The following is a 72,089-nucleotide window of genomic DNA, read 5'->3' as shown; positions in this document are numbered from 1 at the left end:
AACCTTATTATCCTAAATGTGCATAGTTTGTTAATTACCCGCTCAGTCCACACTTTAACTACAATTTATATACCATTCGATTATTAGGCATTAAAAGGGCAGAATATTCCCTAAAAACGCGCTAAAATTAAGGAGAGAATCTTGGTGTTAATTGATTCTACATTAAATTCAATTTTTAAAAAGGGAAAGGAGATTTCTCATCTGCGTATTTTTCTCCAGAACTACAATTCAAATTCTCGAAAAAAAAAGAACGAACAATTCAAATTTTCGAGTTTCAACAACTCAAAGTTGAAAAAATCTGTTCTTCCATATATTTTCCACCATTGATAGCCATTAAAAAGCTTGAAAGCTTTGAATTCAAATTTGGGTTTTCAAAAATCATTATTTGTTTGGATTGGGTGTTGTTGTAAATAATTCGGAATATGTTTAGGAGTTTATATCTCAATTTTGAGGGGTTTTGGTGAAGATTAGACTTGGTTTTGACTGAATTTCAGATTGAAACTCGAAGAAGAAGACATATTTCCAGAAATTGTAGATAAATTATAGATAAATTGTAGAATTGTAGATAAATTGTAGATTGGGAAGACTAAAACTTCTACAAATCTTCTACAATTATGTCGAAAATGCCAATTATGCTACAATTGAAATGGGAATTGGGATATTAAAATTCAATGTATCTAGTTTGTAGATATCTACAAATTTTCTACAAAAAATCTACAAAGAAACTACAAATCAGTTTACGTATGTATAAAGCAGTATTGTTTTGAAGGGTATCTATAAAATTACTACATTTATAGTACAATTACACTACAATCTATGTTGAAAAAAATGTTGACTACAAAATTTTCTCTTTATCTACAAAATTTCTACAAATAAACTACAAATCAATTTTTCCAGGATTGATGAAGAACAAAACAACAGAAGATGCTGAAGATGGGCCACCGGAGTTGCTCTTTATTCACCATACAAGTAAAATTTCTGACTTCTCATGGAACCCATGTGAAGACTGGGTCGTCTCTAGTGTTGCTGAAGACAATATACTACAAATCTGGCAGATGGCGGAAAACATCTACCACGATGAAGATGATATACTCAATGGGTCTCATCTCTGTATTTTTTGAGAAGAAGAAGGAATGGAGAAGAGAAAGAAATGGGAGGGGGAAAACGAATATGGTCAGATCTTAGGAATTAAGGGGAGAGAGAAACGTGGGATATATGGATACCTTTAATTAAGGAGTAAAAACTGCCCATTAATTAGACCCTTAATTAAGTATGGTATAGGATTGGTAATTTGGTATACGGGTTTGTAATTAAATCAAACATTAAACATTAAGGGTAATAAGGTTTCATATATGGTATAGATAGGTAAAAATCCCTTATTTAAATTAGTCCAATGTCAGTAAATGGGCCCAACAAATACACTTGTCACATATAGAGGGTGGCCTCATACAACTATTGTTGGGTGAGTCTCACCCAAAATAAAATTTCTAGATAGTAAGCAATAAATACAAACCATTCATGGAAATAATTAGAGAAATTTTCATAAAGCACTATCTTTTAGTAGTAATTAGCCATATATGGATTCCACTTGCTATATTACGGAATATAGATATCTTTTCTGTGGTTATAAGATGTATTTGATGTATTTAAGCTATTGTATTCATGAATACAGTAGCAAAAATAGGCGTGAATCAGGGAAGTCCAGCTAATCAGTTGTTGTATTCGACTGTATTCATGGAGTGAAACATGGGATTACAACTGGACAGATTATTATATTCGACTGTATTCGACTGTATTCACGACGTGAAATAGGGGATTACACTATTTTAAAACGGAAAGTGAATCAATTAACATAATAGACTCCTAATATAACTCAACAAACTCAATTATAATACATAAATTTTGTATTTTTCAGTTATAAAAAAGATTCTCAACCGCAAAATACAATGAAATAAATAGAATACAGAGGGATACATTGAAATACAATGAAAAAAAAGAAACTGAATACAATGAAATACATGGAATACAACGAGATACATTAAATTACAATGAAAAAAAAGATAGTGAATACAATGAAATACATAGAAATACAGCGAGATACATTGAAATGCACTTAAAAAAAGGTAAAAAAATCTTCAAATTGCTCAACCCCAAACTTCAGACGACCTATTTTAGTCGACAATTTCCCGACGACCCATCGGATTCCGACCATGATTTCATAAGCAATTTGAATGTATCTCGCTGTATTTGAAGATTCTGTACACTCTGTTTGACTTTGATAAGGACATCGCTGTATTTGCTGAAACTACCACCACAGACGAAGGTCCTAGAAGAATCAAAAACATAGAAAAAGTCGAAACCTATTATTCTTGTCTTGATTCAAGAATCCAACCAAAACCAAAGATGTAACCCACCAAAATTCTCAAAGGCCAATCATACCACAGGTTTCAAATTTCTAAAACCACCAAATTGCAATAAAATCTTAGGGAACTTGCGGTGAATAGCAGGATAATCCCCATATGCTGTAACTATCAAAATCAAAGCTTAAAGAAGAGAGATTTTAGGATCAGAAACTTTAGACAAATAGGTTTCTGAACTGGGTTTCTCTCAACCGGATGCGGGGAGCCGGAGCAATTTTGAAGTGGGCTTTGCACAAATCCGGTGGAAGAAGGAGGAGATCGGAAATTTTAATGGGATGGGGGAAGTGTCACGACCCGAATTTCCCACCTCTCAGGAGTCGTGATGGCGCCTACTAATGAGAGCTAGGCAAGCCAATCCTTAACTACTTACTTCATTATCAAATTACTTCTTTTTAACAAATATAAGTCGATAACATGAAAACAACGGAACTTTAAATAATTAAGCAGAAGATAACAATTAAATGTCTGAAATCTGCATATATTATAAATACATAAGTCTTAGCTACCCAAAACCTGGTATCACAGTATCACAGACAGTCTAAGATTTACTACATACAAAGTCTGAAGAAATAATAATACATTGTTTCTGAATGTAAGGAAAATGAAGCAGAAAAGTAGGGATAGAGGGAGACGCCAGGGTCGGCGGACGCCTGCAGGTCTACCTTGGATCCCCGCATGGACTGAAGGTAGCCTCCACACTATAGTCCAAAAACTGATCCGGAATCTGCACATAGTGCAGAGTGTAGTATCAGCACAACCGACCCCATGTGCTGGTAAGTGTCTAGCCTAACCTCGGCGAAGTAGTGACAAGGCTAGGACCAGACTACCAAATAAACCTGTGCAGTTCAAATGTATACAGTGGAAAAGAAATACAGAAATAACTAGTCAATATAGGAAGGGGATCATGTTGTGGGGGAGATAACAATTCCGAATAGAAAGATATCAAGTAATGAATGAACAACATAACTCGGATATCAACAAAGAATTAGAAATCCATAAATGCACGACATCACCCTTCGTGCTTTTACTCTCGTCCTCACCAAAGCAATTATATAATAAAAGGGTGCACGACATCACCCTTCGTGCTTTTACTCTCTTTCCGCACCATATAATCAATAAAATCGGCACGGAATGGTACATCGTGCGGCATGGCATCGCCCTTAGTGCTTTACTCTCTTTCCTTACAATCGTACACGACATCACCCTTCGTGCTTTATACTCTTCCTCACAGAACAAACAATACACGGCATCACCCTTCGTGCTTTAACATTTTTCCTCACCCAAATAACAATCACAAACAATGGGGCAAGGGAATAAACATGATTATAATAGGAATTCCGGCAAGGGAACAACAATCTAACAATTATGTCCCGGCAAGGGAGCAACATCAATAATATCAACGTTCCGGCAAGGGAGATAACCAATAAAGCAGCAATATCCCGGCAAGGGAACAATTAATGACTTCTTTCTCTTATTCACTTTTACTTCATAACTCACTTTACCACTTAAGCCAATGCTCCAAAGGGTTCAATCAACTCATATAATTTTGTAATTCGTAATATAACTTGAGCCAATCCTCCTCGATGTTCAAAGGTCACATTTCCTTCCACAAACTTCTCACAACAAATAGAAATCAACTCTAAAGCATGGATAATACAACGAAGTTATGAAAATCACAATATAAGACTCACGGACATGCTTGACACCAACGTATAGATACTCGTCACCATGCCTATACGTCGTACTCAACAATTATCACATAGCAAATAGTACTCGACTCCTAATCCCTCAAGCTAAGGTTAGACCAAATACTTATCTCGAACTTCCACGACCAACTCAAGCCTCAAACACCGCCTTTACTTTCGAATTCGGCTCCAAATCAATTGTATCTATACATAATCGACTTCATAACATCAATATATGCTAAACAATCCAATTCCAATGCTTAATTATAGCTTTCTAATCATTCTTCCCAAAAAGTCAAAGAGTTTGGCTCCTGGGAAATTTGCCTTACGCGTTCGCGAGTGGACCCACGCGAACGTGAAGAACAAAATCCATGGGCACTGAACAGCAAAAACCTACAACTTTTCATAAGTCCAAAACCTTCCGAAACACATCCGAAACACACCCGAGTCCTCGGGGCTCCTAACCAAACATACGTACTAACTCAACAACATCATACGAACTTATCCATGCAATCAAATCGCCAAAATAACCTCAAAACCAAAGAACTTCCTCAAACTTCTTAAACATATTTTTTTTTTTGCAATTTAGATCCGAATCACGTCAAATGACATATGTTTTTCACCAAATTCCACAGAATCATCTTAAATCATATATAACACTTGTACCGCGCGCCGAAACCAAAATACGATCCCGATACCATCATGTTTTAATCAAATTTTATTTCAAATTCCTTTAAAAATTTCAGAAAATATTTTTCTTTAAAAATTCATTTCTCAGGCTTAGGACCTCAGAATTCGATTCTGGGCATACGCCCAAGTCCCATATTTTTCTACGGACCCTCCGGGACCGTCAAATTATGGGTCCGGGTCCGTTTATATAAAATATTGACCGAAGTCAAATTAACTCATTTTACAGTCAAAATTTATCATTTTCACAGATTTTCACATATAAGCTTTCCGGCTACGCGCCCGGACTGCGCACACAAATCGAGGTGATGCTATATGAGGTTTTCAAGGCCTCGGAAACACAGATTTCAATTTAAAAGCAAGTGATGACCCAAAGATCATCACATCCTCCACCTCTAAAACAACTGTTCGTACTCGCACGGATAGAAGAAGGAAGTACCTGAGTTGTGGAAAAGATAGGGATAACGGCTCTGCATATCGGACTCGGACTCCCAGGTCGCTGCCTCAGGAGGCTGACCTCTCCACTGAACACAAACAGAAGGAAAACTCTTCGACCTCAACTGACAAACCTGCCGGTATAGAATAGCCACCGGCTCCTCCTCATAAGATAAGTCCTTGTCCAACTGGACAGTGCTGAAATCTAACACGTGGGATGGATCATCGTGATATTTTCGAAGCATGGACATATGAACACTGGATGCACGGATGATAAGCTCGGCGGCAATGCAAGTCTATAAGCTACCTCTCCCACTCGATCAAGAATCTCAAACAGACCAATGAACCTAGGGCTAAGCCTGACCTTCTTCTCAAATCTTATCACGCCCTTCATAGGCGACACTTAGAGCAATACCCGTTCACCGACCATGAAAGCCAAATCTCAAACCTTGCGGTCGCCATAACTCTTTTTCCTGGACTGGGCTGTATGAAGCCTATCCTGAATAATCCTAACCTTATCCAAGGCCTCCTGAACTAGATCCGTACCAACAGTAGCCTCTCCCGGCTCAAACTATCCAACCAGAGACCGACACCGCCTACCATATAAAGCCATGTAGGAAGCCATCTGGATACTCCACTGATAGCTGTTGTTGTAGGCAAACTCTGCTAAAGGCAAAAACTGATTCCACGAGCCTCCAAAGTCAATGACACAAGCTCGGAGCATATCCTCCAAAATCTGAATAGCCCACTCGGACTGCCCGTCTGTCTGAGGATGAAATGTTGTGCTCAACTCAACCTGCGTGCCCAACTCTCACTGAACTGCTCTCTCCAGAAATGTGAGGTAAACTGCGTACCTCGGTCTGAAATGATAGACACAGGCACACCATGAAGACGAACAATCTCCCGGATATAGATCTCAACTAACCTCTCGGATGAATAGGACACTGCCACAGGAATGAAATGCGCAGACTTGGTCAGCCTATCAACAATGACCCACACTGCATCGAACAACCTCTGAGTCCGTAGGAGTCCAACAACGAAGTCCATAGTGATCCGCTCCCACTTCCACTCGAGAAGCTCAATCCTCTGAAATGAACTACCGGGCCTCTAATGCTCATACTTAACCTGCTGACAATTCAAACATCGAGCCACATATGCAACGATATCTTTCTTCATTCTCTGCTACAAATAATGTTGCCGCAAATCCCGATATATCTTTGCTGTGCCCGGATGAATAGAGTACCGGGAGCTGTGGGCCTCCTCTAAAATCAACTCCCGAAGCCCATCCACATTTGGCACACAAACTCGACCCTGCAATCTCAAAACTCCATCATTATCTAAGGTAACCTGCTTGGCACCTCCGCACTGCACTTTGTCCCTGAGGACACACAAATGAGGATCATCATGCTGCCGATCTCGGATACGCTCCAATAATGAAGAACGAGCGACTATACAAGCTAACACACGGGTGGGCTCAGAAACATCCAACCTCACGAACTGATTGGCCAAAGCTTGAACATCCAAAGCAAGCGGTCTCTCATCGACCGGAATATAAGCAAGACTGCCCATACTGGCTGACCTACTACTCAAAGCATCGACAACCACATTGTCCTTTCCTAGATGATATAAGATAGTGATATCATAATCTTTCAACAACTCCAACCACCTCCTCTGTCTCAAATTCAACTCCTTTTGCTTGAACAAATACTGAAGATTTTTGTGATCCGTAAACACCTCACATGCCACGCCATACAGATAATGCCTCCAAATTTTCAACGCGTGAACAATGGCTGCCAACTCTAAACATGAACCGGATAGTGCTTTTCATGAATCTTCAGCTGCCGCAAAGCATAGGCAATGGCCTTGCCATCCTGCATCAACACTGCACCGAGTCCAATACGAGATGCATCACAATAAACTGTATAAGGCCCTAAACCCGTGGGCAAAACCAACACCGATGCCGTAGTCAGAGCTGTCTTGAGCTTCTGAAAGCTCGCCTCACACTCGTCCGACCATCTGAACTAGGCACCCTTCTGGGTTAACCTGGTCATCAGGGCTATGATAGATGAAAACCCCTCCACGAACCGACGATAGTAGCCTGCCAATTCCAAGAACTCCGAATCTCTGTAGCTGATGCTGGTCTAGGCCAGTTCTTGACTGCCTTAATCTTCTTCGGATAAACCTGAATACCTCTACTGATACAACATGACCCTGAAATGCAACTGAACTCAACCAGAACTCACACTTCGAGAACTTAACATATAACTGACTATCCCTCAGAGTTTGAAGAACTACCTTGAGATGCTGCTCGTTCTCCTCCTGTTTGCGGGAATATATCAAGATGTCATCAATGAAGACTATCACGAATGAGTCCAAATAAAGCCTGAACAATCTTCATCAAGTCCGTAAAAGTTGCTGGGGCATTTGTCAATCCGAATGACATAACCAAGAACTCATAATGCCCGTACCGAGTGCGGAAAGCTGTCTTAGGGACGTCAGATGCCCTAATACTCAACTGATGGTAGCCAGATCTCAAGTCAATCTTCGAAAATAACTTGGCACCCTGAAGCTGATCAAATAAATCATCAATCTTCAGCAACGGATACTTATTCTTGATTGTAACCTTGTTCAACTGCCAGTAATCAATACACATTCTCATTGACCCATCCTTCTTCTTAACAAACAACACCGACGCACCCCAAGGTGAAACACTGGGTTTAATGAAACCCTTCTCAAGCAAGTCTTGCAACTGCTCCTTCAACTCTTTCAACTCTGGCGGGGCCATACGATACGGTGGGATAGAAATGGGCTGAGTGCCCGGAGCCAGATCAATGCAAAAGTCAATATCCCTATCGGGTGGTGTCACACCTCCTTTTTCCTACACCCGAAGGTATATGGGAAGTTTTTCCAATTAAAGTGACATTATTCGAAATGAGATTATTTAATTATTTTAGAGTCGTCACTTAGGATAATTTATGGTGTCCCAAGTCACCGATTCGAATCCCAAATCGAGGAAAAGATTGACTCTGTATTGTAGCCTGTGAACCAGAAATTCGGGTAAGGAATTCTTTTAACCCGGGAAAAGGTGTTAGGCACTCCCGAATTCCGTGGTTCTAGCACGGTCTCTTAACCATTTATACTTGGCTTAAATTATTTAATTATGTGTTTAGAAACTACATGCATTTTTACCTTTACTGCTTTTAATTACGTGATTTACTCGTACTTAAAGAATTATCGAGTTACACATACGTATACTCGTGTGGTTTGGCGTGTCAAGAGTCATATCATGCGTACATGTACACAATTCACAACACTTAATTTATTTAAGAAAAAAAAAACTTAGTCAAAGTCGCGCGGACGCGGACCTTAATTTATTTTTGAAAATTCGTAATTATGTCACGCGAACATGTCCACAATCACGATAATATTTTAAACGGCCCTAAAGGTTTCTCTAGGAATATTTATTATTTTACCTCTACATTATGAAATTAACACAAGAGTCATTTGTTACTAAGTGTCTAACTATGGTTTACCTCAAATTTCCATTTTTTATGACCCTAATTATTTAAAACTAAAGTACTTGAGAAGTCCCTTCCAAACAAAAAGGATTTATTAAACCATTTTATTAGCGGAAGGGCCTGAATATTTTGGCAATGCCGGCTGCAAGCAAGGACTTCAGGATCGAATCCCTGAAGCCATACCTACTAGTGATCTCTCATAATCTTTTTAACCGTTGAGGAGGGGAGAAAAACGAGTCGGGGTATGAATAAGAACTTTATATATATCAATCAACAATAATCCCCTTTTAAACTAAGGCATAAACTATATAGAAACATCAATTAGTTACAGTTAAGACCAGACAATCTATACATACATAGCCAAAATTTCAGCAGAAGCTATTGTTGTATACAATCTATACCTTGAGCACAGTTGGACAACTTAACACATGAATCATAACAAGAAAACAAAAGTATAAACAACAGAAGCTAATAGAATTTAAAATTCAAATAAGACTCTTATTCAAATTCCAATTTGAACATCCAAATCTGTATACAAATTCGATCTGGTTCCAACTTGTGGCACTTCATTTGTTAGCAAAGGGTATGAAGGAATACCTGGAAATGAAAGTCGAAAGGGGGTGAGATCAGAAGTAAAAACAACAGCAATCACCAGCAGCAACAAAACAGTCCCAGTTTTAATCCAGCTATTAACCCCATATAGTTCAATGAAACAGTATATGGAAGATGGTTTCAGCCAATTCGAAATTGAAAACCAAAAATAGAAATCAATGAAATAGTAAATTCCAGTTTTTTTCCAGTATTTTCAGAATGTTTTCTTGTCTCCCTCTCTCAGAATCTCTTCCAAGTTTTCTTAGCTCTCTGCCCCTGTATATCCAGTGTATCCAGAGTGTATATCGAATGTATACCGTGCTCTCTGCCCCCTTTTTGTTTCTTCTCCTCTCCGAATTTCCTAGCCTTCTACCCTCTTTTAATGTTCTCCCTCTCTTAGAATCTCTTCCAAGTTTTCTTGGCTCTTTGCCCCTGTATATCCAGTGTATCCAGAGTGTATATCGAGTATATACCGCTCTCTCCGCCCCCCTCTTTTCTTTTTCTCTCCGAATTTCCTAGCCTTCTACCCTCTTTGAATGTTCTCACTCTCTCAGAATCTCTTCCAAGTTTTCTTAGCTCTCTACCTATATCCAGTGTATCCAGAGTATATATCGAGTGTATACTGCTCTCTCCGCCCCTCTTTTTTTCTCTCTCCGAATTTCCTAACATTCTACCCTCTTTGAATGTTCTCCCTCTCTGAGAATCTCTTTCAAGTTTTCTTAGCTCTCTGCCCCTGTATATCCAGTGTATCCAGAGTGTATATCGAGTGTATACCGCTCTCTTCGCCCCCTCTTTTTTGTTTCCTCTAATATGATTTTCAGCTCCCTTAAATGAGCATTCAATTAGTGCATTTTTCACTACCAATTCAACTTTTTATTTCTTTAATTATCCACTTAATTTTCCACTCAATTAGTGCTTTTAGTTAATTTGATAATGCAACTACTACCCTACCACTATTAGGAGCTTCTCAATTAGTAAATTGGCTCAACCAGATTTTCCTCTTCTTATTCTCAATGGGTTTGGTTGAGTTTTGGTTTTGGGCCTGGCTAAATTGGCCCAACCAGATTTTCCTCTTCTTATTCTCAATGGGTTTGGCTGAGTTTTGGTTTTGGGCCTGGTTAAATTGGCCCAACCAGATTTTCCTCTTCTTATTCTCTTTTCCTTTTCAATTTTCTTTTCCTTTTTTTTTCCAACAATTAAAACTAAAATCCTAATTAATTATAAAACACCAAATTAACTTAAAAATACTAATTAATTCTAACTAATAATTATCACAAATAATTAAATGTTAAATTAAAAGAAAATCACACAATTTGACTAAAATTACAAAAATATGTTATTATTATTTTTTTTTCATTTTCATTTTTGTAAAACACCTAATTATTAATTAATTCCAAAAAATATAAAATCAAATCTTAAATGCCAATGCTATATTTTTGTATTTTTAATGCATTAATAAAATTAAACATGCCCACAAATATATGCAAACAATCAGAAAAATCACGCAATAATTCCTAAAAATAACAAATAATTAAAGAAAAGACCTAATTTTGGGAATTCGTTTGGAGTAATTTGTGTGAGGCAAAAATCACGTGCTCACAGCTGCTCCTCTTTGTCCGGAAACACGAAGAGTTTTCGTGCAAAGATAAAGTGAGCGGACACGAGCGATTTTTGCCTGTTTGAACACTCCGTGGGAAGCATTTTTCTGAAATATTTGACTGAACCTCTGCTTCAAAGGCTTCCTACATATCTTTGGCTATAAAGGAATCAAGTCAATGTAATTCGGGAAGTTTTGGTAGCTGGGACTACCATGAAGCTGCGGTTTTGCTGTTACTGCTGCTGATACTGCCTACTGACCTCCTTATTACACCATGAAAAAAATGAAGAAGCTAGACTAAGCTATAATCTATGCTTTACAAAGATTTATTTCCAAACTTGTTATTGTGACTGATGTTGCCTTGTCGATTTGTGCTTCCTCCGTTGTTTCTTTACTTCTGGCTCGACTTGTGGTCTTCCTTCTGATTTTTGCTGGGGATTTTTGTTGTAACCCTCTGCTTTACTGACTTCAAACTTCAATGTATTCCTCTGTTATATGGGCGGGCTCCCAACTTCAAAACTTGAAACGTAAAGACTGAAATGTATTCCTATGTTATATGGGCGGGCTCCCAACTTCAAAACTTGAAATATAAAGACTGAAATGTATTCCTCTGTTATATGGGCGGGCTTCCAACTTCAAAACATGAAATGTAAAGACTGAAATGTATTCCTCTGTTATATGGGCGGGCTCCCAACTTCAAAACTTGAAACGTAAAGACTGAAATGTATTCCTCTGTTATATGGGCGGGCTCCCAACTTCAAAACTTGAAACGTAAAGACTAAAATGTATTCCTCTGTTATATGAGCGGGCTCCCAACTTCAAAAATTGAAATTTAAAGACTGAAATGTATTCCTCTGTTATATGGGTGGGCTCCCAACTTCAAAACTTGAAATGTAAAGACTGAAATATATTCCTCTGTTATATGGGCGGGCTCCCAACTTCAAGACTGGAAAATAAAACGCCATTTCTCTCTTCAGGCTGGCTCCTGACTTTAACAACAACTTAAAAAATAAAACGCCATTCCTCTCTTCAGGTGGGCTCCTGATTTCAACAACAACTTAGAAAATAAAACGCCATTCCTCTCTTTAGGCGGGCTCCTGACTTCAACCAACAACTTAGAAAATAAAACGCCATTACTCTCTTCAGGCAGGCTCCTGACTTCAACAAAAACTTAAAAATATAACGCCATTCCGATCTCCAGGCGGGCTCCTGACTTCAACAACAACTTAGAACTGCATTCGTATTGCCATTGTTCCCCCTTGCCTTCTGAACCATTTTCCTTCTAACTTGAATTATCCTTCTTCAGAACTGTTTCCCTCAAAACTTGTATTGTCTTCCTTCTTCAAAACTACTTCCCTCAAAACTGGTGTTTCATTCTTTCACAAACTGCTGGCGATAACACTTTTTTTTCTTCAAAATATATTATCTTCCTCCTTCAAAGACTATTTCCCTTAGGACTGGTGTTTCATTCCTCTGCAAACTGTTTCCCTCTTTTTCCTTTTTCTTTTTTTTTGTTTTTTTTTAATCTTCTTCCTTCAAAGACTACCTCCCTTAAACCTTGTGTTATCTTCCTTTTTCCTCAAGTGGGTACCTGACTTCAGGAAAATTTTCAAAAATGAACAAAAAAATTTTCTGCCCCAATTTGATAACTTTCCTTATATCATACCCTTTCCGTCATCAATAGCATTTCCTGTCCCTATTTCAAATCAAAGAAAGAATTTGGTCAGTTTAAAACGTGGTGGTTGGTTGTGATACTCCTGCTGGGTATGGTTTCCCTTTTTTTTTCCATGCCATGCGTTGTCTAACCATCTTGAAACTTGGCTGATACCTTCCGACTTTCTTGTTGATTCCTTATTCACAAACCTTTCAACAATTTTCCCAGTCTTCTTATCTGACCCCATGTATTTTTCATGACAGCTGGTTTCACTTGAAGATCTTGCATGTTTATTGATTAACCACTTTCTCCATCGTCTGTGTTACTGAAATACCTTTTTTCCATGCAGACCCAATATCTTCTTTTGTGGTACTGTTCGTGAACTGGAATTTCCCCAACCTTTGAGTCTCCTATGAATTTGCAAATTATGTCCATCACTCTCCGCGTTGTTCTTTCTTGATTTTTCCGCTGGCCTTAGCCTTATAACCTTCGATTTCTGCTGGGGATATCCTTCTTGACACTGGTCCACCCTTTTGTCAATCTCATCATTGAATATACCCTTGGTTCAATCACCCTGGCCCTCCTTTTGTTGCACTGTCCCTGAATTGATATGGACTAATCTTGGGTATTTTGCGCGAACCTCAAAGCATGTTGACTATTACCAACTCATTGGGCTTGTTCTTTCCTGACTTATACCACTTTGATGTACTAGTCAGATCTCGTCTTGCATAATTGGAAAGCTGATGGCAAATTTTGAAGTTATTTCTCACTTGTTCTGACCAAAGAGACTCAAGAAGAGGAAATGACAAAGGTAAAAGGAACAGAGTAAAAGACAAAAGAAAGAGATGACTCTTAACAAGAAAAACTACAAAGTAAAACCTATCAGATGTGGATACCAACTCTATTGGCCATGACATGCACATGTGGCCTATCCTCCGTCGTTAATCGCCTTTCACAATCTTCGTCTGGTGCTTTCCTATCTGATTCTCAATCTTTATTCGACTTGTAGTGCCCGAAGGGTTTTCACTATCAAGCCTCTCTCATTTTGGTTTTTCTCTCAACTTATAGCCGCCTCAAGGTGCCCGTGAAGGTTTTTACCGATAAGACTCTCATTTTATTACTTTTCTGCCGGGGATCAGAGTGTTATTCTCGACTTCCATTTGCATGACTTGGCATCTTTCGAAGACTGGTCAAAAGGTTTTTTTTTGGACCGTAACATGGGATTTTGGATAGGGCTAGAAAGAAAGGGTATTAGCGGCTCAAAACGAATCAATTTGGGTTAAAAATTAACAACCTTCAGAACCAGATTTCTTTACATCAAACACAACTTCTACCCCAGTTTCTTGCTTGGGGATTTTTGATTTTTTGTTACACTATGACCGAGTCGTGAAGCGCCTACGTATCCTCTTTGAGGAATCAGGTTAAACGTAGTTCCCAATTCTTTTTTTTGTTTTCCTTTTCACTTATTTATTATTTTCTTTTCTTTTTCTTTTTCTTTTCTCATTTCTCCTTTCTCTTTTGTTGTTTTGTTGTCTGTTGTTTTTTTTTTTTATCTTCCATACTTGTGTTTTCTAATCTTTGCTACTGATTCCGAACGAGGAGTATGAAAGAAAACCAATAAGGCTCAAAGGGTTAACGAAGGATAAAATATTTAGATAGAAGAATAAAATGCCTTCGTCATTCCAATCTTCAAAACATGCCAAGCACAAACAATACAATTAAACATTCGCCACATCTTCTGATTGTGCCAGACTTGATAACCATATCCACATATTCGCCTTTTCATTTGTCATTTTTAATGCACCGTTGGGCAATACTCTCACTTTCGTTACCACAAACGGCCCTCTTGTCAATATGGCTAACTTGCTTTTATGGTTTTCTTTATATTTTACTTGCCCCAGTTTTATGTGGCTCGGGCTTCAAATGATCTCAAGTTGTTCCTATTTCCCTTAAGTGTCCCGATCAATGGCTTTATAATTAACTTTTAAGATTAGGCCTAAACTGTGCGCGCATGTCATGTCACTAGAATCGACGTTTGAACAAAAGAAAACTCAAAAGGATAAAAAAGAACTAAACAAAAAAGATGACTGGAGGTAACAAAAGACTAGAATTTGCATTAGACAATCGGTGAAATGGTTCGCAAAACAAGACAAGTAAAGCAACTAGAGTATAATCTTGGAACAAACCTGAAACAAACCTGGACAAAACTAAGCAAACCGCTATGACAAAAATGGAAGGATAAGAGGGTTTGACACAAGGCAATATCCGTATCACAACCCTAGAATAATCCGGATAACATAAATGACAACAAAATAAACCACCAAAAGCTCTACTCCGGCTGACCAAGGAATGAAGCGTCTTCCCAATTACAAAGCACAGCATCTTAGCCACTGAGCTTCGTATCAATATTGCTAAGACCACTATCCGCTTCAACATCTTCAGCTTTAGTCAATATCCCAAGAGGGTTCACATGCTCTTTATTACTGTCGTCAATCGTAATCACTCCTTCGTGAATCATTCTTTCTATTTCCCTTTTCAACGAACGACAACTCTCAATGCTATGCCCTGGGACATTGGAGTGGTATGCGCGTCGTGCAGTAGGATCAAAGCTTATTGCACGTGGATCTGGAGTATATCCGGGGAGCAGCTCAATCAGGCCATCATGCTTTAGCCTTTCAAACAGACTTGCATAAGATTCTCCGATAGGGGTGAGAGCCTTTTCTAAATGCCTGATTTGGCCTCAACCTCTCGTTCTTAAATGCCTGATTTGGCCTAAAACCTGATCCATGGGGTTTCTAGTGTGCTCGTGGGGGTGGATAGGCATTTTGTGGAGGTGGGTACTTGGAAAGTGAAGCATGTCTTTGGGAGTCTCGTGGAGAGAAATAGCGTTGGGGAGGGGAGTAGCGTTGGGAAAATATAGTTGGACGACGAGTGATGGAGCTACTTGGGTGGCTGGGAAAGCTATCATAAGTGGGTAAATATAGAGAGTATGGAGGATCATCCGTTATTGTGTTAGGTGTTTGGGTAAGGACAGAGTTCAGGAAGCTAGGCGGTGGCGGGGGTGGTGCTTTCCCAGTCATTCATGCCCGATACATGTCTGTCACATGCTGTCTCAACATTTTTACCTCTTCTACCAACCCGTAGTCCTGTTCAACCAGCTATTTTCGGGCATTGGTACCAACCCACTCAGTTCTGTTGTTCTCTGCCATTGTCTTTTGCCTTTGTGTTGCATGGACGCGTTACTTTAGTACCACAACCAACCACCTTTCTGGAGATTGAAAGAGAACAAAATAGGAGCAACCCGGTAGCGTTAGGGTTTTCAACAGATAGGAAAACACACATTGAGGATGCAATGCAACTAGACAGTTAACCCTTTCTATCATGCATTTGCTTCAATTACGTGCGTCATTCCGACTTCTTATAATTGTGCTCCTTTTGAACGCCTCCCAATCCTTCCTTTATTTTCTTTGTTTTCTCATATTTTCTCTTTTCTACACACATATATATATATATATATATATATTTCTTTTTTATGGTGGTTGAATCTTATGTGGATTGCCTACGTATCATGTCCCCGCATGAATCAGACCGTGCGTAGTTCTGATAGATAAGTGCCAAAATGACTAATAAAATTTTTGATTTTCTTTTTTTTTCTTCAAATTTTCCATTAAAGAAAAATGTGTTTATTGAAACGACCCATTACAATATTAACGGACTCTAAAAGACATTGTCATCAAAATGGCAATACAGCTTAAAAATATACTAACAGACTCTGACTGACAAGTACTCCCTTTTTTTCTTTTCTTTTTTTTTTTTAAAAAAAAAATTCATAAAATATCCGGTCTTGTCAATACGGCTTTTCAGCACTTCGAAGAAGATTTAAAGGCTGTGTTTGCTAACCAGTCAAAACCTTAAAAATGACCAAAGGTGGTGTTTATGCAAAGTCAGCCTTTCGGTGTCCCTTTTTGGGAACATTCAGCTATTTTTGACAAGAACAACATCACCCGACTTATTTATGAGGAAAATTAAAATTTTGACATTTTTGGCTATTTTTGCAAAAAGGGAGGTTGGACCCGATGAGGGTTGCCTACGTATCTCACACCCTGTGAGAATCAAACCGGTGTAGTTCGGGCAGATTGGATACGGGCGAGAAATAAAAATAACAATTAATTCAGAGAAAAACATTTTTTATCTTTTGTTTTGAAAAATGATGAAACATGTAAACTCTTTTTGGATTTTCTTCTTTTTTCTTTTTTTGATTTTTTGATTTTCGAAAAATGATGAAAAAGTACAAAATCTTTTTTTTTTTTTGAAATTTCAAGCTCTTTTTCTTTTCTTAACAACAATGTGACAGAAAACATAATTGGGTCCTCCTCGCTTTATCCTCACACTTCACCTCTCTTTTTCTTTTTTTCATTTTCATTTACCCTCAACTATCATTGGTCCGCGAAATGACCCTTTTACCCTTGAGAAATGCAACATCTAGCACATAGGATGCATCAAGATGGTCTGTTATTTTGGGTACACCTGTCCTAGACGGACCCAACCCCTGTGTTGAGTCCCCAAAGTCAAATGCACGTGATGCAACAAACGTTCCTACTAGGGATCCGGCATGAGGCTATGTTATTCTAAGTTTAAAAACCTGGGTTTGTTTGTTCTAGACTTGGCTTACCCGAGCGGACAACTCGAGCCGAGAGGGGGCAGCGTACCGGGAATACAGAAGCTTCACCGGCTTTGCAATTTGTCCGAACCTCGTTCCAAAATTGGGATATGACTCTAACAGAAAAGAAGTCACATGAAGTGCACACTTCCCAGATGATTTAGAAGACTCAGAGAGAGGAGGGTTTCGTAACAATTTATATACAGTCCAACCAAATATCAAAGCGGTAAAAGCAACATTTAGCACATTAGGCCCAATTATGTAAATAAAACCAGACAATAAATAAAACCAAATATAACAATTATTCTAAGCTCGAATTCTTGAATCCTGAACCAGAGATTCTGGGTTCTCTCCCCAGCAGAGTCGCCAGAGCTGTCACACCTCCTTTTTCCTACACCCGAAGGTATATGAGAAGTTTTTCCAATTAAAGTGACATTATTCGAAATGTGATTATTTAATTATTTCAGAGTCGCCACTTGGTATAATTTATGGTGTCCTAAGTCACCAGTTCGAATCCCAAATCGAGGAAAAGATTGACTCTGTATTGTAGCCTGCGAACCAGAAATCCGGGTAAGAAATTCTGTTAACCCGGAAAAAGGTGTTAGGCACTCCCGAATTCTGTGGTTATAGCACGGTCGCTTAACCATTTATATTTGGCTTAAATTATTTAATTATGTGTTTAGAAACTACATGCATTTTTACCTTTACCGCTTTTAATTACGTGATTTACTCGTACTTAAAGAAAAATCGAGTTACGCATACGTATACTCCTGTGGTTTGGCGTGTCAAGAGTCATGTCATGCGTACGTGTACAAAATTCACAACACTTAATTTATTTAAGAAAAAAAAAACTTAATCAAAGTCGCACGGACGCGGACCTTAATTTATTTTTGAAAATTCGTAATTATGTCATGCGAACATGTCCACAATCACGATAATATTTTAAACGGCCCTAAAGGTTTCTCTAGGAATATTTATTATTTTACCTCTACATTATGAAATTAACACAAGATCCATTTGTTACTAAGTGTCTAACTATGGCTTGCCTCAAATTTCCATTTTTTATGACCCTAATTATTTAACACTAAAGTACTTGAGAAGTCCCTTCCAAACAACAAGGCTTTATTAAACCATTTTATTAGCGGAAGGGCCTGAATATTTTGGCAACGCCGGCTGCAAACAAGGACTTCAGGATCGAATCCCTGAAGCCATACCTACCAGTGATCTCTCATAATCTTTTTAACCATTGAGGAGGGGAGAAAAACGAGTCGGGGCATGAATAAGAACTTTATATATATATCAATCAACAATAATCCCCTTTTAAACTAAGGCATAAACTATATGGAAACATCAATTGGTTACAGTTAAGACCATGCAATCTATACATACATAGCCAAAATTTCAGCAGAAGCTATTGTTGTATACAATCTACACCTTGAGCACAGTTGGACAACTTAACACATGAATCATAACAAGAAAACAAAAGTATAAACAGCAGAAGCTAATAGAATTTAACATTCAAACTAGACTCTTATTCAAATTCCAATTTGAACATCCAAATCTGTATACAAATTCAAGCTGGTTCCAACTTGTGGCACTTCATTTGTTAGCAAAGGGTATGAAGGAATACCTGGAAATGAAAGTCGAAAGGGGGTGAGATCAGAAGTAAAAACAACAGCAATCACCAGCAGCAACAAAACAGTCCCAGTTTTAATCCAGCTATTAACTCCAGATAGTTCAATGAAACAGTATATGGAAGATGGTTTCAGCCAATTCGAAATTGAAAACCAAAAATAGAAATCAATGAAACAGTAAATTCCAGTTTTTTTCCAGTATTTTCAGAATGTTTTCTTGTCTCCCTCTCTCAGAATCTCTTCCAAGTTTTCTTAGCTCTCTGCCCCTGTATATCCAGTGTATCCAGAGGGTATATCGAGTGTATACTGCTCTCTCCGCCCCCTCTTTTTTTTCTCTAATCTGATTTTCAGCTCCCTTAAATGGGCATTCAATTAGTGAATTTTCCACTACCAATTCAACTTTTCATTTCTTTAATCATCCACTTAATTGTCCATTCAATTAGTGCTTTTAGTTAATTTGATAATGCAAATACTACCCTACCACTATTAGGAGCTTCTCAATTAGTAAATTGGCCTAACCAGATTTTTCTCTTCTTATTCTCAATGGGTTTGGCTGAGTTTTGGTTTTGGGTCTGGCTAAATTGGCCCAACCTGATTTTACTCTTCTTATTCTTAATGGGTTTGGCTGAGTTTTGGTTTTGAGCCTGGCTAAATTGGCCCCAGATTTTCCTCTTCTTATTCTCTTTTCCTTTTCAATTTTCTTTCCCTTTTTCTTTTCAACAATTAAAACTAAAATCCTAATTAATTATAAAACACCAAATTAACTTAAAAATACTTATTAATTCTAACTAATAATTATCACAAATAATTAAATGACAAATTAAAAGAAAATCACACAATTTGACTAAAATTACAAAAATATGTTATTATTAAATTTTTTTGAATTTTCATTTTTGTAAAACACCTAATTATTAATTAATTCCAAAAATGTAAAATCAAATCTTAAATGCCAATGCTATATTTTGTATTTTTAATGCATTAATAAAATTAAACATGCCTACAAATATATGCAAACAATCAGAAAAATCACGCAATAATTCCTAAAAATAACAAATAATTAAAGAAAAGACCTAATTTTGGGAATTCTTTTGGAGTAATTTGTGTGAGGCAAAAATCACATGCTCACAGGTGGCATACCCAGCAGGTCTGAAGGGAATACCTCAGGAAACTCGCGAACAACGAGCATAGAATCAAGAGAAGGAACCTCAACGCTAGAATTATGAACATATGCCAAATAGGCCAAATACCCCTTCTTGACCATATGCCGAGCCTTCACACAAGAGATAACGCTACGGGTAGAATGACCATGAGTCCCTCTCCACTCTAAACGAGGCAAACCCGGTAAGGATAAAGTCACAGTCTCTGCATGACAGTCCAAGATAATGTGGTAAGGTGATAACCAGTCCATCCCCATTATAACATTGAAATCGACCATGTCCAGAAGCAACAAATCTACTCGAGCCTCAAGACCCCCAATCACAACTACACAAGAGCGATGGAATCGATCTACCACAATAGAATCACCCACTAGTTGTCACGACCAAAACTGAAGGGCCATGACTAGCACCCGACCACACTTGCCGAGCACCAACGTACATTTCATCTAACCTTCATTATTATCTTTTAAGGCTGACGAGATCAATAGAAATGGTAGACCTAGATCATGGACAACCAGCAATAAAATATGACGGCATGAACATACATAGCAGGGGATGACCAGACAATCAAGAAACTACATATAAGGTATGAGCTACCACGCTACTATGAAAGACTATACAACAAAAACTAGCCGACAAGGCATACCAAACTATACATGAGCCGACACCTGTCTATGAGCCTCTAAAAGAACATAAGTGTTGCAACATAGCCGGAACAGGGCCCCGACATACCCATAATGTCTATAACAAAAATTGCATACCAAGACCAAGGCAAGTCCGGAGAAGGGATCTCGCCAATCACCGCTGAACTGGACAGTCTACTGTGGTGGGGGAGCTGCACCTGCCTGTCTATCAGGACCTGCAGCACGACATGCAGCGTCCACAAATAAAAGGACGTCAGTACGAATAAAGTACTGAGTATGTAAGGCAAGGAACCATAAATACGATCAGTAATGTAAGAAAGGATAGAGAATATACAACCTGTAACATCTTAGTACCTCTGAGGGCTACTTACATGAAATGCATGATACATATGTATAAATACATAAACCTTTAAAGCATTCGCCTCTGTGGGCATCATCATCATCATATCGTACCCGGCCATAATAGGCTCGGTAGAATCGTACCCGGCCACGTGGAGCTCGGTAAAACCCAACTGATCAGTGGTTGCACAATAGGTGCCGTACCCGGCCAACTATAGCGTGGCTCGGTAGAGTAAAATAGATACATATATATAATGCATGCTCGACTCATGGAATCACATTCTAAACCTTTCGGAGTGACGTAAGGTCGGTATCCTCTGTACACGTTATTAGGACTAACTCTTCACTATGAACCTTATAAGAATCAGGAAGTACCAACAACATTGATAACATAAGACTAAGAGAAGCAACATTAACATCAATCGTTCCATAAGAGGGAAAACAATGTAAGTACTGCTAGCTTCTAAGAGTAGAGTATCTTTGGAAGCTCGTTCATTACATTATGTGCAATCGGAGTCGTGCAAAAGAAGGAAAGGGATAGCCTCACATACCTTGTATATACTGCCCCAATCTCAAGCTATGCAATTGTCAAAACTCCTTAGTCTACAATAAGAGAAACGATACTATCGTTATCATTTAAGCGTCATAACTATTATGTATCGACCACAACCTATTTTACGATGAAACGGACAGCACCTCCCCTATATATATGACCTCACACCATTCAAAACAATCACCAAACAGCCCAAACAACATCAATAATAAACATATTGAGCCTCCCAAAATAGTCCACACACAGCCTAATCACTCCATACATACGACGACCACCGTAGTCGTGTCAAACAACCTGGAAATGTTACGAATAACTATCAGCCCATAACCCTACATATATATGGTGTTTCTCCACACCCTTCCTCCTCCAAAACTCCACAAGATAGTAGTAAAATACGCAGCCCAACAACAATGCAAAACAGTCCACAAAACAATAACATTACTACCAAACCTTTCGATATATATCTCACAAGTTCTAGCTTCAATGGCTTAGCCGCAACTTGGATAATCTTAAATACATATAGAGTAAGAGGTTCCTTACCTTTATACAGAAAGAAAAACTCCAATTTGACCTTAAATTTCCATGAAATATCCCTCCAATGCTGCCACAACAACAAAAAAGCGAAACTAGCGATCAATTAGTGTTTTTCGGCACTAGAATCACTTTAGAAGGCTTGAAATCACCTAGGATTGATATTAAGAACATGAGGGAGTATTTACAGAACATAAACCCTTTAAAACAACCTCCCACACGAGCTGGAACGACACAAAAATGAGCAACAACAAGAAGAACAAGAGACTTACTAGCGCCACGGAATTCCCGACACTTGATTTGTGTTGTTTGCCCTTTTTTGGGTCTTGAATCTTGAGAGAACCTTGAGAGGATGTTCCTAGGGTTCTAAGGTCTGAAAATAGTGAAAAGAAATGACTTAAAACGGGTTGGAGGCATCCTATATAGGTCCAAATATCTTAAACCGACTTAGTGGGCCCCATAGAGAGGTGCTTGGCGCAGTCTCGCGAAAATGCGAATATCTCTCTACTCCGAGATCGTATTGATGAACGGTTTAATGCGTTGGAAACTAGACTCATAGATCTTTAATTTGGTTGGTAGATCACCCCGTAATTCCTTGTAAAATATTAGAAAAGATTAGAAACATTTGACCTAATGTTTAAGTAAAATTATGAACCTAAGTTGCGACAACTTTTGTCGACTTTTGTTTCATAACTCGTTTGACTTCAAGACTTATGATACGGATATTATATGATTAAAATACCTTCATAAATGACCTCTTGAGTGTATTAAGCACCGCTAGATTACCTGAAAATTCGAGTTACAACATCCTTGATTCGTTTAACTTCTAATACTGGTTAATCACCCTTATACACTCTTGTATCACTTAAGACCAATAGGATAGACTTCTTATCATCTCAAAGATAATTCCTTCTTGGATTTATGTTAACTAATATATGGCATGAACTAACACATGTGGATATGGGTTGTAACACTAGTGTAGACACATAAATTGGAACACTCAATGAATCACTAGGCATGACCAGATATGGTGCAAAATAAGATGACACATACGAGTATGTAGACCCTGGATCAAATAACACTAAAGCATATCTATCACAAACTAGAATAGTACCTATGATAACCGCATCTGAAGCCTCAACCTCAGGCCTGGCTGGAAGAGCATAACATTGGGGCTGGGCCCCACCACCCTAGACTACCTCTTTGGGACGGCCTGCAGCTGACTGGCCTCTACCTCTAGCGGTCTGAGCTCTACCTCTAGCACCTCTACCTCCACCTCTATCTGGATGGGCAAGATGTGGAACACCTGGTACTTGAACCATGGCATGGGAATCCTGATGCTGAGAGCTACTCAGTGCTCGAGGGGCAGAACCTAGCAACGTGACCCACATCACCACAAGTGTAAAAAACCCTCGGTTGCTGAGACTGCTGTCCCTGACGACCTGAATGACCACCCCCGAAAACTCTGAAGCGGCGGTGCACTGTAGGACTGTTGATAAGAATGTTGCATCCGAGGACCATGGCCACCTGAAGTACCGTGAGAAACCTGAAGTGCTGACTGGAAAGGCCTAGGAAGATGGCCTCTACCATATGAATCCCTGCCTCCAGACGAAGTACCACTGAATCGGCCTGAATGACGGGGCCTCTTGTCTGACCCATGGCCACCTCCCCGCGATAGAACCATCTCTACTCTCCTGTCCACATTGGCTGCCTCCTGAAAAGTAATCTCACTCCCAGCCTCCCTAGACATCTGAAGACGAATCGGCTGAATAAGACCGTTAATAAACCTCCTCACCCACTCTCTCTCGGTAAGAAGTATGACAAGAGCATGACGAACCAAGTCGATGAATCTAGTCTCATACTGGGTAACAATCGTAGAACCCTGCTGGAGATGCTCAAACTGCCTCCAATAAGCCTCTCTCTGAGTAAAGGGGAGAAAGTTCTCCAGAAATAGTTGTGCAAACTGCTCCCAAGTTATGGCTGGCGATCCAGCTGGTCTAGCCAAGCAATAATCTCTCCACCAAGTCTTGGTGGATCCAGACAAGCGAAATAAAGCAAAATCGACCCCATTGGTCTCAACTATCCCCGTGTTCCTGAGAACCTCATGGCAGCTATCTAGATAATTTTGGGAATCCTCAATAGATGCACCGCTGAAAGTAGTAGTGAAGAGCTTGGTAAACCTATCCAGCCTCCACAAAGCATCGGCAGACATAGCTGCTCTATCATCGGTCTGAGCTAACACACCCAGCTGAACTACTCTAACTGGCTGAACCACTGGAGTCTGAATCTGGGGAGCTACCTGCTCCGAGTGCGAGTAGCAGGAGTTTGGGCTCCTCCTCCAGCCTGAGAGACGACTGGTGCTACAGGAAGAAAGCCTGCTCGGGTGACACTCTCCATGAGGCCCACCAGTTGGACCAAAGCATCTTGAAGAACTGGGGTAGCAATAAACCCCTCTGGGACCTGAGATGGGCCCACCGAAACTGTTGGGGCCAGAACCTCATCATCAAAGTCAACCTGAGGCTCCGCTGCTGGTGCTGCTGCTCGGGGCTGAGCTCTGCCCCTACCTCAGACTCTAGCATGGCCTCAACCTCACCCTCTGCCCTTCATGGGAGCTGCTGCTGGCTGCTGGTTAGTGGATGAGGAAGCGCGTGTTCTCGCCATCTGCGAAAGAACAGAGTAGAAATTCAATTAGCATTGAGAAACCAAGCCGCACGACAGGAAAGAATAAATGTGAAGTTTTTCCTAACTCTGTAGCCTTTGGGGGATAAATACAGACGTCCCCGAACCGATCCCTCAGACTCTACTAAGCTTGTCTGTGAACTGTGAGACCCATGTAACCTAAAGCTCTGATACCAACTTGTCACGACCCGAATTTCCCACCTCTCGGGAGCCGTGATGGCGCCTACTAATGAGAGCTAGGCAAGCCAATCCTTAACTACTTACTTCATTATCAAATTACTTCTTTTTAACAAATATAAGTTAATAATATGAAAACAGCGGAACTTTAAATAAGTAAGCGGAAGATAACAATTAAATGTCTGAAATTTGCATCTATTACAAATACTTAAGTCTTAACCACCCAAAACCTGGTGTCACAGTATCACAGATTGTCTAAGATTTACTACATACAAAGTCTAAAGAAATAATAATACATTGTTTCTGAATGTATGGAAAATGAAGCAGAAAAGTAGGGAGAGAGGGAGACGCGAGGGCTTGCGGACGCCTGCAGGTCTACCTTGGATCCCTGCATAGACTGAAGGTAGCCTACGCACTATGGTCCAAAAGCTACTCCGGAATCTGCACATAATGCAGAGTGTAGTATCAGCACAACTGACCCCATGTGCTGGAAAGTGCCTAGCCTAACCTCAGCGAAGTAGTGACGAGACTCGGACCAGACTACCAAATAAACTTGTGTAGTTCAAATGTATACAACGGAAACGAAATACAAAAATAACCAGTCAATATGAGAGGGGGAGCATGCTGTGGGGGAGATAACAATTCCGAATAGAAAGACATCAAGTAATGAAAGAACAACATAACTCGGATATCAACAAAGAATCAAAAATCCATAAATGCACGGCATCACCCTTCGTGATTTTACTCTTGTCCTCACCAAAGCAATTATATAATAAAAGTGTGCACGACACTTCGTGCTTTTACTCTCTTTACTCACCATATAATCAATAAAATCGGCATGGAATGGTACATCGTGCGACACAACATCACCCTTCGTGCTTTACTCTCTTTCCTCACAATCGTACATGGCATCACCCTTCGTGCTTTACACTCTTCCTCACAGAACAAACAATACACGGCATCACCCTTCGTGCTTTAACACTCTTCCTCACCCAAATAACAATCAAAAACAATGGGGAAAGGGAATAAACATGATTATAATAGGAATCCCGGCAAGGGAACAACAATCTAACAATTATGTCCCGGCAAGGGAGCAACATCAATAATATCAACGTTCCGGCAAGGGAGATAACCAATAAAGCAGCAATATCCCGGCAAGGGAACAATTTGATGACTTCTTTCTCTTATTCACTTTTACTTCATAACTCACTTTACCACTTGAGCCAATGCTCCAAAGGGTTCAATCAACTCATATAATTTTGTAATTCGTAATATAACTTGAGCCAATCCTCCTCGATGTTCAAAGGTCAAATTCCTTCCACAAACGTCTCACAACAAATAGAAATCAACTCTAAAGCATGGATAATACAATGAAGTTATGAAAATCACAATATAAAACTCACGGACATGCTTGACACCAACGTATAGATACTCGTCACCATGCCTATACGTCGTACTCAACAATTATCACATAGCAAATAGGACTCGACTCCTAATCCCTCAAGCTAAGGTTAGACAAATCACTTACCTCGAACTTCCACGGCCAACTCAAGCCTCAAACACCGCCTTTACTTTTGAATTCGGCTCCAAATCAATTGTATCTATACATAATCGACTTCATAACATCAATATAAGCTAAACAATCCAATTCTAATGCTTAATTATAGGTTTCTAATATATCTTCCCAAAAAGTCAAAAATTGACCCCGGGCCCGCTGAGTCAAAACACGAGGTTCGGACCAAAACCCGATCAGCCATTCACCCACGAGCCCGAATTTATAATTTTTTTTCAAATCCGACCCCTAAACGAGGTCTAAATCACAAATAATCAAAAAACCCTAACTCTACCTAAATCCCTAATTTTCTACCCTTAATTACATGATTTAAGCCTAGAAATCTAATGGGTGTTAATGGAAATTGAAGAAAATGAGTCTAAGATTACATACCCATGAATTGGTGGTGGAAACCCCTTTTCAAAAATTGCCCAATTTGGAGTTAAGATGAAGAAGTTATGAGTTTTGGTGTAAATCCCGTAATGGCTACTATTCTGGTCTTTTAAAATAACTGGGCGAAATTACTCACTGTGTTCGCGATGGGTTAGGCCTGATAAGCCTTCGCGTTCGCGGAAGCCGGCTCGATTTCGCGGAGAAGAAACTCCTCGAGCCTCGCGTTCGCGTGGGTAAAATGCCCCTCCCCCTGCCCAGGCTCACTAGCCATCGCATTCGCATGAGCTGTGTCGCGTTCGCGAATGGTATCCCTCCTTAGCCTCGCGTTACCGACTCTAGCTTCGCATTCGCGAAGAAGAAGTTTGGCTCCTGGGAAATTTGACTTACGCGTTCGCGAGTAGACCCACGCGAACGTGAATAACAAAATCCCTGGGCACCGAACAACAAAAACCTACAACTTTTCATAAGTCCAAAACCTTCCGAAACACACCCGACCCCTCGGGGCTCCTAACCAAGCATACATACTAATTCAACAACATCATACGAACTTATCCATGCAATCAAATAGCCAAAATAACTTCAAAACCAAAGAACTTCCTCAAACTTCTTAAACATAATTTTTTTTGCAATTTAGGTCCGAATCACGTCAAATGACATCTGTTTTTCACCAAATTCCACAGAATCATCTTAAATCATATATAACACCTGTACCGTGCGCCGAAACCAAAATACGGGCCCGATACCATCATGTTCTAATCAAATTTCATTTCAAATTCCTTTAAACAATTTCAGAAAACAATTTTCTTTAAAAATTCATTTCTCGGGCTTGGGACCTCAGAATTCGATTCCGGGCATAGGCCCAAGTCCCATATTTTCCTATGGACCCTATGGGACCGGCAAATCACGGGTACGGGTCCGTTTACCCAAAACGTTGACCGAAGTCAAATTAACTTATTTTACAGTAAAAAATTATCATTTTTCACAGATTTTCACATATAAGCTTTCCGGCTACACGCCCGGGCTGCGCACGCAAATCAAGGTTTTGCTACATGAGGTTTTCAAGGCCTCGAAAAAGGTCATCACAGGAAGAGAATGGGATGTATCAAAATAGAGAGAGAAAGAAAATAATGTAACTGATTGGCGTATTTAGTGACTTAGGACTAGGAGGTAACCAAAATTAAATATTTTGCTATAAACCTTAAAAGATATCTGTAGAATATAATTTTTTTAAATGATATTTATTTAAAATAAATAAGGTGTTAACCTTTGCTATAAGAGGTAAAAATTCCAAATAAGTAAGCAACTGGACTTTAGTATTTCTTAAATAGCTCTTAGCACGTATTTCTTTTGATTGTGATGTGATTTCACGATGTATGCATTCTTCCAATTCATTATTAAGTCGCCGAAGTAATAAATTTGGAGTAAACGTACGTCCCTTAATAATACCGATTTGACATAAATTGGTAAAATCAATAGGTATTTATCTTGTCTTAATCATATTGTTTTTTCAAGCTAAGTTTGTCTATTATGTTCACTTAAAGTCATCCTACATAATTGAGCTTGTCTTTATCATATAATGAAGCTAGTGTCTATTATGTTCACGTGATTGTCGATGTTTATTACTTGATCCTAAAATCAATACTTCTAAACTTATTTCATTCTAACTTTGGTAATTCTAGTAGTGATTGGAATTTAATTTATTACACACACTGACAATATAAAAGATTGGCTTTTTACATTCTCAATGTTCTTTTGCCCTTATTTAACGTACAATGTTAGTGTATTTTTATCCGGTGAATCAGGTTATTTATATTTAACGTACAAAGTTACAAATGCAAGTTTGTTAATAGAAAGTAACTTCTAGTTGATTTTCAAATAATTTAGTAGTTTTAATTATTTCATTTATTTTGAGTGTATAATTTCTAAAAATGACCCATGTTGAACACGTTCTTACCACATGATTAGTGACGTAACTGTGGATATTTTAGTGATAATTTGGATTTAACTTATTATAAAATATTATACATTATTAATATATTTTAATTTCGTTGTAACACTTGTTAACTTATATATCTAGTATCACTCTGGTGTTTTGTCTGAGACTGTCTAAAGTCTGAGGTATTACATGTCCGTAAGTTACTCATATTGTAAAATAAAACTTGTAATTGATTTTTAAAACAATCGGATAGTGTAACAGAAATAAACAAGAATAACTGAAAAATATACTCCAAAAAAAGAGAGATGGATTAAATCCTTAATTATTGGAATTGCTATTTCAGCATAACATCCTTATTGGAATTGCCATTTCAGCACATATTACATTTACATAAAACAAAATAAGCGTCAAAAAGATGAAAAAAAATTTACAACTCATGACATCAAACTTCTGACAATCTTTCTTTAGGACATGATTAAACAACACAAGAACATGCAGAAATTAAAGCACTCGATCTTGATAATTAATATAATCTGCTTGATTAATTAATTAATTAATTAACCCTCTTGCAATCTTTCCTAATCTCTCCATTAGTACCAGTTAATGGACTTATATTACCCAATTTAATCATCGAGCAAATAAAATCATCAAAAAACTGACTTTGACTACCAGCATAACGATTCACTATAGCAATTGTAGCAGATCCAGATGTAGAAAACAACTCTTGATCAGTTTGAAGAAGTCCTTGATTATTTTGAAGATTAGTGAAATAGTCATTATCAAAATCATTAGGAGTTGATATATCAAGATTTGTAAAAGTATTGCCATTATTTCCACCTTGAGGACAAATTCCCTGTAATGTTTGTAAAAATGTAGCGTCTACGGTTGGATCAGGATTACCACTGCCACTGAAGTTAAAGAGACGTTGTTCAAAAGTACCACATCTTGCTCTTCCAAATGTGTGTGCACCTACACATTCAGAATGCGTTTAAGTTTTATGTGTAAACAGAGTGAAAACTTATACAATCAGATTATTTAAGAGGTAACTGCATGTAATTTTTATGCAGTAATAAATACTTATCGGTAACCTAGTACAAATGGTAAGTACTAACATGCTAGAACATGTTAAATCTTTACCCTTAGAGAAACTGTTGTTAACGTGAAATCAATCAAATACGTTTCAATCTCAAATTAACTCCTATATAATGACAGGTAAGTTTTTTTCATAACCAAGTCGTTTAAAAGATAGTTACATGTACTGCTTATAAAAAGTGAGATTAGTAACCTGTAAAATAAAACGTATTACCTATTATAACAATTTTTTTTTTCTTTTTTGATCAAGTTTATGGCTAACACACCCATGTTGGGTGTTTTTCAACAAATTAAAGTATACTGATAGTGCAAAAATTCTTTACCAGATAGAGCAACAAGATCAGTTAAATCCATTCCCTTGTTGGTGAATTGTGGCGTCATTACAGCAAGGGTTTCAAAGGGGCTAGGAATATCACTATTAGCTCCAGATCGGTTTGCTGTTAAGCTATCTCTTCTGCCAAAAAGTACTTGCCAGCATGGACCTCCAGCCTGATAACGTAACATTTTTTACACTGTCAGTATATATATAATGCTTAAATTAGTGATAAAATCCTAGTTGTCTTTAAAATATTTAAGTGGTAATTCTCTCGAATGTGCCTTAAATTCAAGGGCGGAGTTAGAGTGCCGAGAGCAGGTTCGGTCGAATCCAGTAATTTTAATTCGAACCTTGTTTTGTCTTAAAAACTCCATTAAATATATGTAAATTATTAATTTAAAACCCAGTAACTTAAAATGATTAGAATCTCAAACCCATAAACTTGAAATCCTGGCTCCGCCTCTGCCTATATCATAAAATAAAGGCCATGTTGTTAGCTTTTAGAGCCAAGATGATTTTCAAATATTTTTAAGCTAATCTTATTAGTAAATCATAAATAATTAAATAGTTAAGAAAGACTTCAACAACTGAAAAAGGGGAGAAAATCAATAATTAATTAATTAAGCAAGATCTATGAAAATGTCATATTTGTAATCTCTTACCAAGGCAACTCCAATTTCAGATGCAAGGGCTAAAATATCTGCACATGATACAACACCAGGGCATACATTCTCTAATGCAGTTTTAATATCATCAACAATATCAAATCCTCCTGCACCTACATTAGGAATTGCATCTTTCTCAGTTTGTGTCCCATCTGTGTCTAACAAAATTGATCCATCACAACCCTGTGCAAATATATATATACGGTTAATTTCACGTTTGGTCACTGAACTTTTTCTCACAGTATAACAGTAAAGTCACAACCCTGTGCACATATACACATTAAAGAAAGTGAACTTGACTTTCTATCACAGTAAAATCACAAAATGTTATACCCACTATAACAGTAAAAATGGTAACTAACCTACAATCATGCTACACTGATATGGTAAAAGATTTGTAGACCGTCACTATATATATCCAGTACATGTTATAAGCTGCACTAATATGATAAAAGATCTTTACACTGTCAGTATATATTATTTATGTCCGTAACGTGATGTAGTTCTTCAATACACATAAACATGCATGAAAACATAGGTTAGAAAAAGTTCTAAGGGTCAGGTTATTACATTAACAAAACAATCATGGAAATGAAGACGAATAATTTTAGCACCAGCTCGAGCATCAGTACGTTGCCTTTGTTCCATAACACCACGTACAATACTTGTAACATTAGGGCAAGTGCAATCATAAAATGTTGCACTTAAGTGAGCATTTGATGCTCCAAAAATTGCAACCAAGAAAAGAATTGCACCAACAAATCTAAAAAAAGACATGATTGACAACTTTTTAAGTTTCTTTTTTTCAAGAATACTCAAGAAAATTGCTACTATATATTTTTGGATAGTCATTTTAGGTTGCTATTTATAGAATATAAGAAGTGGAGTAGAGAGCTAAAATGATTGAGACATTCCATAATTATTTTCTACCGACACTATAACATAGGCAACACGTAAATAATTTTCTTTTATCTCTTGAAAATACATCTCTTAATCAAAAACTTATTCGACTCTCTGTTTATATAGAAATCGCCTCCCCACTTAAAGTTAGAGCTAATTAAAATCCTACGAGTTGATCACACCTGCTATCAACAATATAAATTTAGGGGGTGTACAAACGTAACCGGAAAACCCATCCAACCGAAAAGTCAAATCAAACCGATTAAAAAACCCCGACTAGGTTTGGTTTGATTTGTTTAATATTGAGTACAAAAAATCAAACCAACTGACATATAAATATATAAATTTTATACATACTTTTAAGATTTTATATAGAATTTCGTTACAAAAATGTCTAAAAATATTTGGGATTCTCTTACGGGATATAATATTTAATAAAATATGAAGTGCTCCATATTTATTAACCTTAAATAAATGAGTTGTATGATAATTTTTTGTTAAGTGTTATTGAAATACGTCAATCTTTTTGTTCTTCCATATTCATATATCAAGATCTATTAAATTCTTATATTTTTTTCGAATTTGAAATGGTTATTATCATTTATGTATCCTATTGATTTTTAATTTTAATTACTAAATTCGGTTAACCTTGAAAGTGTACATAAACAAAAAATTATTGCCAGATGACTAAAAAAATAACTATCATGTATTACTAAGTAAATTCTCTGATAAGAATATTTAATAGATAATATTTTTGTCAATTTTTAAAATTTTACTAAACATATATTTACTTATCAAAAATTTAACAAAGTAAAATTGAAATAATATTTAAGTAACAAAAAACCCGAAAAATCCGCCAAAACTGAACCAATCCAAATTAACCGATATAATTGGTTTGGTTTGGTTTTGATAAAAACCGAACCAATCTGGTCCCCATGTACACTCCAATATATATATATATATATATATATATGCGCAGATCCAGGTACCTCCTACCAGCCTCGTTTTTAGTTGCACAGTTGCTGCCATTCCAGAGACTTCAAGGTACATCTGTCGCGTCCGCAGACCTCAGAGTCCCCTTTTATCCCTTCTGATGTTGCTTCCCATTTATTTATTCTAGTACAGATGTATAGGACAGTTGACAAAGATCTTAGAAACTTGTGACTTACGGTGTTCCGGTTCTTGGGAGAGTTGTTTACATTTTATTGTATATGCTGAGCGGCATCTCAGATGCTTATTAAAATTATCTGTTACTGTTAGTTGTTAACTTTTAAGTTTTTCATTTCATTTCCGCAAATGTTAGGCTTACCTAGTCGTAGAGACTAGGTGTCGTCACGATAAATTCACGGAGGGAGAATTTGGGTCGTGACAAGTATATATATATATATATATATATATATATATATATATATATTAAGACACATCACTTATGTCAAGAATTTATTTCACCCTCTGTTTCAACAAAAGATGTATGCCCACTTCACAAGTCTATCGGTCCATGTAAAAGTTAGCCAATTGAATTCCTACGAGTTGATCAAATATGTCTTCGGACTAGTCGTTCATGGTCCCATCTTATAGATTCTATTAATGCAAAATTAAAGTTCTTTACTAACCTGAAAAGAAAAGCTAACTAATTTTCTTCACTTCGTTTAATTTAAATAGGGACATATTTGGCGGCTAATTGGCTGTCTCCCTATTTTCTTCGTAATAATGTCACGATCCGGAATTTTCATTGTCGGGATCGTGATGACGCCTAACTTTTAATTGCTAGGTAAGCCAATATTAGAATAACTTATCCATTTTTAATAGTTTAAAAGTAATTAGTGAGAAAGAACTGAAATTACTACAATAATCCAAAGTATAAATGCGGAAGTTAAAACTAGCAAACATCTGCTAAAAATCCCTAGAACTCGGTGTCACAACTGTACGAGCTACTAGAATAGTACATACAAGGGTCTGAATTAAATACAAAGCTGTTTGAAGGAAAATACACAGCTAAATAAAAGGGAGGGGGACTCCAGGAGCTACGGGCGTTGAGCAGCTGTACCTCAAGTCTTCGCTGGGCTGATCAATCCAAGCACGCTAATAGTCACCGTTAGGACCGACTCCGAAATCTGCACAAGAAGTGCAGAGGGTAGTATGAGTACAACCGCCCCTATGTACTCCGTAAGTGCCGAGCCTAACCTCGACGAAGTAGTGACGAGGCTAAGGCGGGTCACCTACACTACAACCTGTACGCAGTATATAATAAAGGTAGAAAGGAAATACAGAACAAAGTAAGACAATCAACTGAAGATAATAGCTACAGCCTCAGGAAATAAGCCAGTGTCGTTCAAAATTACCAATCCTTAGAGTTTCAAATGAAGATACCGAAAACCAACATAGCTCAAGGAAATAGAACACATAGGTTGTTGCAGAGCGCAACCCGATCCCACCTTATAACACAGAATCCTCCCTTATTACACCATAATAACATCAACAACAGTAAATAATATATATATGTTGCGGCGTGCAACCCGATCCCACCATATCAGTACCAAATACTCAATGTGCACGCTCAAATTAAAAATTTAAATCACGAAAACTGTTACGATCAATAAATACCAAGCTGAACCAAAAAGGAAACCTTGTACAACATAGAAATTTACATAAGTAATACTGCACAACGAGACCAGTCCAGTAATTGACACTTAGAAGGTGCAAGTAAGTCAGTTTAAGAAAATAGCAGGAATCATGAAGCTATGAAAAGATCTAACATCATTAACAAGAGAGAACATGGATTAACAGGTAGTAAATAAGCATGGAAAGCATTTAGGGCATATAACATTTAAGACATGGAATGAGATAGTTAAAGAACAACGGGAAATCAGGGAAAACAAGTAATTAGGCGGCGTATAAGTACTCGTCACCTCGCATATTCGCCGCTCACATGAAATTCACATATCACATAGTCCTAGTGTTCCTAATTCCCTCAAATCAAGGTTAGACCCAATACTTACTTCACTCCGCAGCTAATTCAAAGCTCTATCGGGGCCTTTCCCCTAGAATCCGCCTCAAAACCACTCGTATCTAGCCACAATTAACTCAATAATATCAAATATTACTAAAGGAATCAATTACAATGCATAAATTTAGAATTTCCAAACAATCCCCCCAAAAGTCAAAAATTGACCCCGGGCCTTCTTGGTCAAAACCCGAGGTTCGGACAAAAATCCATTTATCCATTCACCCCCGAGCCCGATTATGTAATTTGTTTCGTAATCCGACCCCGATTTGAGGTCTAAATTTTAATTTTACAAAAATTCCTAATCTACTCCCAAACCCTAATTTTCACTATGAAAATCCTAGATTTTAGGTTGAAAACTTATGAAATGTAATGGGTAAATGAAAAAAAAGTAGGTTAGAATTACTTACCGACAAATTGGGAAAGAAAAACTCTTAGGAAAATTGCCTCTAGGGCTTTCTAGTTTTGATATTTTGAAAGAATGGCAAAATCCCCTTTTTGGTCTGTTTTAACCACTAAGCATCAGGCCTTCTTCACGTTTGCAATGGGACTGCTGTGATTGCGAAGCGGCAGATCAAATAGACTACGCGTTCGCGAGATGCCCTTCGCGTTCATGAAGGCTTATATCCACCAGCCAATGCATTCGCGAGCCATGTGCCGCGTTTACGAAGAGTATAGGTCAATTTCCCCTCCCCCAGGTCCCATGCCTACACGTTCATGGGTAGCTGAACGCCTTCGCGAGGGGTAATGCCCTCATTGCTTCGTATTTGCGACCCAAACTTTGCGTTCACAAAAAAGAATTTCCACCCAGCCCCAGTTCACTCTTCTTGTTCGCGAGAGTACCTTCATGAACGCGAAGAAGGAAACCAGCAGATAGCTGAAACTGAGGAAAAACCAGATTTTCTAATCCAAAACCATCCGTAGCCTATTCTAAATTCACCCGCGCCCTCGGGGCTCCAAACCCATTATGCACACAAGTCAAAAATCCTCATACGAACTTGCTTGCGCGTTCAGAATGCCAAAACAACGCCTAAAACTATGAATCAGATACCAAATCAAATGAAAATTTCAGGAAAACTTTAAACTTCGATTTTCACAAACGAACATCCGAATCACATTAAACCAACTCCGTTTCTCATTAATTTTGACAGACAAGTTATAAATATAGTAATGGACCTATATAGGTATTCAGAACCAAAATACAGACCTGGTATCAACAAAATCAGACATCAGTCAATCATTAAACCTTTTAAACTTTCAATTTTCGACAAAAATTAATAACTCGAGCTAGGGATCTCTGAATTCGATTTCGATGGCCTGGGGTGTAATCGGATCAGGTTCGGCGCATTTCAGAAGCTTGAAACTACTAAACCTGCTACTACTAGTTTCCTTCTTCGCGTTTGCGAGGGAGGCCTCGCGTTCGCGAAGAGTACCTGGAGGTAGGTAAAGATTTGATCTTCACATTCGCGAAGAGGGCAACACGTTTGGGAAGGTTTAGGTGAATGTGCATCGCGAACGCGAGAAGGCAGTCGCATTTGTGAAGAAGAAATCTGACCAACAACATTTTGTACTTCGCGAACGCGAGGCACTGCCAGCGTTCGCGAAGAAGAAACACCTGGATAGAAAAATTAAGTTTTTAAAATGGGACTTCATCCCATTTCCATTTTTGACGAATTGGAGCTCGGGGAAAGGAGATTTTCAAGGAAAACATCGGGGTAAGTGTTCTTAACTCAACCTTGGTTTAATTGTTTTAACATTTAATTGTTGATTTAAGTTGGAAAAGTTTGAAAACCCTCTTGGATAAATTTGAGGATTTGAGGACCCAATTTGTATCGTAATTTAATAATTTTGGTATGGTTAGACTGCGTGGTTGAATGAGCGTTCATTTTTCATAACTTTCGTCGGATTCCAAGACGTGGGTCCCACGGGCAATTTTTGAGTTAATTTTGGAATTTATTGAAAAATATAATATTTTCTAATGGAATTGATTCCTATAATTTTTATTAACTGTATCGAATTATTTTGGCTAGAGTCGAGTCATTCGAGTTGGATAATCGAGGAAAATGTCCACTAGTGGATTAAATTGGCACAAGTTGAGGTAAGTGACTTGTCTAACCTTGTGTGGGAGAATTTTCCCTTAGGATTGGTATTGATGTGATAATTGTGATGTGTTAAAAGTCGGGTAGACAAGGTAACGAGTGTGTATACGAACTAAATATGGAAGGTTATGCCTTTAAATTGTGTAGGTCACTGTTGCATATTAAATAAATCCGTTTATCCTGTTATATTCATCATCATCGATCTATTTTTATATTCTAAAAATTTGCCTGACCTTCTTGCAAAATTTCTTTAATTGTTTAGTTGAAACCTTGTTTCTTTTATTCTGTGCATTACTCGAAGGTGGAATTTATTAATTTAATTATTATTAGTATGAAGTATTTGATATTTTTAAACTTGGTGTTGAGGCAACGTGTTAAAAATTGTGGATTATTATTTTGCCGAGCTATTCATTCTTAAATATTTTGTGAGATTTTTATATTCGTTATGATTGAGCCGTGGGCTCCTTATTGTGGAAAAATATTGGTGTGGTTGATTTATTTTGTCAAGTTGAAATAATTGGGCACTTTAGGTGCAAATTGTGATATTGATACGCATGCAGTGGTATAAGGTTTGGGTGTTAAAACGAATGCGGTGAGATAAAGGTGGCTTGATATGCGTGGCTAGTAGGGGAACTACTAAAAGTCATGCGGTGTGGTAAGGGTGGCTAAAATACGGGATGCTATTTCGGGGAAAAACGATTTTTTTAAACTTAAATGTGAAGACTCCCACGATGATATAAGAAAATAAGATATTATAAATTTATTTATGATTTAGGGCTACGAGGCGGTAGTGTGAATATGCCCATGATGATATTTCTTAATGGTTGCACTTACTTTTGGTTATTTTTGTGATTTCTTTAACTATAAAAGTTTTTGATTTTCCTTCAGTGAGGTATTAAGTGCCCTTATTCTGTATAGTTAAATTTTGATATAATCCTTACATGATTTATTTCCATTGTCATTATTGTTTTGACATGGCATTTACTGGATATTGATGTGGTGTACTCATACTATGCTTCTGCACATCTTTTTGTGCAGATCCAGGTACTTCCTATTAGACCAAGTATCAGTGACCTAGCTGTACGCGGATACTTCAAGGTATATCTGCCAGCGTCCACAGATCTCGGAGTCCCCTTCTATCTTTACTATATTGTTTCTTTATTCTCATTAGACTATGATGTATAGAGCTATTTAGAACTTCTTCCAAGAGCTTGTGACTTGTATTTCACCGGGTTTTGGGAATTTCTACATGTACTGAATTGTTGAGTTTTAAGAGTTTTTCATTATTACTTTAATTAATCTGCATATTAATAGGCTTACCAAGTATTAGAGAATAGTGTTGTTACGATATCTTATGGAGGAAAATTTGGGTCGTGACAAGTTGGTATCAGAGCTCTAGGTTCATAGGTGTTATGAGTCACAAGCAGGTTTAGTAGAGTCTCGCAGATCGGTAGGAATAGGTCTGTAATTATCTTCGGGAGGCTATGGAACTGTTAGGAAAATATCACTTCTTTGATTACTTATCGTGCACATTTGTTGACTTCATAATTCTAAATATTGTCTTTCTATTCTCTCACAGATGGTGAGTTCACGCACAACTGGATCTGATGATCAGACACATGTACCCCCTATTATATTCGTGAGAGGTCGTGGTAGAGGCCGAGCCAGTGTTACGATACAAGTTCTCCCTCCGTGAACCATCGTGAAGTCACGTGTACGTACTCGTCACCTTACGTACACGTTGCCCACATATCAAAAATAGTTCCAAATCCTAAGGGGAGTTCCCCCACACAAGGTTAGGCAAGCCACTTACCTCGAACCAAGCTCAATCAATCAGTCACAATGCCTTTCCCACGAATATCTGGCTCCGAGTGGCCTAAATCTAGCCAAAATCAATTACATAACATAAATATAACTACAAGCAACAAATCTAGCTAATAAAATCAAAGCTAACGCAAGAAATTGGAAAATCACCAAAAAAGCCTCCTCGGGCCCACGTATCAAAATAGCGTAAAAGTTACAAATTACAAAACACCCCTTCACTCACGAGTCTAACCATACCAAATTTACTCAAATCCGATACCAAAATCTCGATCAAAACCCCAAAAATTGGCCTAAGAACTTTTCTCAATTTTTCCTCAATTTCTCACCCAAATTCCTTAATTAAATAATGAAATCAACTATAGATTAATGGAATACAACCAAAAACGAGTTAGGAATCATTACCCAATAGCTTCATCTAAAAATCGTTCAATTTATCGCCAAAATCCAAGCTCTCAAAGTCCCAAAATGAAAATGAGATCAAACCCTCGAAATTTCCCCTTTTCTACCCAGCGAACTCGCTTCTGCGAGCCTTCAACCGCACCTACAAGAAAAATCATTGCAGGTGCGAAAATCACTAAGGGGGAACTGGGTCCGCATCTGCGAACAAGGGCCGCATCTGCGAGCCCGCACTTGCGCTCCTCTTCCGCTTTTGCGTTTCCACTTCTGCGGATCTATCGCCGTACCTGCGACCCCATCTGGACAGGGCCAAAACCGCTTCTGCACTTCCATGGCCATTTCTACGGCACCGCACCTGCGGCCAAAGTGCGCAAGTGTGATTACACCTGGTGCAACAGCTTCAACAATTTCATAAGTCCCAAGCTAAGCATTCGAAACACACCCGAGACCCTCGGGACCTCGGCCAAACATGCCAACCAATCCTAAAACACCATATGGACTTAGTCGAGCCCTCAAACCACATCAAACAATGCTAAAATCATGAATCATCCTCCGATTCAAACTTAAGGAACTTGAAACTTACAAATTCGACAACTGATGTTGAAACCCATCAAACCACATCTGATTGACCCCAAATTTTGTACACAAGTCATATTGAACCCTACAGACCTACTCCAACTTTCAGAAATAGATTCCGACCCTGATATCAAAAATTCCACTACCGGTCCAAATCTCCAAAAATTTAACTTTTGCCATTTCAAACCTAAATAACTACGGACCTCCAAAACACAATCCAGATAAGCCTATAATCCCAAAATTACCCAACGGATCTAACGGAATCGACGAAACTCCATTTTGGAGTCGTCTTCACACAGTTCCGGCTACAGTCCAAATTCTAAAACTTAAGCTTCCATTTAAGGACTAAGTGTCCCAAAACACTCTAAAAACCAAAACGAAACCTTTCGACAAGTCACAATAGCAGAAATAGATACGGGGGAAGCAGTTAATAGGGGATCGAGGCTATAACTCTCAAAATGACCAGTCGGGTTGTTACATCCTCCCCCTCTTAAACAATCGTTTGTCCTCAAACGAGCATAGAGACATACCTAAAATTGTGAAAATATGAGGATAACGGCTGCGCATATCCTTCTCAGTCTCCCAACTTACCTCCTCGACCGGTTGACCCCTCCACTAAACCTTTACTGATGCAATGTTCTTTGACCTTAGCTTTCGAACTTACCTGTCCAAAATAACCACTGGCTCCTCAACATAGGATAGATCCTTGTCCAACCGGACTGAGCTATAATCCAACACATGAGATGGATCGCGGTAATACTTTCGGAGCATCGAAACATGAAATATCGGAAGAACTCCTACTAGGCTATGAGGTAACTAGTAAGGCAAGCTCATAAGCAACTTCCCCAACTCCCCACAACACCTCAAAGGGTCCAATAAACCTTGGGCTCAGCTTGCCCTTTTTTCAAACCTCATAACGCCCTTCATAGGAGAAACCTGGAGTAAGACCCGCTCTCCAACCATGAATTCCATATCGTGAACCTTCCGATCCCCATAACTCTTCCGTCTGGACTGGGCTGTGCGAGTCTATCCTAAATCACCTTAACCTTCTCCAAAGTATCCTAAACCAAGTCTGTGCCTAATAATCTAACCTCGCCCGGCTTAAACCAACCAACTGAGGACCAACACCGCATACCATACAGAGCCTCATACGGTGCTATCTAAATGCTAGACTGATAACTATTGTAGGCAAACTCCGCAAGGGGCAAGAACTGATCCTAAGAACCTCCAAACTCCATCACACACGCACAGAGCATATCCTTTAGAATCTGAATAGTACGATCGGACTGTTCGTCCGTCTGAGGGTGAATTGCTGTGCTCAACTCCACCTGAGTACCCAACTCATGCTATATGGCTCTCCAGAACTGTAATGTAACTATGTACCCCGGTTAGAGATGATAGATATTGGCACACCATGAAGTCTGACAATCTCGCGGATATAAACTTGAGCCAGCTGCTCGGAGGAATAAGTAGTCATCACCGGAAGGAAATGAGCTGACTTGGTCAGCCTATCCACAATCACCCAAACTGCGTCAAACTTTTGCTGAGTCCGTGGGAGCCCAAAAACGAAATCCATAGTGATCCGCTCCCATTTTCACTTCGAAATCTCTAACTTCCGGAGCAATTCACCTAGCCGATGATGCTCATACTTCACCTGCTGGCAATTTAGACACCGGGCTACATATTCCATTATGTCCTTCTTTATTCTACGCCACCAATAATGCTGCCTCAAGTCCTGATACATCCTCGTGAAACTCAGATGAATGGTGTCACACCTCCTTTTTCCGCGCCCGAGGGCGCAAGGGAAATTTTCCAATTAAAGGACAATCGAAACGGGATTTACTTATTTATTTCAGAGTCGCCACTTGGGAGATTTAGGGTGTCCCAAGTCATCAATTTTAATCCCGAATCGAGGAAAAGAATGACTCCATATTACAGTCTGCGTACCAGAAATCTGGATAAGGAATTCTGTTAACCCGGGAGAAGGTGTTAGGCATTCCCGAGTTCCGTGGTTCTAGCACGGTCGCTCAACTGTTATATTCGGCTTGATTATCTGATTTTATACAAGTGTGAACTTATGTGCAAAATTTAACTTTTAACCGCTTTTATCATTTACTGTTTTTATCAAGAATTGCAACGTTGTGAAAATGTATCTCGAACCGCGTTACAATCAATGTACCCGTGGTCGTCGACACACTTTGACTCCGTTGAGATTTGGATTTGGGTCACATCAATGTGCACCCGAGTTTAAGGAAATTAAATTATTAAAGGCGCGCCTAAAGCGACTAGCGTATTTATTTTGGGTAGGACCGTGGAATTTTACTAAACGGTCCATCCCGAAGCCTAAACAATTTTTAAAGCAATATTTATTGAGGGCCCCGCAATTTGTATTTTTATTTGGCGAGGCTCACCTCGTTCTTTATTTCTAATGAATTTGCAACGTCATGGACATGCATCTCGAACCACGTCACAGTCAATGTACCCGTGATTAGAGAGGCATTTCGAATCCGTCGAGATTTGGATTTGGGTCACATAAATGTGCACCCGAGTTTAAGAAGGTAAAGTTTATTAAAGCGTATCCTAAAGAGACTAACGTGTTGTCATTTTAGGAAGGTTGTGAGATTTGCTAAACAACCCGTCCGGGAAACTAAATGCTTCAATGATTTACATTTAACAAGGGCCCCGCATCTGCGTGTTTTGTTTATTTTCATCGAGGCTCATCTCGTTCTTATTTTAAAAGGATATCCTATAGCAACTACGTTTCTTGTCGTGTTCGTCTCTATCAATTGAAAACGGTAGACAGTCCTAATTAATTACATGATTGCGAGTTTACTTATAACAGGATTTAAAATGCTTTTACAGAATAATAAAATGTGACTGCGATTATGGATAACTAGCCGAAAATTATGGGCCCAAACCTAGCTCATGCGAGATGGCCAGACTGGCATGCAGCGATAGCTGCTCGTCGGACTGAAAATGGCGGACTGGTTCGTTAGAGCTAGGAGGAGGAAGGGTGGTTGCCGGTGTTTGGTGGTCGAAGGCGGGGGACAGTGGCAACGTGGGCAGTGACAATGGCGGAGAGGGAGCTGGGGGAAGGTGACGGGCCTGTTGGGTGCGACAGTGGGTCAACGGAGGGGAGGTGGTTATGGTCGTTTGAACCGTTGACGGAGGTGGAGGGAGCTGGTGGTTTTGAGCTGGTTTTTGGACGTGAGGGCGACTGGTTTGGTGGTGGTGTTGAACTGTTTTTTGGTCGTGAGGGCGACTGGTTTGGCGACGAGACGGTTTTGACGATGGTGGGGCTGGTGGTTATGGCGGAGAGGGAGCTGGGGAAGGTGACGGGGTGGTTTTGACGATGGTGGGGCTGGTGGTTATGGCAGAGAGGGAGCTGGGGAAGGTGACGGGGTGGTTTTGACGATGGTGGGGCTGGTGGTTATGGCGGAGAGGGAGCTGGGGAAGGTGACGGGGGAGGTCTTTTGGTTTTGGACGCTGGGGGAAGTAGGGATCCGGTGGTCCAAGGGCCTCCCAGGTTTCTGCTTCTTCTTTTTTTTTAAGAAGGAAGAAGAACAATAGTATTTCTTCCCTTTCCTTCTGTTTTTCCTTTTTTTAAAAATTTCCCCAGTCCCTTTTCGTTGGTCCCCCCTCTTTTCAAATTCTGCCCGTGTTTTTGTAATACAATGCCCATGAAAATGAGCCCCACGCGTGGTGGGGTTCGAGGCATATGTCCCCCACGCGTGGTGGGGTTCCCCACGTGTCCTGGACACGGTTTATTGTGGGCTATGTCCGAAAATTAGGCCTAAAACCGGGTAGTTTGAACCCGAATATTATTCTTTTGCCCGGACCCGAGAAATAGGAACACGTTGCTTAACTAGTCCTATGTAAGCAAAATAACTACCAAAATAATACTAGTATTTAAACAAAACTATATCTTTTTAAATATTTTTCAAGGTTTAAAATAGCTACAAAATATTAATAAAACTATTTGTAATTTTCGTTTTTTTTTTTTTTTAAATATTAAGATAAAATATGAAGTAATTTTTTTTTGTATTTTTTCAAAGTTAAAATGACTATAGAATATTAATAAAACTATATTTTTTGTAATTTTCGTTCTTTAATAAAGACAAAATATGAAGTAATATTGTTTGTATTTTTCAAAATTATAATGACTGCAAACATTAATAGAACTATATTTTTTTTTGGTAATTTTCGAATTTATATAAAGTACCAAAATAAAGTACAATCTTTTTGTATTTTTCAAGTTTATGAGAAATACATAAACTAAAATTATATATATATTTTTTGTGATTTTTCTTTTTGCAACGAAATAAAGTAAAATAGTTAAAATAGCTATACTAGACCCAATTTCACATATTCACGCTAAAAATGTGAAAATTCTCGGGGAGGGTCAAAAATCACGTGCTTACAGCTGCCCCTCTTTGACTGGAAACACGAAGAGTTTTCCGACAAAGAACGACTAGACGTGTTTTTGACCCGACCATTACTTGGACGGACTACACTTAAGGAAAGGGAGGGAATGTGACCGAGCCCTGGTATCTGAGCTGCCTACATATCCTTGGTTATACAGGAATCAGGCCACGTGTAGTTCGGGATGAGAGAGATAGTGAAGTGTACCGAGGTGAAGAGCCGATCGAGGTGCCGTTCCGTTGAGGTTCCGGTCCGCGGTCCTGTCATTACAACAAAAATGAAAACTGAAAAAGACTAACTAAGTCTATCAGCTACTAGTTACAAGGATTCCTATCTTTAAGTCTTCTGAAACTTGGTCTTGAGTCTTGAATGGTGCTTCATACAGACTTTGGATTTGAACCTTGATACTTGCTAGTTGTAGGCGCTAGTTCTTGAGCAGATCACATTTGTTCTCCTCATCCGTGCTTCGGATTCATTCATTTTTCTCTTTTTTTCTTTTTCTTCTTTTTTTCTTTTTCTTTTTGTGACTAGCTTTTGTTGACCCTCTCAGACTGTTGACTCGCATTCTTGGGGCGAGATTCTTGTTGATTCTATCTTGGATTGAGTGCTGGGGATTTTTGTTGTGGCTTTCTGCCTTCCAATGGGTTACGGCCTGACTTTGAACGATCCCGTTGTTCTGCAGGCGGACCCCTAACTTCTTCAATCTTTGACATATAACAATCTTTTGCTCTACAGGCAGGCCCCTGACAATCAAAACAAACAAAACAAACAAAATTTCCTAACCCAGTTTGCACTGGGAAGGTTTGTGAGTCGTTAGCAAAATCGTAGCCCACTGATACTACTGATGCACTGGGAAGGTTTCTTTTTTTTTTTTTTTTCAAAATGTTTTTTTTTTAGCATCTTAGGAGAAAGATTCATCGGACTAAGATTTTGATCCTAGGAGAAGGTTCGTCAGACTAGGTCTCTATCTTAGGAGAAAAATTCATCGGACTAAGATTTTGATCCTAGGAGAAGGTTCGTCAGACTAGGTCTCTATCTTAGGAGAAAAATTCATCGGACTAAGATTTTGATCCTAGGAGAAGGTTCGTCAGACTAGGTCTCTATCTTAGGAGAAAAATTCGTCAGACTAAGATTTTGATCCTAGGAGAAGGTTCATCAGACTAGGTCTTTTTTGTTTTTGGTATCTTAGGAGAAAGATTCATCAGACTAAGATTTTGATCCTAGGAGAAAGTTCATCAGACTAGGTCATTTTTTGTTTTTGGTTATCTTAGGAGAAAGATTCATCAGACTAAGATTTGGATCCTAGGAGAAGGTTCGTCAGACTAGGTCTCTATCTTAGGAGAAAAATTCGTCAGACTAAGATTTTGATCCTAGGAGAAGGTTCGTCAGACTAGGTCTCTATCTTAGGAGAAAAATTCGTCAGACTAAGATTTTGATCCTAGGAGAAGGTTCATCAGACTAGGTCATTTTTTGTTTTTGGTTATCTTAGGAGAAAGATTCATCAGACTAAGATTTGGATCCTAGGAGAAGGTTCGTCAGACTAGGTCTCTATCTTAGGAGAAAAATTCGTCAGACTAAGATTTTGATCCTAGGAGAAGGTTCATCAGACTAGGTCATTTTTTGTTTTTTGGTTATCTTAGGAGAAAGATTCATCGGACTAAGATTTTGATCCTAGGAGAAGGTTCGTCAGACTAGGTCTCTATCTTAGGAGAAAATTCGTCTAGGAAGTGCGTCTCCTGCTGGGTGAAACTAAACTTTAGGAAGTGTGTCTCCTATTGGTGAACTATTCTTAGGAAGTGCGTCTCCTACTGGTAAAAGCATTGCTTAGGAAGTGCGTCTCCTATTGGGTGCAATAAACTTAGGAAGTGCGTCTCCTATTGGTAGAACTGAACTTAGGAGGAAATGCATCTCCTATGGGTGAAACTGAAACAAACCTAGGAGGAAATGTGTCTCCTATGGGTGAAACTGAAACAAACCTAGGAGGAAATGCATCTCCTATGGGTAAAATTAAACAAACCTAGGAGGAAATGCGTCTCCTATGGGTGAAACTAAACAAATCTAGGAGGAAATGCATCTCCTATGGGTAAAACTAAACAAACCTAGGAGGAAATGCATCTCCTACGGGTAAAACTAAACAAACCTAGGAGGAAATGCGTCTCCTATGGGTAAAACTAAACAAACCTAGGAGGAAATGCGTCCCCTATGGGTGAAACTAAGCAAACCTAGGAGGAAATGCATCTCCTATGGGTGAAACTAAACAAACCTAGGAGGAAATGCATCTCCTATGGGTAAAACTTAACAAACCTAGGAGGAAATGCATCTCCTATGTGTAAAACTAAACAAACCTAGGAGGAAATGCATCTCCTATGGGTAAAACTAAACAAACCTAGGAGGAAATGCGTCTCCTATGGGCAAAGACGTGGAATGTATTCCCTTATTATACAGGTGGGCGCCTAATGGTAAAGACACAAAAAATGATATGCCTGCATTATACTGGTGGGTGACCTTGAAAAGAAATGAAAAGACAGAAAATGTATTCCTCTCGTTATTCAGGTGGGCGCCTGTCAAGAAATGTAAAGATTGAAACCAACATATCCTATTTGAGGGCGGATGAACCCAACATATCCTATTTGAGGGCAGATGAACCCGACATATCCTATTTGAGGGCGGATGAACCCGACATATCCTATTTGAGGACGGATGAACCCGACATATCCTATTTGAGGGCGGATGAACCCGACAGATCCTATTTGAGGGCGGATGAACCCAATAGATCCTATTTGAGGGCGGATGAACCCAACATATCCTATTTGAGGGCGGATGAACCCAACAGATCCTATTTGAGGGCGGATGAACCCGACAGATCCTATTTGAGGGCGGATGAACCCAACATATCCTATTTGAGGGCGGATGAACCCGAAATATCTTTAAGACTTGAAAATGTCTTACCTCGCATACTTGCTGGGGATTGGGATGAACGTTTCCTTTTCTTCCTTTCCCATTTTTTATTATTATTCTCTTTTTTTTTTATTATTATTATTATTATTATTTTTTATTTATTTATTATTATTATTATTATTATTATTATTAGCTTCCTCCTTTGAAGTCTAACCGCTGAGGATACCGACTTTCCAACCTTGTGTTGGACCCCTCGCAACTGCTAGGGATAACACTGTTGAGGAATTATTTACTTACCTGTTGGGGGTAAAATGTTATCAGCTGGGGGTACCTGACTTCCAGAAAATTTTCTAAATGGAAGGAAAATTTTCTGCCCCAGTTTGATAATATCCCTTGTGGCATGCGTTTCTGCCTCAATGCCATTTCCCTTACCTGTTTCAAATCAAACAAAATTGTTAGTTTAAAACATGGTGGTTGGTTGTGATACTCCTGCTGGGATGGTGTTCCCTTTCTCCCTCCTTGCTCTGTGTTCCACAACTTGTTGGGGATGATATTATGTGCTGGGGATAATCCCTTCCTGCTGGGGATATCCCTCTTCTTTTGTGGCATAGCTCGGAAACTGGCATTTCCCCGACCTTTTAGTCTAGTATGGATTTCGCCAAATCATGCTCACTGCTTTCCTTGCTTTGTCCATGGGCCTTGGCCTTTGAGGTTTATAACCTTGGTTTTGACAAGGATATCTCTTTTGACGCTCGTCAATCCTTTTGTCAATTCCCTTTGCTGGGGATATCTTTTTTGACACTGACCTCGCGCTTGTTCCTTGCTGACTATACCATTCGGATATACTAGTCAGATCTCATCTTGGAAAGCTGATGGCATATTTTGAAGTCATTTCATACTTGTTCTGACCGGACAGACTCTATTGGGGAAAATTTTTTATGAAAGGAGAAAGATAACAGAAACAAAATAAAAGACAAAGGAAACGATGACTCTTTTACAAAAGAAACTATAAATAAAAACCTATCAAACGCAGATACCGACTCTAATGGCCATGACATGCGTATGTGGCCTATCCTCTGCCGTCAATCATCTTTTAAGATCTTCCATTGGCGATTCCCCCTCTGATTCTCAATCTTATTCGACTTGTAGTGCCCGAAGGGTTTTCACTATCAAGTCTCTCTCATTTTTGGCTTTTCTCTCAGCTTTCATCGCCTTATGGTGCCTGTGAAGGTTTTCACCGATAAGACTCTCTCATTTGTATCACTTTCCAGCTGGGGATTTGGAGTGTCGCCGGTATGACTCTTTCTGCTGGAGATTAGAGTCCTTTCTGCTGTGGAACAGAATGTTATGTTCGCCGGTAAGACTCTTCATTTGTCTGACTTGGCATCTTTTGAAGACTGATCGGAAGGTCTTTCTTTGGACCGTAATGTGGGTTTTGGATAGGGCTAGAAAGAAAGGGTATAAAAGGCTCAAAAAATGCATTAATTTTGGGTTATTAATTACAACCTTCAGAATTAGATTTATTTACAACAAACGCAACGTTTTGCCCCAGTTTCTTGCTTGGGGATATTTTAATTGATTTTTTTTTTCAAACTATGACCGAGCCGTGAAGCGCCTACGTATCCTCTTTGAGGAATCAGGTCAAACGTAGTTCCCAATTCCTCTTTTCCATTTAACTTTCTTCTCTTTTTTTTTATTTATCACTTTTCTTTTCTTTCTTCCTTTCTCATTGCTCCTTTCTTTTTGTCGTTTTTTTTCTTTCTCTCTTTTTCTTTTATTCTTCTTTTTCCATTTTGTTGTTTTCTTTTCTTTCTTTTCTCTTACCTGCCATGCTTGCGTATTTTATTCGTTGCTACTAATTCCGAACGAGGGGTATGAAAGAAAATAAATAAGGCTCAAAAGGGGTAACGAAGGATAAAGTGTTTAGGTAGCAGAACAAAATGCCTTCGTCATTTCAGTCTTCAAAACATGCCAAGTGCAAACAACACACTTTAAATTTGTAGTCTCTTCTGATGGTGCTGGACTTGACAATTATGTTAAACATTTTATTTTCCTTTGTCATTTCTAAGCACCGTTGGGCGACACTCTCATTATCATGACCGACCCTCATGCCAATTTGGCGAATCTTGCTTTTAACGGTTTTCTTTGTGCTTAACTTGCCCCAGTTCCACATGACTCGAGCTCTGAATAATCTCAAACCGTCCTTATTTTCTTTAAATGGTCTGATCGCCTTTCCAGGGTTTTAGGATTAACTTTAAAGACTAGGCCCAATAGTGAGCGCGCATGTCATGTCCCTAGAATCGGCATTGAATGAAATGATAAAAGGACTAAACAAAAGACGACTGGAATAATAAAAGACCGGACTTTGTATTAGACTACCGGTGAAATGGTTTAAATAACAAAACAAACAAAACAATCCAGAACAAAATCCTAAAAACAAACTGGACAAGACAACATCCGACTCATAACCCTAATAATCCGAACAACAGAAATGACAACAAAATGAGCCACCACAAGCTTCTCTCTTGCTGACCCAGGAACAAAACGTCCTCCCACTTTATCAAAATTGGCATTTTAGCCACTGAGCTTTGCATCAATACTGCCGAGACCATTACCAGCTTCAACCTCATCAACCTCCGTCGGCAAATTCTCGAGGAGGTTCGAGTGCTCCATGTCACTGTTATTGATCACAATCCGCCCTTCTTGGATCATTCTTTCTATTTCTCTTTTCAAATCCCGACAGCTTTCAACATTGTGCCCCTGGACATTGGAATGGTATTCACACCTTTTAGAAGGGTCAAAGCTTCTTGCACGTGGGTCCACACGATTTGGAGGAATAGGTGCAATCATGTCATGATTCTTTAATTTCTCAAATAAGCTTTCATAGGACTCTCCTATTGGTGTAAAATTATCTTTCAACCTTTGTTCCCCTTTATACCACTGGCTTGGCTGTGGGTTATAGGGCACCTGAAAATTTTGTGGAGACTTCTGGAGATTTTGTGATACTCGTGCTCGCCTCCTGGGGTGTTTTGGTGGCTGGACAACATACTGAGGTGGAGCGACAGAGTATTGAGCGTCCTGAGGTGGATAATACTGCTCAGGGGAGCCATAGAAAATTTGAGGAGGCTGCTCATACCCTCGAGATGTTCTCCTGGGACCTCTTCTAGACCCTGATGTCATCATGATTTCTTCAATCTCCTCATTTGTGCCGCTAAGATTATCTGACTCAACCCGGACAGCCTGAGTTGCGGCCTTAAGAACAGCTTGACTTATAATTTTGCCTGTCTTAAGACCATTCTCTACCATTTCTCCAATTTTGATTGCTTCCGAGAAGGTTTTGCCAACTGCGGACACCATGTTTTGAAAGTAATCTGGCTCTTGCGCTTGAAGGAAGACAGTAATTAGCTCGTGGTCATCCATGGGTGGCTTAACTCGAGCTGCTTGCTCTCTCCATTTTATGGCATATTCCCTGAAACTTTCACTTGGTTTCTTCTTCAGGTTTGAAAGGGAAATGCGGTCTGGGGGAATGTCGATGTTGTATTGGAACTGTCTGACAAAGGCCTGTGCCATGTCATCCCAGACATACCAGCGAGACGTGTCTTGATCCATAAACCATTCGGAGGCTACTCCCGTAAGGCTTTCCACAAAATAAGCCATCAACAATTTTTCATTTCTTCCTGCCCCTCTCAGTTGATTGCAATACCTTTTCAGGTGGGCTATGGGATCTCCATGTCCATCGTACTTTTCAAATTTTGGAGTCTTGAAACCAGGCGGCAAGTGGACATCGGGGAACATACATAGATCTTTGAAGGCAACACTCTTTTGGCCTGCCAACCCTTGCATGTTTTCCAACCATTGTTCTAAGCTTTTCACTCTTCGGGTCATTTCTTCCTGTACCATCTTTCGGGCAGGCTTCTCAGTTTTTGCAGCAAGATCAAACGAGTACGAGTGGTACTCAGGAGAGTGGTACTGCTCTTGTTGTGTCGCAAATTGTGACTCATGACGAGGAACCTTCCCACTCTGAGTCTCTGGAGCACTTGTAACAACTTCGACGTTAGTTGTCATTTTTCTTTGAGGCACAAACCAACCACCTCAACTTTCTTCACAATTCAAAACCAAATATGTTAGAATGGACTCAGTCGGTCCTTATTATTATCAATATATATATATTTATTTATTTTTTTACCTTTTTTTTACCTTTGTTTTTCTTTTTCTTTTTTTCTTTTTCATCATTTTTTTTTGTGTGTGGTCGAATCTTATGGAGATTGCCTACGTATCATGACCCCGCATGAATCAGACCTTGCGTAGTTCGGACCCAATAAAAGCTAAACAACAGTAAACACTTTTCAATTTTCATATTAGAACAACTGGGTTTCAAGGATTTAAAGATGACCCGCAAACTTGAAAATCAAACAAACTGCATGTTCTAATCAAAAGATTGGCAGACTCAAAAACAAAATTCCAGCTCCCTTTCTCTGTTCGACAAATGCAACCAAATGGTTATTTTTTGCAAATGTGGCACCTTCCAAATTTCACATGAATTTTGAGGCCGGGGAGGATTATTTTATGACACTTTACAAGTTTGTCCATTCTTTTACGAAAATAACCTTTCGACAACTGAAGATACTCTAAGGCTATTTCGGCAAGAACGGTTTAAGACGCGGCCGAATCTGGCTCGGCTTATTACGACAAAATTTGAACGGTATTCACCTGACCGTTGACTGGTTGTTTGTTTTTTTCAAATTATAATGAAAACTTAGTGTTGCAAACACGGCCCTTCAGCGCCTCGGGGACGAAGATTTTTGAGGCTGTGTGGGTCCATATCTCAAAATGACCCAAAGGTGGCTGTTTATGTCAAGTCAGCCTTCCGGCGTCCCTTTCGGGAACATTCGGCTATTTATGACAAAACAGCATCACCTGACTTATTTATAACTCTTTTTTATCGTTTTTCAAATTAGAAAAGTCAATATTGCAAACACGGCCTTTCAACGTCTCGGGGACGAAGATTTTTAGGCTGTGGGGGTCAACTGGACCAAGTCTTAAAAATGACCCAAAAGTGGCTGTTTATGCAAAGCCAGCCTTCCGGCGTCCCTTTCGGGAACATTCGGCTATGTCTTGATAAAACAGCGTCACCCGACTTCTTTATGAAATTTGACATATATATTTTATTTATTTGTTTTTTGGCTATTTTAGCAAAAGTAGACTTATTTACGACAGAATTAAAAATCTTTGACATGTTTTTTTTTTCATTATCATTTGTTTTTGGCTTTTTAGCAAAAGGGGGGTTGGATATCACCCGACTTATTTATGACAAGATTAAAATTTTTGATTTTTAGCTATTTTAGCAAAAGGTGGGGTTGGACCCGATAAGGGTTGCCTACGTATCTCACGTCCGGTGAGAATCAAACCCGCGTAGTTCGGGCAATAAACTATTTTTGAGAGGACCCTTTTCCATTTTCTATATTTTTTTATTATTATTTTCACAACAATCAAATAGACTATTATTCTATTATTTTTCATTTATAATAAACAAACGAATTAACGAAAAACATAAAACATTCCTTCTTTTTGAGAAGGTGGGGGTTGGACCCGATGAGGTTGCCTACGTATCTCACATCCGGTGAGAATCAAACCCGCGTAGTTCGGTCCTCGTGAATAAGTAAATGAACAACATTTTTTTTAATTGGAATTTGTGAAAGAACTGCTTCAAAAGAAGAAAGGAAGTATATATATATTTTTTGATTGATTTCTTTTTGAAAGAAACACTTGTAAAAATTCCTTTTCTATTGATTTTCACTTTAAGGATTTCAAAAGTAAAAGGAGGATATGTTTTCCTGAATTTTCATTTGTTTTTTTTATTCTAAAGAAAAAGAAAATATATTGGGAATTTTACTTTTAATAAAAGGAATGCTTCTAAAAAAATATTTTTTTTGAATTTTGAATTTTCTTTTCAATTTTGAAAGAAGAATCAAAATATTTTCGGATTTTCTTTTGAACCTTTTTTTTTTGGATTATATATATATTTATTTTGGAACAAATAATAAAATCACGTTCAACGCCCGACTCTTTTTATATTTTTTTATTTTTTTGTATTTTTATCATTTTCATAGACAAGCAAACTAAAATAAAAAGAAATATTTTTTAAAAAAACCAGACTTTTCATTTTCATTTAATGGCAACACAAACCGTTTTTTTTTTATTTTTTAAAACAAGACAGAACAATGATGATTTTTTTTCTTCTATTTTTCTTTGCTTTTAATATAACAAACTAATTTTCATTTTCTCAAAATTTCGGCAGAGTTTCGATACTACTCGGACATTGATTTTTCTCAAAAAAATAAGTAGTTATATCTCTACACTGTCATTTTTTTTCTCCTTTTTTTCACGACTTTTTTTTTAAACCTGTGGAAAATAATGAAAACATACAAAATCTTTTTGAATTTTCATGCTTTGTTTTATTTGTAATTTTATTTTTTATATTTATTATTTCTTTCAAAAATGTGGCATGGGAGACATAATGATTTCCAAGACTTCTTGGATTCCGCAAATGCTCCCCATGCGCTTTTCCCAACATATGAAGCGTGGGGGACATATGGGAATTCCAAGACTTCTTGGATTCCACAAATGTTCCCCATGTGCTTTCCCAAAAAGCAAGCGTGGGGGACATAGGGAATTCCAAGGCTTCTTGGATTCCACAAATGTTCCCCATGCTTTGATTAAAATAACATCATGCTGGAAATGACCAAATGACCCATACGCCCTTGACTAAATACAACATGTAGCACATAGGATGCCGAAAGATTGTCTATTATTTTCAGGTTGCTTGTCCTAGACGGACCCAACCCCTGTGTTGAGTCCCCTAAGTCAAATGCACATGATGCAAATAAACGTTCCTACTAGGGATCCGGCATGAGGCTTTGTTATACTAAGTTTTAAAACCTAGGTGTTTGTTCTAGACCTGGCTTACCCGAGCGGACAACTCGAGCCAAGGATGGGAGCTGTGTACCGGTAACCAAAAGGCCATCCGATTTTGCAACTCCTCCGAATCCTCGTTCTATTTTGGGCATATGACACTAACAGAAAGAAGCCACGACTAGCGTGCGCTCCTCAAGAGAGAAGAGAAGGGTTTCGGCACAGTTTATATGTACAGTTCCAACAATATCAAAGCAGTAAAAGCAGTATTTAGCACATTAGGCTCAAAACATGTAATAAAATCAGATAATAAATAAAGCCAAATAATAACAATTATTCTAAGCTCGAATTTTTAACCCTAAACCAGTGGTTCTGGGTAAATCATCCCCAGTGGAGTCGCCAGAGCTGTCACACCTCCTTTTTCCGCGCCCGAGGGCGCAAGGGGAGTTTTTCCAATTAAAGGACAATCGAAACGGGATTTACTTATTTATTTCAGAGTCGCAAGTTGGGAGATTTAGGGTGTCCCAAGTCACCAATTTTAATCCCGAATCGAGAAAAAGAATGACTCCATATTACAGTCTGCGTACCAGAAATCTGGATAAGGAATTCTGTTAACCCGGGAGAAGGTGTTAGGAATTCCCGAGTTCCGTGGTTCTAGCACGGTCGCTCAACTGTTATATTCGGCTTGATTATCTGATTTTATACAAGTGTGAACTTATGTGCAAAATTTAACTTTTAACCGCTTTTGTCATTTACCGTTTTTATCAAGAATTGCAACGTTGTGAAAACGTATCTCGAACCGCGTTACAATCAATGTACCCGTGATTAGAGACACATTTCGATTTCGTTGAGATTTGGATTTGGGTCACATAAATGTGCACCCGAGTTTAGGGAGATAACATTATTAAAGGCGCGCCTAAAGCAACTAGCGCATTATTACTTTTGGGGAGGGCCGTGAAATTTGTTAAACGGCCCATCCCGGAATCTAAGTATTTAATACATATATTTTGTGAGGGCCCCGCAATTTGTCCCTTTTATTCGGCGAGGCTCGTCTCATTTTATTCTTTATTATTATTATTATTATTTTTATTTTTTTATTTTTTTAAAAGGATGCCATTTTTATGTCTTTAACAATACTAAAACTTACGGCCTCTTTTCAACTAAAATCCCATGACTTGTTAGAAGTTTAATAAAAGGAGTTTAGTGAATGAGTGTTTCGGTAGTAGTAACAGCCTGCACTAATACTATTTTTTCGAATGACCTAACCGAAGGAAAGGACGAACAAATTTAACTTCAAACTTGTGTCATAGAACGACTAGTCCAACTTAATTAAACGACATCAAATAAACAAGAATAACATAACATGAAAATGAACCAAAATGCAGATAATGAAACATAGGCAGAAAATTTCCATACCAATTTTCATATTGCAACTCAAACATTCGACGTAAAGTTTATTTTTCTAATACATCGAGGTTTACTAACCTTTGCACCTCGACAAACTCAGAACGACAAACACGATTCCGACGGAACTCAAGCCGGACCTTTCTGAACGAAGAACAACGACGGAACCTCGGACAGCGCCTCGACGCACCGGACCTCGACGAACCAGAGTCGACCTCGACGGAAAAACAGACAACTCGGCCAAGCAAGATCGCAGCAACCCACCGCTGCTCGGAAGCGCAGCTACGACTGCCTGGCATGCAGCGATAGCTGCTCGTCGGACTGAAAATGGCGGACTGGTTCGTTAGAGCTAGGAGGAGGAAGGGTGGTTGCCGGTGTTTGGTGGTCGAAGGCGGGGGACAGTGGCAACGTGGGCAGTGACGATGGCGGAGAGGGAGCTGGGGGAAGGTGACGGGCCTGTTGGGTGCGACAGTGGGTCAACGGAGGGGAGGTGGTTATGGTCGTTTGAACCGTTGACGGAGGTGTAGGGAGCTGGTGGTTTTGAGCTGGTTTTTGGACGTGAGGGCGACTGGTTTGGTGGTGGTGTTGAACTGTTTTTTGGTCGTGAGGGCGACTGGTTTGGCGACGAGACGGTTTTGACGATGGTGGGGCTGGTGGTTATGGCGGAGAGGGAGCTGGGGAAGGTGACGGGGTGGTTTTGACGATGGTGGGGCTGGTGGTTATGGCGGAGAGGGAGCTGGGGAAGGTGACGGGGGAGGTCTTTTGGTTTTGGACGCTGGGGGAAGTAGGGATCCGGTGGTCCAAGGGCCTCCCAGGTTTCTGCTTCTTCTTTTTTTTTAAGAAGGAAGAAGAACAATAGTATTTCTTCCCTTTCCTTCTGTTTTTCCTTTTTTTAAAAATTTCCCCAGTCCCTTTTCGTTGGTCCCCCCTCTTTTCAAATTCTGCCCGTGTTTTTGTAATACAATGCCCATGAAAATGAGCCCCACGCGTGGTGGGGTTCGAGGCATATGTCCCCCACGCGTGGTGGGGTTCCCCACGTGTCCTGGACACGGTTTATTGTGGGCTATGTCCGAAAATTAGGCCTAAAACCGGGTAGTTTGAACCCGAATATTATTCTTTTGCCCGGATCCGAGAAATAGGAACACGTTGCTTAACTAGTCCTATGTAAGCAAAATAACTACCAAAATAATACTAGTATTTAAACAAAACTATATCTTTTTAAATATTTTTCAAGGTTTAAAATAGCTACAAAATATTAATAAAACTATTTGTAATTTTCGTTTTCGTTTTTTTTTTTAAATATTAAGATAAAATATGAAGTAATTTTTTTTTGTATTTTTTCAAAGTTAAAATGACTATAGAATATTAATAAAACTATATTTTTTGTAATTTTCGTTCTTTAATAAAGACAAAATATGAAGTAATATTTTTTGTATTTTTCAAAATTATAATGACTGCAAACATTAATAGAACTATATTTTTTGTAATTTTCGAATTTATATAAAGTACCAAAATAAAGTACAATTTTTTTTGTATTTTTCAAGTTTATGAGAAATACATAAACTAAAATTATATATATATTTTTTGTGATTTTTCTTTTGGCAACGAAATAAAGTAAAATAGTTAAAATAGCTATACTAGACCCAATTTCACATATTCACGCTAAAAATGTGAAAATTCTCGGGGAGGGTCAAAAATCACGTGCTTACAAATGGAGTACCACGAGCTGTGAGCCTCCTGAAGAATCAACTCACGCAATCCGTCTAAATTGGGCACACATAGCCTACCCTGTATCCTCAATACATCATCATCCCCAATAGTGACCTCCTTCGCATCACCGTGTTGAATCGTGTCCTTAAGGACAAGCAGATGGAGTTCATCATACTGATGATCCCTGATACGATTATAAAGAGAAGACTGGGAGACCACACAAGCCAAAACTCAACTCGGCTCAGAAATATGCAATCTAACAAACTGGTTGGCTAAGGCCTAAACATTCAGTGCCAATGGCCTCTCTGCTACTGGCAAATATGCTAAGCTCCCAAAACTTCCCGCCCTGCGACTCAAGGCATCAGTCACCACATTGGACTTTCCGGGATGGTATAGAATAGTGATATCATAATCCTTAAGCAGTTCGAACCACCTCCGCTGACACAAGTTATGATCCTTCTACTTGAACAAATGCTGCAAAATTTGGTGATCAATGTAGATCTTACAAGGGACACTGTACAAATGATGCCTCCAAATCTTCAAGGCATGAACAATAGCTGCTACCTCAAGATCGTGGACATGATAATTCTTTTCATACACCTTCAGCTATCTAGACGCGTCGGTAATCACCCTAGGATCCTACATTAACACCACATGGAGACCAACTTACGATGCATCACAATAAACAGTATAAGACCCCAAACCTGTAGGCTACACCAATACTGGGGCTGAAGTCAAGGCTGTTTTGAGATTTTGAAAGCTCTCCTCACACTCCTCTATCCACCCGAACAAAGCACCCTTCTGGGTCTGCCTTGTCATAGGTGCTGCAATAGATGAGAATCCCTTAACAAATTGACAGTAATAACTCGCCAAACCAAGAAAGATTCGGATATCTGTTGTTGAGAACGACCTAGGCCAACTCTGCACTGCCTTCACCTTCTTTGGATCCACTTTAATCCCTTCACTCAACACTACGTGACTTAAAAATGCCACGGAATCTAACCAGAACTCATATTTTGAGAACTTTGCATATAATTTCTTTTCTCTCAAGGTCTGAAGCACAATCCTCAAGTGCTACTCATGATCTTCCCGACTTCGGAAGTACACCAGAATGTCGTCAATAAAGACAATGAAGAATGAGTCAAGATAGGGCCAAAATACACTGTGCATCAAATGCATAAATGTTGTTGGGGCATTGGTCAGCCCAAATGACATCACAAGGAACTTGTAATGACCATACCGAGTCCTAAAAGTAGTTTTCGGGATATCTGGCTCCCGAATCTTCAACTAATGATAATCGGAATGCAAATCAATCTTGGAAAAACACTCAGTCACCCTATAACTAATCAAATAGGTCATCAATAAGAGACAAAAGATACCGATTCTTCACTGTAACTTTGTTCAACTGGTGATAATCAATGCACATACGCATAGAACCACCATTTTTCTTCACAAACAAGATAGGAACAACCCAAGGTGACACACTAGGCCGAATGAAGCCCTTATCAAGCAATTCTTGTAATTGTTCCTTCAACTCCTTCAACTTAGGAGGGGCCATACGATAAGGAGAAATAGAGATTGGCTGAGTGCCCGGCAACAAATCAATGCCAAAATCAATATCTCTATCGGGTAGCATGCCTAGAAGATCAGCTGGAAACACGTCAGGGAAATCCATCACTATTGGGACTGACTCAACTGTAGGGGGTATCAATACTAACATCTCTTATATAAGCTAAGTACACATCACACCCCTTCTCAACCATTCGTTGAGCATTAAGAAATGAAATAACCCTACTGGGAGTGAAATCTAAGGTACCCCTTCACTCTAATTGCGGTAAACCTGGCATGGCCAAACGTTACGGTCTTGACGTGACAATCAAGAATAGTATAATTGGGTGACAACCAGTCCATGCCTAAGATAACATCAAAGTCTACCATGTTGAGCAATAATAAATTGACTGTGATCTCAAAACCACTAAGAGTAATCAAACACGATTGATACACATGGTCCACAATAATAGAATCTTCTATATGAGTAGACACATAAAGATGGGAACTCAAAGAATCCTGAGATACGTCCAAATGCGGGGCAAAATAAAAGGACACATAGGAATAAGTGGAGCATGGATCTAATAGAACCGACATATCTCTATGATAGACCGAAACAATAGCTATAACGATAGAATAAGAAGCAACAACCTCTGCATGAGCAGGAAGGGCATAGTATATGGACTGGCTTCCCCCTCTAAGGCGACCTTTACCTCCCCAACCTCTACCTCGAGCTGGCTGAGCAGGTGGAGTGACAGCTGGGGCTGTAATCATAGCCTGGGAACCCTATGAAGTACGTTATGGTAGAGAAGTCTATGGAGGTGTAACCCTCCTAAGTCTGGGGCAATCCCTCACCATATGGTGAGTGTCGCCACACTCAAAACAAGCTTTGGGAGGGCGTGGCTGCTGTGGATGGATCCGTCCTAGTCTGCTGGACTGACCACTAAAAGCACCCCGTGCAGGAGGCATACTAGATACTAGAGGTGCATAATAAGGCTCCTGAGGTCTAGGAGGAGCTGGAATGCCACTGACAGTTGGAAAAACTGAATGAACGGGGCGAATCACATAGCCCCTACCATGATGAACTGTAGCTGGGGCACAAGCACCAGAATAATGGCCAGACTTTTGAGACCTCTTGTCCTCTCTCTCCTCCCTATCCCGAGCAAGCATGCCATCCACTCTCCTAGCAATACTAACAATCTGTTGATACGAGATATCCATCGCTAACTCCCGAGCCATGCTAGTCCTACTGCTGGGATGGAGTCCCTCAATAAATTGGCGGACCCTCTCTCGAACTATAGAAACCAAGGCCAGTTCATGTATAGCCAAGTCAATGAAATAGACTACATACTCTGAAATAGTCATAGCACCCTGGCGCAACTACTCGAACTCCACGTTCCATGTGTTCCTAAGGCTTTGAGGGACATACTTTCTCAAAAACATGTCTGAGAACTGAGTCCATGTAAAGGAAGTTACCTCAGCCGTACTGTCCAACTCATAAGTATGCTACCACTGATAGGCTGCTCATCAAAGCTAAAAGTAGTAAAAGAAACCCCACTCAAATCTGCTATGCCTATAGTACGGAGGATATGGTGGCACCCCTCCAGAAAACCCTGAGTATCCTTTGACGCTAGACCGCTGAATGTAGTAGGGTCGTACTTCTTGTACCTCTCGATCCTACGCTGATCCTCCTCTGAAACTGCTGCCCTACCCTCGGGTTGAACTGGGGCTACAGGTAGTACCGATATAACCTCTGGAATCTGATCAACCTGATCCCGCTGCTCTAGGATGCGGGCGGCGGGAGTCTGTGCTTCTCCCCTAGCCTGAGATATGGCTGGAGCAAGGGGAATCAATCGTGCCTGAGCTAGAGTACCAAACATGCTCAGGAACTATGCAAGGGTCTCCTGAAGAGATGGTGTAGTAGTAGTAGTAGGCGTCTCATATTCCTGCACTCCGATTGGAACTACTAGTGGCTCCTCTATGGTAGCTCACTCGGGTGTTCTAGCTACACCACGTTGGCGTCCTCGGCCTCTACCCTGGCCCTAGCCTGGGGCGACTTTAGCAGGAGGCGCAAATGCCTGGTCATCTCCGGCTGCACGTGTCCTTACCATCTGTGAGAGAATAGAAGACAGAAGTTTAGAATTTTGAAGTCAATACTTTCACACGATAAGGAATCAAATGTAGTGAAATTTTCCTTGCAGTTCCATAGCCTCTCGAAGATAAGTACAGACGTCTCCGTACCGATCTACGAGATTCTAATAAATCGGCTTATGACTTATGACTCCTATGAACCTAGAGCTCTGATACCAACTTATCACGACCCAAGTTCTCCCTCCGTAAACCGTCGTGACGGCACCTAGTCTCTACGACTAGGTAAGCCTAACAATTTTGAAAAAATGAAATGAAAACACAAAGAATAACAACTAATAGCAACAGATAACTTAAATAACACATTTGAGATGTCGTTCGACATATACAATAGTCAAATCTCAAAATGTACATAAACTCTCCCAAAACCCGGAATATCATAAGCCACAAACTGCAGAAAGAAAACAGTATCTCTATACTCCAGAGTCTAACAAAATGAAATACAAGAAGTGTTTGACATGGGAAAGAGTAGAAAGGAACTCAGAGGTCTGCAGACGTAGTAGATATACCTTAAAGTCTCTAAAGCTGTCTCGCCTCACTAATAATACGACTGATAAGCGGTACATGGATCTGCACATGAAAAACATGTGCAGGGAAGGGCTGTATTTACACTATAACGGTACCTAGTAATGCCAAGCCTAACCTGGGTTGAATAGTGACGAGGTTAGGGCCCTACTGGTGTATATATAAAATAAAACAAGATAGAATGAAATACCGCAGTAAAATAAAGACTAAAATTAAACAAGAATGAAATCATAGAAGACAACAACTGAGTACAAAGAGATAACAACAGGGGATCCCCTGAGATACCGTCTCATAGTCCCAAATTTAAATGTGCAAGGGGATCTTCCGGAATACCGTTCCGTAGTCCCAAAGTAAATATGCAGAATAGGGGGATCTCCCAAAATATCGTTCCATAGTTCCAAAGTAAATATTCAGTACATGGGGATCTCCTGAGATACCGTTCTGTAGTCCCAAAGTAAATATGCAGTACAACCAATAGAAATAACAGTTAAAGCAAGAATACCTATAGTTTAGACTAAGTTTGAGTCAAAAAAAAGCAGGAATTTCACTAAACATGCTGCACAGAGTTCAGATAGGCAGTTTAGGCACATATGCATGCTATTCTAAACTAAACATGATAGTTACATATGCTAGTGTAGCTCAAATAAGGAGAAACAGGTTATTACTTGGTGAAAATGGAGTTTTACAATAAATAACATGTGTACGTACTCATCACCTCACGTAAACGGCGCCCACATCTAAAAAAAACAGAACCAAATCTTAAGGGGAGTTCCCCCACACAAGGTTAGGCAAGCCACTTACCTCGAACCAAACTTAATCAATCAGTCACAATGCCTTTCCCAAGAATATCCGGCTCCAAGTAGCCCAAATCTAGCCAAAAATCAATTACATAACATCAATATAACTACAAGAAACTAATCTAGCTAATGAAATCAAAGTTAATGCAAGAAATTAGAAAATCGCCCAAAAGGCCTCCCTGGCCCACCTCTCGAAATCTAATAAAAGTCACAAATTACGAATACCCATTTACTCACGAGTCTAACCATACCAAATTTACTCAAATTCGATACCAAAATCTTCATTAAAATCCAAACATTCGGCCTAAGAACTTTTTTCAAAATTTTCCCGATTAATCACCCATATTCCTTAATTAAATGATGAAATCAACTATAGATTAATAGAATAAAATAAAAAACAAGTTAAGAATCATTACCCAATAACTTCCATCTGGAAATCATTTAATTTATCGCCTAAATCCGAGCTCTCAAAGTCCCAAAGTGAAAATGAGTCCAAACCCTCGAAATTTCCCCTTTTATGCCTAGCGAACTCGCTTCTGCGAGCCTTCAACCGCACTTGCGGGAAAAATTATCGCAGGTGCGAAAATCACTTAAGGGGAACTGGGTCCACATCTGCGAACAAGGGCGCATCTACGAGCGCACACTCGCGCTCCTCTCACGTTTTTGTGTGTCCGCTTCTGCGGATCTATCACTGCACCTGCGACCCCAGCTGGACAGGGCCAAAATCGCTTATGCGGCTCCATGGCCACTTCTGCGGCACCGCACCTGCGCCCCAAATTGCGCAGGTGCGATTAAACTAGGTATAGCAACTTCAGCGATTGCATAAGTCCCAAACACAATTCGTTAAGCATTCGAAAAACACCAGAGGCCCCCGGTACCTCGACCAAAAATACTAACCAATCCTAAAAGCCCATACGGACTTATTCGAGCCCTCAAACCACATCAAACAATGCTAAAATCACGAATCATCCTCAGATTCAAACTTAAGGAACTTGAAACTTCCAAATTCGATAACCGATGCCGAAACCTATCAAACCACGTCCGATTGACCTCAAATTTTGCACACAAGTGATATTCAATCCAACAGTCCCACTCCAACTTTTAGAATTGGATTCCTACATCGATATAAAAAAGTCCACTACCGGTACAAATTTCCAAAAATTCGACTTTCGCCATTTCAAGACTAAATAAGCTACGGACCTCCAAAACACAATCTGGACATGCCCCTAAGCCCAAAATCACCCAACGGAGCTAACAGAATTGACAATACTCTATTTCAGAGTTGTCTTCACACAATTCCGACTACGATCCAAATTTTAAGACTTAAGCCTCCGTTTAGGGACTAGGTGTCCCAAAACACTCCAAAAACTAAAAAGAAACCTCCCAGCAAGTCACAATAGCATAAATAGATACGAGGAAGTAGTTAATAAAGGATCATGACTGTAACTCTCAAAACGACCGGTCGGGTCGTTACAACTAGTGGCCGAGAAAGACCATGTGGTGCATCCAAAGCACCTGCACGAGTTGCTATATAGGAGCTACCAATAGCTCCAGCTGAAGAACAGCCACCTGAGACACCTATTACTACCCCTGCACTTCAGGAGACTCATTCCCAATTTTTGAGCATGTTTAGCACTCTAGCTCTTGCAGAATTGATTCCACTTTCTCCTTCACATCTCAGGCTGAGGGAGGAGCACAGACTCCCGCCACCCGTACCTTAGAGCCACTGGTCTAGGTTGATCATGTACCAAGGTTATATCAGTGTAGCCAGTCATTCCGGTACAACCCGAGACTAAAAGGGCAATTTCTGAGGGGGAGCAACTCAGGCTCGAGAGGTACAAGAGGTACCACCCTCCTACTTTCAGTGGCTTGGTGTCAGAGGATGCCTAGGGATTTCTTGAGGAGTGACAACGTATCCTCCACCATGGGTATTTCGGAGACTAGTAGGGTTTCTTTCACTACGTTTCAACTTAGGGGAGTAGCTTTTTAGTGGTGGTGGGCATATCAGTTGGATAGTCCTGCCAAAGCAGATTCACTCACTTAGACTCAGTTCTCGGATATATTCTTGTGGGAGTATATTCTCTAGAGCCTTAAAGATGCATGACGCATAGAGTTTGAGCAATTGTGCAAGAGTTCTATGACTGTCTCGGAGTATGCATTCTGGTTCAGTGATTTATCCAGACATGCACCAGCCTTAGTTGCTACTGTCAGAGAGTGGGTTCGTCGATTTATTGAGGAGCTCAACCCTAATATCAGATATAGTATGGCCTGAGAGCTGGATATGGACATCGTATACTAGCAAGTAGTAGCAATCACTAGGCGATTGAAGGGCATGTAGGTCCAGTAAAGATAAGAGAGGGAGGCTAAGAGGCCTCGAGATTCTGGCACATATAACAATTCCCATGCCCTAGCTGCTGCACGTCATGGTAAAGGCTGTGTGAGCCATTCTATTCATTCAGCACTTCCAGCTTCCAACGATATTCCACCTACTCCCAGACCTCAAGCTCCCTGTTATGCACCACCATTGTCTAGTGTACCTCCCGCATGGGGTGCTTTCAGCAGTCAATCCAGCTGATCAGTCCCGAGCTAATCTTAGCAGCCACATCCTCCGAGGGCTTGTTTTGAGTGTGGCAACACTCGTCATATAATGAGGGATTTCCCCAGACTCAGGAAGGGTCCACCTCCACAAATTTCTTAGGCCCCACCTATTTCACAAGGCCCCTAGGCTTCTCAGGCGATAGTTACTACACCAGTTGCCACTCCACATACACATCCAGCTTGAGGTGGAGGTCGGGTAGGTAGAGGTCTCCTTATAGGGGGATGGCAAGCCAGATATTATGCTCTTCTAGATAGGACAGAGGTAGTGGCATCTGACTCAGTCATCACAAGTATTATTTTGGTTTGTCATAGAGAGGCTTCAGCCTTATTTGATCCAGGCTCCTCTAATTCTTATATGTCCTCTTATTTTGCTCTATATTTGAGAGTATTCTGTGATTTTCTGAGTTCCCCTATACATTTGTCTACACCTGTAGGAGATTCCATTACTGTTGATCGTGTGTATCAGTGTTGTTTAACTATTATTAATGGTTTTGAGACCAGAGTCGATCTATTGTTGCTTAGCTTTGTAGATTTTGATATTATTTTGGGCATGGACTGGTTGTTGCCCTATCATGCTATTCTCGATTGTCACTCTAAGATTGTAATGCTGACTATGCCAGGTATACCATGTATAATGTGGAGAGGTGCCTTAGATTATGTTCCCAGCAGAGTATTTTCATATTTAAAGGCCCAACATATGGTTGAAAAAGAGTGCAATGCTTATCTAGCCCTCTGAGAGATACAAGTGTTGTCAGTCTTACCGTAGAGTTAGTTCTGATAGTGAGGGATTTTCTAGATGTATTTCCAGCTGATCTTCCCGGTATGCCACCCCATAGAGATATCGATTTTGTCATTGATTTGTTACTGGACACTCAGCCCATTTCTATTCCACCACATCGTATGGCCCTAGTAGAATTAAAATAACTAAAAGAACAACTACATGAGTTTCTTGATAAGGGTATCATTCGGCCTAGTGTATCGCCTTGGGGTACTCCAGCCTTATTTTTAAAGAAGAAATATGGCTCTATATGCATGTGTATTGATTATCGATAGCTGAACAAGGTTACAGTGAAGAATAGGTATCCATTGCCTCGTATTAATGACCTATTTTATCAACTATAGGGTTCCAGAGTGTTCTCAAAAATTGATTTGCGGTCATGTTATCATTAGTTGGAAATTCGTGGCCAAATATTCCAAAGATTGCTTCAGAACTTGGAATGGTCAATACGAGTTCCTTGTAATGTCATTTGGGCTAACCAACACCCCAGCAGCATTTATGCACTTAATGAATAGTGTATTTCAGCCCTATCTTGATTCATTTGTCGTAGTATTTATTGATGATATCCTGGTGGACTCGCGTAGCTAGGAGGAGCATGCACAATACTTGGGTATTGTATTGCAGAATCTAAGGGAGGAGAAACTTTATGCCAAATTCTCTAAGTGTGAGTTCTGACTTAGTTCAGTGGCATTCTTGGGACACATAGTGTCCAGTAAGGGGGTTCAGGTAGATCCATAAAACATTGAAGGAGTACAGAGTTGGCAATGACCGTCATCAGCTACTGAGATCTGGAGTTTCCTCGGTTGGGAAGTGTATTTTTGCCTATCCGTGGAGGGTTTCACTCTTATTGCTGCACCTATGACCAGGTTGACCCTAAAAGGTGCTCCATTCAGGTAAACTGAGGAGTGTGAGGAAAACTTCAAAAAGCTCAAGACAGCTTTTACGACAACCCTAATATTGATATTGCCTACAAGTTCGGGGTTTTATACTGTGTATTGTGATGCGTCGCGCATTCGTCTCGGCGCGGTGTTGATGCAAGACGGTAGGGTGATTGCCTACGTGTCCATACAACTAAAGATGCATTAGAAGAATTATTCTGTACACGACCTTGAGTTAGTAGTTATTGTTCATGCCTTGAATATTTGGCGGTATTATTTGTATGGTGTCCACTGTGAGGTCTATATCGACCCTCGGAGTCTATAACATCTGTTCAAACAGAAGCATCTCAATTTGCGACAACGGAGGTGGTTAAAATTACTTAAAGATTATGATATCACCATAATGGTGATTACATTGGGCCATTGTTGTTGTCATCTTGTATCATGCGGGAAAGGCCAATGTGGTGGCCGATGCTCATGTAGATGGTCTGCATGAGTTGATTCTCCAGGAAGCTCACAGTTCGCGGTATTCCATTTATCTGGGCGCCGCAAAGATGTATCATGACTTAAAGCAGCAATACTAGTGGAAGAGAATGAAGAAGGACATAGTAGAGTATGTGTAAACTGTCTGTGAGCACGTGATTTTTGTTTTACGCGATAATCACTCCAAAAGAAACAAAAATAATAGCAATTGGTCTTGCTGTACAATTTTGGATTTTTACGTGGTATGTTGTTAATTATTTATGATTTTTGCCCTTTTTTTTATTAAAACAAAATACAAAAATGTGTGTCATGCGTAGTTTGAACCGTAATCCGGTTATTAAATGGAAAATCATAAAATATGCATTTTGTCCTGATTGTTGCCTTGTTTAATTTTACCTACTTTTAAACATTTTAATATGCGTGAATAATTGTATTAAGTGTTTAATTAATGGAGTTTAATTTTGTTTAATTAGGTTTTTTAAAAAAAATGAAAAATAAAAGAAAAAGAGTGCAAAATTGGCCTGAAATCAGGTTTGGGCTTGTTCCCATTCAAAATCCGAGGCCCAAATTGAGCCCAAAGCATATGCTTGCCCTGGTCCAGACCAGCTGACCTCAAGAGCGTCCAAACGACGTCGTTTTGATCTGGGCCGTTGATCTCAGAATGATCAACGGCCAAGATCGCATTCCCCATACCCACGAACAACCATTCCACCCGGACCGACCCAACCCCCTTTAGGTTGAAACGACTCCGTTCCTTACCAGCCAAAAGATCCTGACCCTTCATCTCACTCCATCCGACGACCAGGAATCGACCACTCACTTACTATATAATCCCATTCCTTTACCCCACGTCCCCCTAGCCAGACCCCCCTACCTTTCATCGTCCTCACCACAAACCCAGGAACCCTAGCCGCCCCCATTTCCCTTCACCAAAAACCCAGCGGCATGAACGCCGATGGCCCTCACCTTAACACCATAGATGCACCTCACCATCCTGAACCCAAATCCACCAGCCACTTAGCTCGAATCCCCTCCCACCTTCTCGAATCTTCATTTGAAGATTCGAGTCGGAACCTGACTTACACCGATTGACCCCAGTTTCACACCAGACAGTCCCCGGACCTCCCTCATGACCAAACCATACTTGGTTTGGTCCAAATCTAACCAGGGAAACATAAATCCCAAATCTGCTTTTATGAGCCCTAGGGTTCCTCGTGACTGATCTGTGTCTGTTTGAACCAAGTGATTAGGGTCTAATGGATCTTAATCGAAGTGTTTCTCATTTGAGAACACTTCGATTAAAGTCCGTTCAACCCTAAGAAAGATCAATTCGAATCCGAGTTAGGGTTTGCTGATTTTCAAGATTTCAGGTATTTTTGTGTTCTTTTCTATCAGTTCATGAGTCTTGTTGTAATTGAATGTTTGTTTATTGCCCCAAAATGTTAGTTGATTTTATTTCTAAATTGTTGGTCGACTGTGTCCTGTCCGCCTTGCTTGAACCTCTGTGTTTGATCGAGTCTTTATTCTATTCTTTGATAATGGGTATATGTGTATGAGCTGTGCAATCAATTGAACTTTGAAATTGACTGATTAATTGATTCACCAGTACAACTTTTGCTTAGTCAGTACAATTTGAATTGTAGGTTGATACTGTTAGAGTTCTGATCATGGTTTTCGATTGTACATGTTATGATTAGTATAGTCGAGTCAACATATGTCGTTGATTAATTTCAGTTGTTCGAATGGCAACAATTTGATCTATTGCCTGCTGGAACTTTGTTTGAATCAAAGTAAGAATCAAGTATGGCTACTTATAGTTGCTGTATTTGAATCTGAAAATGAAAAGATTGGATTGTTAGCTGCAATCTGAATTGGTGGCATGTGCACTTGTGCACAACATGTGCATAAAGGCCTTTGTTAAGATTAAAATAGTTTGACAGCATATTCTGTCAGATTATATTCTTACTGCCCATGTCTGCTTTCAGTTTAATAAACCAATTAAAAGGACTGTCAGGGAATATCATGGGGGGTTCCCTAATTTTAAATTTTTGAGTGGGAAAAACAGCTGAAAAGGAATAGGTTCTGAGTTGTTTAACAGGTTGTGAAAGCTGATGTTAGGCTATAAGAACAGGTAGGAGTTCCATTAGAAGGGGATGGGGGACTAGGAACAAAAATTAGGAAATAAGATTAGACTGAATTTTTGAAAAGAAACTCAGACAGATTAGAGGGGACTGAAATTGGGAATTAAAAGGAGAACTGATTTTAGAGATCTGGGAACTGGATTTTTAGACTAAAAGATTAGAGGTTGGAGGAGATAGAGAGGCACATACAGATACGCATTGAGAGATAGAAGACACATAAACAAAAAATCAGAAACTTTTCCCTATTGTTGTTGGATTTCACTTGTTTCCAACCTGTTCAATCAATTCTGATCCTCCCAAGTCTTAACTAAGTTTACTGGTTGTGGGTTGCATTGTTTTATGTTTTGAATTTGGTCTATCTGAAGTTTTGATTCTACCCCACTGTGTGCTGCTATCATTTGGCTATTTTTCCATTGGCTATAGTTGCATCTTGCACTGGGATTTGTTCTGTTATTATCTGCTGTTACTGTTGCTGTTTGGTGTATGCTACTATTACTCTAACTGACTTCCCTGCTTCTTCTTTGTAAGCATTTCCAGGTACACATTTCAAGCCCCCATATTTGTGTAACTGATTGTAACAATGAAAAGCATGAATTGGAAAGTCTGAAGGAATTATAATCATCTGTTTGTTCTACTTACAGCCCTTTATAAATGTTGTTAAGTTATGTAAATTTTAGTTTGTAGTTCAATAGAGAATATATTAGCAAGTGTGTATTTAATCGAAGCTTATGCTGATCTAAACCACGCTATGTAATTCGTTTAATGGTATACATGATGTAACTATAATTCATGGCATATGCAACCATTAGTGTGATTGTTAATTCAAACTCGTTCTTCAGCATGTTTTGAATATGTAGGGTGAACGGTCCATTTCAATTTCGCAAAAAATACAATACAGTTTTAGATTCTCGAGTTTCAGCTTCATTAGGTAGTTTATAGGATGAGTTTCAAATATCATTAGTCGCATCCTCTAATAAGTGGTTTTAATTAATCCTGTCTAAATGAGTTAAATTTAAGGAGCGCTTGTAGTAGTTGTAGCATTACATCAATCTTGTATATAATTCTTCTATCAAATTAAAAGCATGTTTCATGAGGTACAACGTTTCTTCACCCTGTAAATAATTAATCAGATGATTAACAAAAATCTGGATTTGGCCAAAGCATATAATTGAATTAGCATGCATCTTTTCTTCTATTTTTAGAGACAAACACATTAGAAATGTAGTCGCTTTAAGATGTTCCTTATAAAATAATGAGACGAGCCTCGCCAAATTAGAAATGCAAATTGCGGGGCCCTCAACAATTAATCATAATAAGTACTTAGAATTTGGGATGGACTGTTTAGTGAATTTCGCTGCCTTCCCCAAAGATAATAATGCGTTAGACTCTTTAGGCACGACTTAATTAAATTACATTCTTAAACTCGGGTGCACATTGATGTGACCTAAATCCAAATCTCAACGGAGTCAAGATGTGTTGATAGCTACGGGTGCATTGATTGTGACGTGGTTCGAGATGCATTTTCACGACGTTGCAATTCTATAAAAATAAATGATAATAATAAAAACAGTTTAAACTTAATAAAAGCACATAAGTCACAACATGTATTTAAATCAGATATTTAGCCATTATAACAATTTAAGCGACTGTGCTAGAACCACGGGATTCGGGGGTGCCTAACACCTTCCCTCGGGTCAACAGAATTCCTTACTTAGAATTTTTGGTTCGCAGACTTCATTTGGAAAAGTCGAAAATTTTCTCGATTTGGGATTCAAGATAAATCGGTGACTTGGGACACCAAAAGCCAAACCTTTCCCAAGTGGCGACTCTGAATTAAATAAATAATCCCATTTAGAATATTGTCACTTAAATTGGAAAAACTCCCTCGCGCATTAAAACCTTCGTGGCAGGGCGCGCAAAAAGGAGGTGCGACAGCTCTGACGACTCTACTGGGGATTTAGTTACCCAGAACCACTGGTTCAGGGTTAGAATTCGAGCTTAGACAAATTTTTATATTCGGTTTTATCTGATCTTTACATGTTGAGCCTAATGTGCTAAATGCTGCTTTTACCGCTTTGATATTACTTGAACTGTACATATAAACTGTGCCGAAACCTTTCTCTTCTTACCTCCGGGGAGAAGCTCGCTGGACGAGACTCCCTATTCTGTTAGTGTCAATACCTGAAATAAGAAAGAGGTCGGACAAGTTACAAAGCCGGACGATCTCGCGGGTCCCCGGTACGTAGCCCCCTCCTCGGCTCGAGTTGTCCGCTCGGGTACACAGTCTAGAACGTATACCCAGGTTATAAACCCAGTATGACAAAACCGCTGCTGGAAATTAAACCCAGAACCGCTGGTTCAGGGCTCAAGGATTCGAGCTTAGAATAATTGTTATATTTGGCTTTATTATCTGATATATATTACATGTTTTGACATAACATACTAAATGTTGTCTTTTACCGCTTTGATATTATCTGAACTGTATATAAACTGTGTCGAAACCCTTCTCTTCTTACCTCCGGGGAGAAGCTCGCTGGTCGAGGCTCCCTATTCTGTTAGTGTCGATACCTGAAATAAGAAAGAGGACGGATAAGTTACGAAGCCGGACGGCCTTTTGGTTCCCGGTAAGTTGCCCCTCCTCGACTCGAGTTGTCCGCTCGGGTACACAGTCTAGAACATCTACCCAGGTTATAAACCTAGTATAACGAAACCTCATGCCGGATCCCTAGTAGGAACGTTTATTTGCATCATGTTGCATTTGACATAGGGGACTCAACACAGGGGTTGGGTCCGTCTAGGACAGGCAACCTGAAATGAAAAGACCATCATGCTACATCTTGTTTGTTTTACGCATTTATTTGCTTCAGATCTGCATGCTGACCGGTTTCTAAAAAGGGAAAATATAGCAGCGTAGGGACATAATTACTTATTTTTGGAAAAATAAAACCAATATTCAAGTAGTGTCAAACATCGCCGGAATTCTTTCTAAAGAAAAAAAAAACAAAACAAAACAAAAAGAATAAAAACAAAATTTGTCTTCTAGTTTGATTTATTAAAAAAAAATATAAATTTTTTTTTCTTTTAATCACTTTCAAAATCAAAAAAAAAAGAATTTATTTAAAAGTAAAAAAAA

General features: G+C 39.3%; 1 protein-coding gene across 1 annotated transcript; it reads right to left on the bottom strand.

The window, feature by feature from the left end:
• Positions 1–29,129: 29,129 nt before the first annotated feature.
• On the bottom strand, positions 29,130–31,757 carry LOC104217681 (lignin-forming anionic peroxidase-like). Its single transcript, XM_009767989.2, has 4 exons — positions 31,486–31,757; positions 30,913–31,098; positions 30,258–30,423; positions 29,130–29,811 (listed from the first exon to the last, which is right to left on the bottom strand). Exons 1-4 carry the CDS (start codon positions 31,690–31,692, stop codon positions 29,396–29,398), a joined length of 975 nt encoding a protein of 324 aa, XP_009766291.1. The 5' UTR covers positions 31,693–31,757; the 3' UTR covers positions 29,130–29,395.
• Between the last annotated feature and the right edge of the window lie 40,332 nt (positions 31,758–72,089).

This window comes from Nicotiana sylvestris, chromosome 11 (genome assembly GCF_000393655.2).
Source record: "Nicotiana sylvestris chromosome 11, ASM39365v2, whole genome shotgun sequence".
Taxonomy (NCBI): domain Eukaryota; kingdom Viridiplantae; phylum Streptophyta; class Magnoliopsida; order Solanales; family Solanaceae; genus Nicotiana; species Nicotiana sylvestris.
Note: the sequence above shows the minus strand (reverse complement) of the source record. Positions and strands in the feature narration are given on the sequence as shown.

Coding starts and splice junctions, on each gene's coding strand:
- LOC104217681 (XM_009767989.2), bottom strand. CDS start 31,692: ATGTCTTTTTTTAGATTTGTTGGTGCAATTCTTTTCTTGGTTGCAATT. Junction 31,099..31,485: donor TCCATGATTGTTTTGTTAAT/GTAATAACCTGA, acceptor ATATTTGCACAG/GGTTGTGATGGATCAATTTT. Junction 29,812..30,257: donor TGATCTTGTTGCTCTATCTG/GTAAAGAATTTT, acceptor CTGAATGTGTAG/GTGCACACACATTTGGAAGA.